Genomic DNA, 72,089 nt, shown 5'->3' on the forward strand with positions numbered 1-72,089 from the left:
GTGCTCACAAGCACTTTAAAATGCTGCTTCATTTAACACTTGTGTGTCCTTATGGACATTTTTTTTTCTTTTTCATTAAAAAAAAAAAAAAAAAAAAATTTGTCTGTGTTGATGCAAACAGCATAAATTTTGCAAGTGGTGTGTTTTTATTGGAATTTTAATGTTTCACCATCATTTGCTTTCATAAATCTATTTTAAACTAGATACACACAATAGTTACACTCAGGATATTAAGGACAAAAGTTGAAATTGAAAACCATTCAAACTGCATTATTTAATCCCCATGATATTTAAGTATAAAATCATGCATTCTGTGTTAAGCTTTTATTTTGTTGACAAGGTTTCAAAACATTGGATTTATTTAAAAAAAAAAAAATAAATAAAAAAAATCTGAAATGTGTAGTATTTTCACAGGTTTGGTCTATAGGGAAAATACATGCTTTTCCTTTTTTCTGATTCTGCTGTGTTATAGAGCACTGCAGACCAACAGAATAAATGATGCAGTTATAATTGTGTGGGTGTTTGTATAGATATCAGGGTTGTGGTTTATATGTGTGTACTGAGAATTTAGTGTGTGTGAACAGTTTGAAAGAATGAAGTTCTATTGTACTGGAAATCACAAATCCTACCCCATGTACATGAGTCAAAGAAGGCTACTGAATTTTGAAGATGTTTGCATTATGTAAAGAAACCAGTGTTTAAAGAATTAAAATTCTGAAAATGTTTGGTAATTACGATCAGAACTGATACTGGTTTTAAAAAAAAAAGTAATTGAAAGTGGGGAAAAAAATATTAATATATGTTTTTAGACATGGACATTTTTGTCCACTAGGGACCTGTGTGTGTGTGTGTGTGTGTGTGTGTGTGTGTGTGTGTGTGTGTGTAACTTTTTTTTTTTTTTTAATTGACACAAAGGGTTAACACTTCTGAACATTTAACCTTATTTCATTCACCAGCTCCAACCACTGGCCATAATGATGGACTCACCACCATTTGTGGGTGCTTTTTTTTCATAGCAAATAAACAATAGTACTTGGTCCCAGCATTATCTCCTTGGCCAATGCAGATTTGTGATTCATCACTGAATATCACTTTCATTCAGTCACCACACTCCATGTTTGATTCTCTTTAGCCTAATTGTTTTCTTCTGTGTAGGTGTTAGTACTGGTTTTCATTTGGATTTTTCTATATGTAAATTCAATTTCATTCAGTGAATTTCTTACAGTTCTGTCGCAACCATTGGCTATGTTTCCATCCAAGTTTTTTATGCGATATTCACCTAAAAATACTTTGATGAAAAATAAAATCTCCAAAATACTCATCAGAAACTTAGGCACTCAATTGAGACAATGTTTTTACTCGATAAGAAGATATGCGCATAAGTTATGATGGAAACACATTTACGAATAAATTCCTCAACGCGCATCACAAATGTCATTTTTTTTCACACATTGACTGCGTTTACGTGGACAACAATAATCCACTCTTAATCTAATTAAGACCATAATTTGATTAAGAAACTACCATGTAAACAGCAACCTTAATCTAATTATGGTCATAATCTAATTAAGCTCTAATCGAATTAAGACAGGTGGATTACTCCTGTTTTAATCGTATTATGGACATGCATTACAGACATGTAAACACCTTAATCACATTATGAAGGTCGTGTGAGCATTTTCACCGCATTTTGCGACAGGACACGATCACACACGGCAGTTTTACGCTTTACGGCGAACAAGAGTTCGTCTGTGTCCCAAACTGCATACTTGCCTACTATAGGCCTGTAGTGGGGAATAATACATGTATCTCGGCTACTATACAGTAGGCAAGTATGCGATTTGAGACGCAGCCCACGGCTTCAAGCAGTCGTCTATTTGCACGTATAGCATGACTAATAATTAACCGCACTTGAAGCGTTCGTAAAAAAAGTAAATAAAAACACCCAAAACTGTATATGGTACCATAATGAGGACGAACTGTATGTTGATACGTGAAATTCTGGAGGGACGGCGTGGCGCGGTGATGTAATGACGCGGGCTCTTAATCTAATTATGATCAATAACATGTAAAACGGGTACATGACTGGAGTATTCTAAAAGCGACTCATGTAAACACCTTAATCACATTATTACCTTATTTAGATTAAGGTCAATAATTATATTATTGCTGTCCATGTAAACGTAGTCAGTCACATGTGATCGAATAATTGGCTCAAAAAAGTAAAAATGTTGGTGAGCAAGATGCATCAGTTTCCCATTTTAGGAAAAGTGACTTTGTTCTCTTGAACACATGATATGAAAACGGTGCGTTATTCGCTAATGTTTTATGCGATATTCCAGTTTTTCTCAAATTAAATTCGCAACTTAAGAAACATAGCTAGTGCCTCCTGTTTCTGTCTCTTTGTTTTTCATTTGTTTTGTTGTGCTTTATCTATTTTCAAGGCATATCGCTTTGATTATTCTATCCTGACTCTTTGACATCTTGACCTTCTTTTATAACCTTCCCATTTTGTTTATACTTGCACCAAATTTTAGACACAGTTGACAGGGAACAACCAACATCTTTTGCCACACTCCGTGTTGGATTTCCTTCTTGAAGGAGTTTTATAATCCTTTCTGTTGTTTCAGTTGACAACTCTCTTGGTTTGGTGCCATGTTTCCTTTCAATTAGCCAAGTCCAACAGTTTGTTAAGGTCTGTAAGCACTCTCTCTTTTAACTGCAGACTAATTTGCATTTTTAGACTTGTGTGGGTATTTGTTATAGAAATACTTCTGATACGAACACAAATTACAAGGTGATTCCATCATTTTTTTCCTCTAATTGATCTCGGGGGGGGGGAGGGAGGAGGAATATCATTAATAAAAATCATTTAATTTGTTTGAGGTATGTTTCATGAAACCAGAATGTTCAGCTATTAAACCGAAACATGTTTCGTCACTTCTGTTCTTGTTTTTTTTGTTACAATGTAAAAAATCTGGGTGAACATCCTGCATGTGTGGTGATTCCATTATTTTTGCCTGGTGTTGTAATGACTGAGACAGTCATAGTGTAAATTTGGTGTTATAAGCAGACAGCCTTATTAAGAGCAATGTGCAGAAGTGCTTTGCAGTATTGATCAGAAACCTATCCTCATGCTAGTTCACCAGATCAGGGACTAAAAGTGCCATCAGTCTAAAAAGCCGGTTGGGAAGGTTCGTAAAATATGAAAAGAAAACAAGCCAAGGATTATTTTATTTAAAAAAAAAAAAAAAAAAAAAAAAAAAGAGTAATAGATTAACAAAATGCTAACTCAAATGCTTGGTGAAGAATTCATTCATCTACAGTTTTATCTTGGTCAGGGTTGTGATACTGTCTTACTCTGCAGTGGAACAGTTGCCCAGATCATGCAATTTTTAGACACACGGAAAATGCAAAAGGACTTTGCATTTCCTTTTGAAATTTGGCAAACACTGTACGTTCATGTAAATGAAAATACAAATGGTAATACACGTTTTGTATTTTAATTTGAATTTAAGTGCCCACAAATAGGAAATGCAAATGAAAATACAGTTTGCAATTGCTTTTGAATATTGTCCGTAAAATACTTCCATATACATCAATAAATTACCAAACAACACAATTTTCTGTGAGAATTGTAGGAACCCATTGTTACACACAGAAACAAACAGCTGATTTTTTTTTTTTTCTTTCCCTTTTCTTCAGTTTTTCACAGGATCTACAAATGTGTACATGCTGCTCTGATGACAAATAATTTACTACGTATTGTGTATCATGAAAATGTTCTCTATTATTGTGATGTTATTTGTGTGATGCATTACTCAGCCATAATGTGGAAGCTCCTAATTTCGTAAGTTCATTGCTGGTGACATTTTCCGATCAGGTAAATGATGGCGATAGATGGTCAAAATAAATTTGTTTAATAATAAAATAGCCTTTATTGTCACATGTCCTACAAGTACATTAGCGAAATTCTTTTCAAATTTTCTAGCTTTTTCGGAAGCTCGGGTCCGAGCACAAGGTCTTGATATGGTGTTTTTGGAGTAAAGAGGGTTATGGGAGCTTATTTTTCTGGTTGCGTGGACACCATTGTTTACACAGTAATTGCATCATAATTCTTGTCATCCTAAGTAAACATTTATTTTGCTCTGCAGATAAGGTACCTTTGAGAGATCAGATGATGGCAGGGTTGTAATGTGATGACACTCTATAGGGGTTTTTTATTTAAATGAGTAAAAATGGCTTTCAGTTAAGTACTTTTGACATAAAGCACTTAAAAGCAGGTTTTGACAATTTGTTCTGTCTCCAGGGAATGACGGTGCGAGTGTTAGCATTAGAGTTAATTTATAATATCAGAAAGTGGGATGTTCGTAGGTTTTATCACGAGAATGTGTGCTTAAATGTCTAAAATATTTCCTTCCTCCTGCAGAATGACCAACGCATGTCACAGGAAGTGTGTTCCTCCTCACTATAAGGAAGCAGAATTGTCGAAAGGTGAAGCAGTGTGTCTGGATCGCTGCGTGGCCAAGTACCTTGATTTGCACGAGAGGCTGGGTCGTAAACTCACTGAGCTCTCTGTACAGGACGAGGAGATGATGAGGAACGCAGCCACCGGCACTAGGTAGACCTACCAGGACTCTCAAAGAGCGACAAAGTGCGGCCTGGGGTGGACTGGAGAGGGGACAGGAAACGCACTAACATATTCCAGACGTCCAAATGAAGTGGATGTGGAGTATAGTAATGTGTGTGAGAAGACACCTCACCAGTCTTCAGTTAAATCTCACTCTCCCTCTCTCCATAGTTTGAAGTTGGGGTTGGAATAATGGTGACCCAGATATGATTTGCCCACAGGTTGCTTGTCAAAATTGCAGAATCCTTGTTGGAATTGTTAATCAGTTACTGTGACATGATTGACTTACTCATCACTTAGTGTTTTGTCTAAAAGCCCAAATGTATGTGGACCAGGTTGTGCATGATGGACATTACATTTGTTTGGGTTCTCCATTGGTTTTAATCTGTGGGGCTTTTTTTTTTTTATGTCTTTTTATATTTTTGTTCAAATAATTCATACCAACACTGTACAAAACCTGTGCAAGTGTGTTATTGATCATGTTGGAAGACTCACATTTGCTGCATAGTATAATTAAATCTCTTAATATACCCTTTCTTGTTTATTACAATTATTTTAAAAATTTAAAAAAAAAAAAAAAAAAAGGAGCTGTGCAGAAAATCGTTTGAAGGGCTTTAATTCGATTTTCAGCTAATTAACTCAAAACTCCAAACGTTTCCTGAGCCTTTAATCTCAGTCTGGTTCAGTACACATAAACACAATCATGGGGAAGATGAAAAGTAAATTTTGCATTTCATATGGAAATCAAGGTCCCAGAGACTGGAGGAAGAGAGGAGAGACACAGAATCCAAGTTGCTTGAAGTCCAGTGTGAAGTTTCCATAGTCAGTGATGATTTGGGGTGCCATGTCATCTGCTGGTGTTGGTCCACTGTGTTTTCTCAAGTCGAGAGTCAATGCAGCGTCTACCAGGAGATTTTAGAGCACTTCATGCTTCCATGCTGATTTCCTTTCCCAGCAGGACCTGGCACCTTCCCACAGTGCCAAAACTACTAGTAACTGGTTTGCTGACCATGGTATTACTGTGCTTGATTGGCCACCCAACTCGCCTGACCTGAACCCCATAGAGAATCTGAGACACACCAGACCCAACAATACAGATGAGCTGAAGGCCTGTCAAAGCAACCTGGGCTTCCAGAACACCTCAGCAGTGCCAAAGGCTGCTTGCCTCCATGCCACGCCGCATTGATGCAGTAATTTGGGGGAAAGCATCAAAGCCCTGACTAAGTGCATAAATTAACATACTTTTCAAATGGTCGACATTTCTATATTATGAATTCTTTATTCTAATATTTTGAGATACTGGATCTTTTGATTTCCATGAGCTGTAAGCTGTAATCAAGATTCAAACAGAAAAATCTTGAAATATTTAACTTTGTGTAATAAATCTAGAATATGTGAAAGTTCCACTTTTTAAATTAAATTATGGACAAAAATGTACTTTTCCATGAGCTGCACTTGTAGATTTGTTATTGAGGCGCTAAATCCTTGCCTTTTAGTATACACCGATCAGCCATAACATTAAAACCACCTGCTGGATATTGTGTAGGTCTTCCTTTTTCCGCCCTGACAGCTCGACCCGTGTGTGCTGTGGTATCTGGCACCAAGACGTTAGCCGCAGATCCTTTAAGTCCTGTAAGTTGTGAGGTGGGGCCTTCATGGATCAGACTTGTTTGTCCAGCACATCCCACAGATGCTCAATCGGATTGAGTTCTGGGGAATTTGGAGGCCAGGACAACACTTTAAACTCTGTCATGTTCGTCAAACCATTCCTGAACATTTTTGCTGAGTGGCAGGGGGCATTGTCCTGCTGAAAGAGGCCACTACTATTAGGGAATTGCCATGAAAGGGTGTATTTGGTCTGCAACAATGTTTTGGGTATTTGTATGTGTCAAATTACCATCACCACAATGGAACACTTTTGGTAGATACTAACCACTGCATATGGGGAACACCCCACAAAATCTGCCGTTTGAGATGCTCTGACTCAGTCGTCTAGCCATCACAATTTGGCCCTTGCCAAAGTCTCTCAGATTCTTATACTTGCCCATTTTTCCTGCTCCCAACACATCAACTCTGAGAACTGACGATTATTATAACACACCCCAGTGATCAGCCAGTGGTTTAATGTTACGGCTGATCAGTGTATATGCTGCTACCCAAATAAGCATTACATTTCATGTTCTCTTTTTATGATTATTAAACAGAAAGTCTGGAAAGTTTAAATAATCGAGTAAATATATATATATATATATATATATATATATATATATATATATATATATATATATATATATATATATATATATATATATATATATATATATATATATATAAAATCAAAGATTTGTGCATGTTAGAAAAGATAGAATGATGGATTGCACTAATGCCCTGTAATAAACCATTACTTAAATTATTAAAGTCTTAGAATTCTGCCGTTCATCATCTGTTGAGCAAAAGCACAAATCCTATCAATACTGTAGCAATAAACAGATCGTACTGAGACTTCAACAGCTCATGTTATTAAAGACATCCTGAGGGGTGTTGAGGCACCGGGAGCACAATTTTGTCTACAATGTATGTAAGCATGTTTTGTTTCAAATGCCATAAATTCCCCCCAAAAGGCAACAAAATACCTTTTATATTTCCTTTTGCTTTTTAGTTTATTGTTCATTTCAGAGCTATAAGATTAATATAACAAGTCATTTTGTTAAAGTGATTGAACTGTATGTGCTCTAATTAGCACTGTGAGAGAACTACATGCTGAAATCATCTCAGATAGTCTTGTCTGAGCCTATTTCTGACACTGTGTGACATAAGGTTAGCAAAAGAAACTAAGAGAGCTGCTGAAAAAAATCTTGAAATGTAGTTGTAACAATTTGATTTTAAACTTGTAATTATGTACTTATACTGTTAAAATGTGCAGACTGTCTTTACGTGTAATCTCTTATTATTAAGTGCATCCCTCCTGACCAAAAATCTTCCCACAGGATATCATTTTTGGCATGTAAGTGATCTTGGCAGTATATTTACATGATGATTGGTGCCAAGGAAACTGACAAGCAAAACTGGATACCAGTCTTGGCTGATGAGCTACATTTGCACCAGTTTGAAAATCTATGCAATTCATTTTCTTCTCCAGTCCTCCAAGTTGTGCTTCTCAGTTAACTGATTCAGCGATCTTATTTTCAATATGATGCAAGAGCTCTGAGCATTGCCTAATTCTCACAGCCCCAACCACTCTGCAAGCTTTTGCTGCTAAGTTATGTGAAACAACATGCTTTAAAATATTTTCACGTGCAAAATCTGCAGCATACAATGTATCAGTGGATTTGACAATATTGTTTGAGTCAATACCCATTTTTATTTCAGGGCAACATCAAGGTCAATACTGATACCCAGGATAAGATCAGTACCTCCCAGCATATCAGCTGATCATCAGTTTGCCACATTATCCTTTCTTGAGTTGGCCTAAAGTCTATAAACACAACCTATATATTTGCTTGTATTTCCTCATTTGTAAGTCACTTTGGATAAAAGCGTCTGCTAAATTAATAAGTGTAAATGAAATGTAAGGTGATCTAAACTTGAATGCTGTGTTTGTGGTGCCTTGTAAGTGCTATTTAGCAAGTTGTAACTACATAATTCCCATCTGGGTACGTGGGAAGAGGGAAAAAAAAACAAAACATGGACGACTCCTCAAACGCAGTTCTTCAGTTTGCTCTGTCAAAGCCCATAAAAAGGTACTTTACCCTCACTTTTACAGTTACAAGCCTGTGTGGCTATTTGTACTGTTCTACTATAGTGAACATCAAACATTAATGCTACATATTGGACTGAAATTGCAGTACAGCAACAACAGCACACAATAGAAAGTAACATCTGCAACAAACTAGCCCGCAGACAATACTGGGTAGCATTAGCAACAAGCTAGTCTAACATTGATGATTACCTTCTCAAAACAGCGATCAGTATGGTCACTGTTACAGTGAATTCTAAAGCAAAATGGGATACCATAGAGTAACTAAAATACAAACTCAGGGAACAAACACAATCAAAAAACCAGAATAGCACACCAGGAATAAAGGCTTGGTAATGACCGACTACAAAGGAAGCTGAGTAATTATGTGACAAAAGTGACTGAATGGAAAGTCCTTAAATACTGTTGCTGTGATTGGGCTGAGGATTGGATGCAGGTGTATGGGATTAGAATGAAGGCAAGAGTGTTCTGGGAATTCATGTCCATGGCAGCCATATTTGTAGGACGCAGTGCAGGATGGGAAATGTACTCTTTGGTGCTCTTTTTTTTTTTTTTTTTTTTTTTTTTTTGGTATTTCCCTGAAAATGTAGTAGAAAATGTTAAGATTCGATCACATGAATACTTTCCTCCACAGATTTAAGCACACATACCATACATAGCAATATATTTAGCATATTTTGTAAATATATACTATATATCGAAATAATCTCTCCCCCTCTTTCCTCCCTCCTCCCCCTTTTATCTTCTAATTTTGTTTTGTGTTGCACATCTTTAGAGTACCTGAGCGTCACAACAAGCATTTCAATGTACGATTGTCACTGATGTCACACATTTTGTGCACGTGAGAAGTAAACTTGGAACGTGAACCAGCAACATCCGGGTCTTTTCAGTAAATAAGGTTACTGTACCTTTAAGAGTGCGCAAGTCAGAAAGGGAAGTGAAAAGGAGTAACTTTTTCGTTTCCCCTTCTCTGCTTTAATACGGGTTTAATGCTGCAGATTTTTTTAAAGGGGATGTAGCCTACTATGACGATTAGTTTGATTTAGAAAATAGATCCGTTTAATGCATGATCTCTTCTTTTGTCTGTTTGCTTAAACGCTCACAGGAGACACAGGACCGCAGTCTAGGTGAGTAGTTTCCCAATGTTTGTTTAATAGCAGAGCAGGTTATTTTTCCTCCCTGTAAATAACCATCCACATGTCAATATTCCAACAGAAACCAGTGTCAAATGCTTGGGCAGTGTTCTTCAAAGTATTATTTTTATTATTATCATTATCATTATCATTATCATTATTATTATCTACCCTGACAAAATAGTTGAGATCAGCTGTTAATAAAGTTGTTGTAGTTAATATTCCATTAAACCTAATCCTAGTTTTCTAAAATTGAGTTTAATCCTCAAATCGTCTTGAATCCAACTGCATTCTTAATAAAACCAGGAAAAGTGTTGTTAAACAATAACTAATGCATGGAATCGATTCTGTAGTCACAGTCTAACTGTTTTAATGTTTAATGTAAAAGTTTTAATGACTCCAATATACATGGTAGTACATATTCGACTAAACCTGGGCTGTGATCATACATGAATCTGTAAATGTTTAGGAACACCTAATAAGATTTAGTTGCTAAAACACTAAATAATTTGGTAAACTCATATTCACGAATGTATATATTTACTCTTTCAAAAGTATAATTTTTCCTGTTGCTCTATGACTAATGTTCATATGATTGTGGAGAAAATCCAAATATTATTATTATTATTATTATTATTATTATTATTATTATTATTATTATTGTTGTTGTTGTTGTTATTGTTATCATCATCTACCTTAGTTAACAGTTAGTATTTTGTTAGTTTTTTCTAGGCTACATGAAAGGAACGGGGATAAAATGTGTTTTATGGTGTTTTGTGTTTTGGCCGCCAGATGGCAGCAGTGATAGCAGAAGACAACGTGTACAGAGAGGCGGAGTTGCAGGAGGTGCCCCCTGCTGACCATCAGAATGAAGTACAGCTTCCCGGACCAGAGGGCAACATCCAGGGCCAGGTAGACATTATTCATTTATCCTGGTTAGGTTTGCAAAGTCAATCCCTGGAGCACTGGGCATGATGTGGGAATACAGCAGGCCCGTAATGGGGCACTATACACACACATGCGATTCACCAGAATGTTTTTGGTAAGTAGGTGATAATCTGAAATCCCACAGGAAACCCAGATTTACATGGGGAGCACATGCAAAACTCCACACACACAGTAACAGGAGGGACAATAACCAGGGAGCCTGGAGCTGTGCTATCTGCTGTGCCACCGTGCCTCTAACGCACACATTGGGTTTTGCAGGATTATGCAAGACTGAATAGTATACTGTTTGCAATACTGACTACGCGGCTAGACAATCTCTGACCATTCATGAATCACTTTAATGAGTCTTTATTGGTCACATATACAGTAGAGCACAGTGAAATTCTTTTCTGACCCCAGCCTGTGAGGAAGCAGGGCCAGCCATGATACGGCGCCCCTGGAGCAGAGGGCCTTAAGGGCCTTGCTCAAGGGCCCAACAGTGGCAGCTTGGCAGTGCTGGGACTTGAACCCCGGACCTTCCGATCAGTAACCTAGAGCCTTAACTGCTAAGCCACCACTGCCCCACAGCTTTAGCTGGGTAACAAAATGAAATAATAAAAAATGAAATCATTTGAATGCACTCATGGTTATCAGTATGTGAAAACGGTCACTGCAGCTGTTTGGCCACATGTTTTTAAGAAGCAGTGAGAAATAAGCCTCAGTGACAGTCTAAATTAATACTGAACGTGCAAGTGGCAAGTCAGAAAATATAAGATATCCAAATATGCAAATATTCAGGGAAGCTGATTGAACTTTGTCAACTGTTGGGTAAAGCACAGATCCCTAATGTTGTCCACCTGAAATATTCTTTGCAGCATTGGCTTATGAACCCTTTGTCACTCCTTTATTTACCCTCTTTCTCTGTCAGGTAGAGGACTTTCTGGGACCCCATCCAGATTATGATGAGGAAGAGGAAGAAAGAAAGTACTACAGGAGGAAGAGGCTGGCTGTGGTGAAGAATGTGCTGGGGGCCAGCTGTGGAGGCATGATCGTCTACAGCGTTTACTTGGGTTAGTTTTCCATTACTATTGGAGATAATGTAATATAGCTTGTCCTAACACAGCACTGCTGAGTACTTGATTCTGACTGGTCAGAACGTTTTGATTAATTTTCTATAACAGCAGCTCTGTCATTAGTGCCACAGGTTTACATTAATGTGCTCGTTCTAATGTCATTTCAATAATAATAACTCGTTCACAGGGACTTGTACGGCAGACAATCTTCAATCGAAGGCTAATAATAAACAGCAATGTTTTTATTTGACAAAGAAAATTATTCATATTATTATGGATATGGTGAAGATTTTTGCAAGATGTTTCTTTAACCTTTATGCACGTCTCCAGTGTGAACCCTTCATAACATTCGGTATGTTTTCCATCACGGAGAGTCTTCAGTACAGACGAGTTTGTGCTTTCTGGTTTCTCTGGAAGCTGTGTTTTTATCCTATTAACTTTAAGAGAGAGAAAGAGAATGGATGGTGAGGGAATCCTTGGTGTTTATAGCTGCTATAACATATGTGATAACAGGAATTTGTTCCATAACATTAAATGTACCTCTTTCTGTTACATTAAATATTAACTATGAATTAACTTTAAAAAACTTCAGGGTGGTACAGTTACCTTTATTTAATTAGTTTTTATTTATTTATTTATTTATTTATTTAAAGTATGTATTGTTTTGTTTTTTTTAAATATCTTATTACTTACATAACACTCTTCTATTCTGCTCAGTGCTCAGGAATAAAAGTAATTAATACTGATGATTCATTTTTAATATTATGGTTATTTAATATTATTATAAACTAATATTGAAAGTGATATATAAGGAGTGACAAAGAAATAATAACATATTATATGTATGCCATATGTTTAAGTATGCCTTTTTAGCATTAAACTTATGCAAGATAATTCGTGATATTACTGAGATTAGTAATTTTTAATCTTAATTTTAATCTCTTGTAATATCTGGTTGCGATGCCAATAAAATGTTTGCTCACAGGAAAAACTGTAGTTTCTGTGGTACCCCAGGCTTCACAACACAGACTGGACCACAGACATCTAAACAGTCAGGACAAAGAAACTGCAAACTTCAGATAACCTCTGCCCAAAATGACTGACAATACCTTTAATGTAATTTGATTTGTTTTTTTTTAAATTTTATTTGTGTTTCACAGGTCTGCTGCAGATGCAGTTGATTCTGCACTATGATGAAACCTACAGAGAGGTGAAATATGGCAGTCTGAGCCTGCAGGATATTGACAGCAGGGTGCTGATGGGCATCAATGTCACTCCAGTCGTAGGCCTGCTCTACACACCTGTACTCATCCGGTGAGCTGAACTGTTTTTTTTTTTTTTTTTTTTTTTTCCTGCCATTTGCTTAGTCATTCTGGCCATCTCTCCTTCCGGCCTTCTGTCTTTTAACGTGCTCTGCATGTCTCAACTTCCTGTAGCTGCTGGAACTGTGATAAATTGATTATCGCCTTTGACTTGCTGAATATTCATTGCGTGAATATTTAGATGCTTTTCGCAGACTCTTAAGAAAAAATGTATTTGCGTTTTTGCTTAGAACAGTTTGCCGAATTAGCAGCTCGAAACCATATGAAGTTTGCATAATAGCGTATCAGTTTGTGTCAGATAAAACATCAACATTATTTGTTTCTCTTCATCATCTTTTTCTTATTGCATATCACATCTTCTGCATCGTGCATTAAGTAGAATCTTGAAATCTCTCTCTCTTTCTCTTTCTCAGGTTTCTGGGCACCAAATGGATGATGTTCCTTGCTTCAGGAATCTATGCACTGTTCGTCTCGACCAATTACTGGGAGCGGTACTACACCCTGGTACCATCAGCCGTTGCCATCGGTGTTGCTATAGTCCCACTCTGGGCCTCTTTGGGCAACTACATCACAAGGTTGAGTATCTGGAGATTTATTAATGGAAGAATTGTATTATTGGTCAATAAATTATTCAAATAAGTTCTGGGTAAACAAGGAACAAAAGAAATGGATGGGCATTTATTGATTTTTATGTAAAAAAAAAAAAAAAAAAAAAAAAAAACCCGGGAGAGCATGCTTTTCTCTATCTCTGTTTACTGCAGCTGTAGCATATGAGAGATTATCATGGGCCAGAATTTTGACACATTTACCTGATCTGAGAGCAGAACTGGAAACTGAAAACCCTGTTATTATGGTAGTCTTAAGGCCTGCAGTTCTGTATTCTGTAAAATACAGAACTGTGCAAAAGTATTAGAAATGCTGTAGAACAAAGATGCCTTCAAAAATAATTAAATTAAATGTTTCTCCATTTAAAAAAATACACAAAGCAATAAACAGTAATAAATTAAACAAAGGCAATATTTAGGGTGATGGCCCTTTGCTTTAAAAAAAAAAAAAAACTAGCCTAAGGTAGAATTAGTGCAGTTTTATAAGGAAATGAGCTGTAAGTTTTATTGAGCATCTTGCAGAACCAGCCACGGTTCTTCTGGAGACTTTGACTCTTGCAATGGCTTCTTATTTTTGCAGCAAAACCCAGAAAAACACTTCATTATGTTTTTTGTCTGAAAAGTGTCTCTTACCACTTAATATGCTGCTTTATGTACTGACAAGCAAACATTTTTCTGTAACATTTAATTCTGTGCTAGAAAACTAATGTTAGGGAATCTAAAATGTTTTTGTATGGACTCGATAATGTAGAAGCCATAAAATAATACATCTTTAACAAAGTTTGTACTAAAAATATAGGGTGCCTAAAACTTGTGCACAGTACTGTAGGTTTGTTTCCCATTATGTGGCAAATTTACTGCTGATGTTAATCACATATATACTACATATGTGGACGATGAATTAAACAGAGTAGGATCTTTTAAAGGGAATTCAGGAGTCGTGATCTACTGCAGATTTTGTAGAGATATAGTAATATTACGTAGTATTATTAATTTACCAGCAGTTTTCATGCCTATTGTTTTAGAGAAGTAATAGGATGGTTATATTGTGTAGGATAGGATCGTTATATTGTGTGTGTGTGTGTGTGTGTGTGTGTGTGTGTGTGTGTGTGTGATGTACTATAGGATGGCCCAGCAGTACTATGAGTATGTGAACTACAAGGAGGAACATGTGCAGGAGCAGAAGCGAATGCCAAAGGGAGCTTGCCATCGTTATGTCATCATCTTCCAGTCAATCTTCTATATCTTCTTCCATGTGAGTACAGCAATGATCAATGAGATTACTGAGGATGGTACTATTTAAAAACCATGAAGGTGGCTTTGGACTGCAGTTGATATGAACAGATTTGCTGTGACTGCTTAGGACTACAACTGCCACTCAAGTCTTCATCAGTGAACAGTGGATAACTTCAACAAAACAGGCTTTATTTTAAAACTATAATGAATTTCTGCACTATTTGACCATGTAGTACACAGTTATAGATGGGAATTATTTATAACGGCACTACCCGGTGTCACCCAGATGAGGATGGGGTTTCCTTTTGAGTCAGGTTCCTCTCACGCTTTCTTCCACATATCGTCTTGGGGTGTTTTTCCTTGCCATCATCACGTCTGGTTTGCTCATTAGGGATAAATGTAAAATTTATAGATTGAAAATTTATATCCTGAATTTATATATTTCCGTAAAGCTACTTTGTGACAATGTTAATGTTAAGTGTTGTACAAATAAAATTGAATTGAATTGAATATATGGATTTGTGCCTGTTGTGTGTATGTCTGTCTTTTTGTCTGCAGCTGAGTTTCATCTTTGCAGAGTTCCCCATGATCTGCTTCCTCAATTATCACATTAGTGACTACAAGCACACTCTCTTCAGTGTCAAGCACTGTGGTAAATTCAACTCCTGATCTCTAATATAATACTATATATAATCTACCAGATACTACTACCATATAGGTTGCTTTGTAGGTACATAATTACTGCCTGAAATCCATCTGTTTCTAAGCACAATTTGTCAGCCCTCTTTACAAACAATCATAATGGAACACCACAGAACTACAACTGATGTTAGCGCATATTATTTGGGTTGTGTAACATTCTCAGCACAGCCGTGACACTGGAAGTGTGTGCATAGTCCTTGTGCCTGTGTACCAGGTGCAGCATCATTGCTGGGACCAATAGACATGGCAGTCTCACTGCTCGGTTGGGAAACACTGCAACATCCAAATATTTCCTGCTGTGGTCAGAAATTGATGGTGATGAAGAGCTAAAGGACAGTTAACATAAATTATGCATGGAAAAGCTCTCTAACTGCACACCTACATGGTGAACTAATGACGTAGGTGTGACTAATAATGTGGTCAATAAGAATACAGTCATTACTCCATCTCTTTGTTTCTCTCTCTTGTATGTTCAGGAGCTGAGAGCAGCGGGGTGATCGATGGTTTTAATAAGACTGTGCTGCAACATTTACCTCGTTCCACAGACCTCATTATAGCAGAGAGTGTTCTAATGGGAGCTGCCTTCATTGCCATGATCATAGTAAGACCATCTGAGATTTTCAGACTCTCATATGTACATCATTGTCATGTTGCGGAACGTAATGGGAGTTAGGACGGATGCAAATTCAGATCAGAGCTTTATTAGAGTAGAGATCCAAAATGTGAGACAATAGCATGGTCGAAAACAGGCACTGGGTCAGGCGATCGGCAAACGGGCATAATCAATCAAAACGGAATCGAAGAATGAGGGCGAGATCAAGATCAAAACTATACCACATGAAACGAGGAACAAACGCTTGGTATACGGAAAACTCATGTAATACTTCGCAAAGTACAAAGACACACGGGGGGTTTAAATGACAAACGTAATCAAGGGTGAAACAAAACAGCTAAGATTAATGATGACAAAGATGGAAAAACAACCAATGACAGTACAGGGGTGCAGACAGGACATAAACCAAAAAGGATGCATGTGTAGAAAGTAAACAAAATCAGTGTCACTGAAAACCCGGAAGCGCATGCTTGCTCTGCAGAGCGTGCTGCGTGCTCCAGCGCTTGGCGCGAGGGGAAATCGTGACAATCATGAGTTAACTTTCACACCACTGTCATGGTCATGAGGTACAGATTAAGTTACTTAAAAAAGAGCCATGAGAATACAACTTCCTCATTTCTATTTTGTCACATAAACATTATTTATTTGCTTTTACTTATATAATTTATTAAAAATAAACTAAAAACTATGCCTTTAAACTTACCAGCCAATAGTCTAGGCACACTAGATAAACACTGGACACAATGTAATTTTCATTGCATTAAAGTAAAGTAAATAGTGATTTATTATTATTGCCCATGTATACATTTGTTTCTGAATTAAAATGTTTTTACCTAAAACAAGTAGTTTAGGAATTTGTTTCAAGTAAGAACATTTTGTTTCAAACGTCGTGCTTAGGAGAGGCCTATTTGGAAAGATTAAGAAAAGCCTCCCGGGTAAAGCTCCTTACATGAAGCTTGGTCACTGAATAATCCCATATCTGTCATTTCAGATGTCTTCATTATTATGTTAAATGGTAACAATGAAGAAACCTGTTCTGTGAGCAGGTGTTTCCAAACTATTCACTGCTAGTGTAATTGTCAGGCTTCACAACCAAGCATCAGGTTCTGGATTTATTTATTTATTTATTTATTTAACTGACATTTTTAATAGCTGAAAACAACATGTACAAAATGTGTTGTACAGCAAAGCATAAACATATATTCAAAATATTTAAATAGCAGTTGTTATTTTTGTTGTTTACAAACAACAAAAAATTAACGTTAAACGTTTAAAAAAAAAAAAAAAAAAAAAAAAAAAAAGTAGGTGACATCCAGAGGTTACAAAAGTTGATGTTTTTTTATAAACCTGGTTGCCATGGGAAACTTTGGTCCACAGTAGAGGTGAAGTGTGTGTATTTATACAACTCCCTCCTGTCCTCAAGGTTGCATCTTCACTGTGGCTAGGCTAAGGGTTGATCTGTTTTTCTCTTTTGTGGCTTTTAATGTTTTCACAAATTGTAATGCGGACAATTATTCTGAATGACCGTTTTACGTTTTGGACCTTAATTTTTCCTTTAACTCCTTAAATGTCCAGCTTATTAATCAATTATTCATCATAAAGCATATTATACAACTACTACATTAAGTTGGAATTAAATTATAATTACATGACATTATAATCACAGTAATTAAATGAATGAACAGGTCCTTGGAGTTTAAGGGGTTAATATGTAGACAACATAGGCTGAAGTGGAATGAGTGGCGCAACAGAAAAGTGTTCGCCCTATTGTTAGCGAGAATCGCGAAGCTGAGAGCCAAGAGTGCAAAATTGGCTGCACTTTCCGAGGGGGAGAGATGGCATACTCTCTCTCTCCTGTCAGTTACATCGACACTAGCCTAGTTTGTGGGTTCATGTATGTGGAAGAGGACAGATGTGTGTTACACTGCCCTGTGATGCAGCAATAGCAACAGTTCGAAAAGATGCAGAGGTTGGCTTCACGTGTCTCGGAGAAAGCACGTGTTAGCCTTCAACCTCGCGGGTTGGCAGTATAATAGGAGAGAGCTGGCTGGTGGGTGGGAACTGGCAGATTACCAGATTGGTGAGAAAACGGGGAAAAAAATTGGAATGATCTAATGTTATGAATATGAATAATTGCACATTTCATCTTTAACCCATGACCTATTACAAGCACAGATCATCCTTAAACACATTCCACTTTTATAATAATGAAGCTAAAGCATGGAAAGGTGCAGATAGTTTTCTCATCACTTATACAGTAACAACATGATTCTGTCTCCTAGTTCCTGGCTGTGTGTGGCGCTGCGTATCGACCCACAGAGGAGATTGACCTGCGCAGCATCGGCTGGGGCAACATCTTCCAGCTGCCCTTCAAACACCTGCGTGACTACCGCCTGCGCCTGCTCTGTCCTTTCTTCGTGTACTCCGGCTTTGAGGTGCTCTTCGCCATCAAAGGACTCATACTGGTGAGCAATAAAGAACAAATAATCGCGTGTGTCTGCCCACCAGATATGGAATGTTGTGAGAGCAGGACAAATCAAAGAATGTGTTTCATCACTGAAAGTTTCAACATTTCATTCATGACATTTTCATCAATATTTGCTGTTATTTTATCTATCTGACACAGTGCCATAAAGTGTTTTGTAACAATAGCGCTTACAGTAGTGCTTTCTGCAATGCAAATCATACGTTTATATTAATGTGCTGGTTCTGATACATTATCATTTCTATAGTAACAACTTGCACAGGGAAGAATATGGCTGATGCTCCACATAATTTAAGTCTAATAATAAAAGTATTAAATCTTGCTGTAATTTAACAGAGTAAAGCGTATAAAGTTTTCTGTAAGGAGAAGTTTAATTACCATTTATTGAAGGAGTCACCAGTGTCAGCATATTATAACACTGAGTGCGTTTTGTACCACGGGAAAGTCTTCAGGACTTGGCACGTTTTGGTTGCTTTTTTTGGCGTATTAAATTCAAAAGAGAGAGAAAAGTAGGTTGGTGAGGGCATGACAGTATATAGCTGCTATAACGTAAGTGATTACAGGCTCTAACTTTTCTAAAATCTAAATCTAAATATAAATAGCCACGCATGTACACAGTTCACAGACTTAATGGTCTTTGAATGGGTGAAAAAAAATGGAAAGCTACCTCTATTTTACAGTTTGTCTAGAAAAAAATAAAACATTAAGTTAAAAATGAATTAATTCTGTATCTGGCTAAATCAACAGAAATAGTTTGAAAATAAGTATCACAATCAGTATTGGAAAAATGTTTTTTAAAATGTATCTTGAATTCTGAAAACATTCTCTCCTCCCTCATGCTTTCTCCTGTGCCTTTCAGTCATATGGTGTGTGTGCAGTGGGGATTGAGAAGCTGTGGCTGTTGGTGATGGTCTATGGCCTGTCGTCCTCCGTGTGTTCTTCTTTGTCATTACTGCTCCTCCAGCCACGTTTACCTCGACCCGTCATGCTGCTGGGGGGAGCAGCAGTTCACCTGATCCTGCTTGTGGCTCTCATGTGCTGGTCCTCTTCACCGAAATCTCCTCAACAGCTGCCCCAGCTCCTAGTGCTGGTTGCTCTCTGGGGCCTGGGCACTGCTCTCAACAAGACCGGGTTGAGCAGTGAGTGGCACACACACATGCTAACACATACACACACGCGCACACACAAAAACTCACAATAGTTACCATGTGTACGTTTTTGATTACTCGAAAAAGTTTTACTGCCCAGTGTTTGCTTGTTTATTTTTGTTCTGGAGATGAATTGATGTAATTGAAGACCGTCTCACCAGGAAGCCTTCCATTAATACAGGCATTTATGAAAATAATTTGGGTGATATGTCCATTATTTGTTAGCTGCAATCTACATAAACAAGCGAGTGACAAAAGGGGTATACCCCGGTGTCCTGGTGATATTCCCCTATTGGCCCTTCTCTGTCATGGTCCCCTAATAATCCCCATCCCTGAATTGGCTACATCACTCTCTCCTCTCCACTAATAGCTGAAGTGTGGTGGGTGTTCTGGTGCACTATGGCTACCTTCGCATCATCCAGGTGGATGCTACACACTACTGGTGGTTGAGGAGACCACCCCCCACCCCCCACCCCCAACTATGTAGGACGCTTTGAGTGTCTAGAAAAGTTCCATATAAATGTAATGGTAACTAATTAAAAAACATGTCTGGGCTGATTGACTTCATTTGGGGTTAGTGGAAGAATTTGTACTTCATTCTTTTTGAAATTTAAAAGTATTCTGGGAATGTTCAATCAGGGTTGCATAATCACAAGTTAAGCTCACGAGGAAACAAACCTTGCAGATATAAATAAAAATCTAAACTATTATGCCAGATATGGACTTTTATGCCAGATATGGAGTTACAAAAATGTGAAATAAATAAAAAGCTAAATAAATCAAACTTGGTTTATTTATTGCAATGTATAATCTACTCTTTGCCCTGCGATGGACTGGCACCCTGTCCAGGGTGTACCCCGCCTTGTGCCCGATACTCCCTGGGATAGGCTCCAGGTTCCCTGTGACCCTGAAAAGGAGAAAGTGGTAGAAGATGGATGGATGGATGGAATCTACTCTTTGACTCTTGAATGAGACTAATATAGTGAACTTTCACTAATAACTTTTTCCTCCTCTGTGTGTGTGTGTGTGTGTGTGTGTGTGTAGCTCTACTTGGTATGCTGTATGAGGATAAGGAGCGTTTAGACTTTGTCTACACCATTTATCACTGGTGGCAGGCCATCGCCATCTTCATTGTGTACCTCTGGTCTGCCCTGCCTATGAGGGTAAAGATTTATGTGTGTGTGTGTGTACGTGTGTGTTGCAGGGGGAGTTTACCATTTATCACATTTATTCAGCAAATTTAGGAATTCATAAATTGTATTTCACTTTTATTATTTATCATTAAATTAATTTTAAATTAACTAAGAACAGCTTTTCTCTTCACACAGTCTATTTCCCTTCAAATACAGAAATCTGTGCATTCAAATAAGACAGCTCCTTAGTGCTTAATATAAACACTGTGAGATGATCAATTCATCAATATGCCACTACAACATGCAAACAGTTGAACATATGAATGTGGAGCTTGTGATTCAATGCACCAGAGGCACAAACACTGAGATCTAAGATTAGATAATTAAATCCTAAAGATCTGATTGACTGAAGAAGCCAAGAATAGTCATCTCAATGAAAATATTATTGATTGTACCCTACCACATGATACACTTGATACGCACCTCTCTGTAATCCTAATGGAAAGATCTACTGAATTAAAATGAATGCACTTGATTTATCAACAGCATGCTTTCATTTATTATTTCATTCATTTCATTTAGGCATCTTTAAAAATATGAATGAGTTTTAACAGTATTATTTGAACAATATGTGTTAAATGTTACCTATAATTACAATAATGACTTTCCCACTTTTCTTCATCTTCATCTTCATCTCTCTCTCTCTCCCTCTTTCTGGTCATCTATCATTAGGCCAAACTTGCCATCCTATTGGTTACTCTACTGGTTGCAAGCTTCTGTTATGCACAGATGGAGCGTCGCCTAGAAAAGAAAATTCCCTTCAGGTTGCCACGGATTCCCCGTCCACGGCACAAGGTGAGTCTCACACACACTCACATACAATCAAAAATGCAAATACACGCCTGTTGTTTAACACTGAGCTGTTTTGGTTAGGTTGGAGAAGTGGAATACGAGTAATGCGTACCATTAGTTGTGATGACTTTAACGCTGGTTCATATTTAGTACACTGAAAAGGACATTGTCTTAGATTTATTCATGCTCAGAGAAAAGGTAAAAATTGCACCTTTTGGACCATGGAGTAAAGAAAATGGTCTTTAAAATGGCTTAATGTAAATAATTTCACTTTTTTAAAATTATTTTTACAACCATTTTTGTACCTTTGAGAGGATATTGTTAATAACTTTGGGAACAGAATTGTACCTAGACAGTAGCTTTTTCCTCGCAGTGTTGACAGTTCTACTTACAGGTAAAGGAATTTCAGTAGTTTGGAGGTCAATGTGCTTCATTACTCATTTCCAGTGTCACATGTGCTAGTTTCAGTTCCTCATGCTGACGTTAGACACATCCTTCCATGTAGGTCAAAGGTTATCGTTACCTCGAGGAGGAAAACTCTGATGAGTCTGATTCAGAAAAGAGCGATGTGGTGGAGGAGATAGAAGAGGACCGGCAGAGTGAAGGAGAAAATGATGGGGATGTCGGATCGCATGGCTCTCATTCGCCAGGCCCTGAGAGGAACAGGATCCACGGTCGCCAACGGAAACGTTATGATGCTGCCTATGAGCAGGCAGGGGAGAGGGACGAGTATGCCCAAGCCATGTGATATGCTGCGCTTTGACTCAACATGAGTCACTTCCCCACAGTTCACATATGAATGAATGGGTGGATGGATGGATGGATGGATGAACGAACAAAGGAATGAAGCTCAAAGACTGTTCAGTTGCAGGTGATGAATGTAGTGTTGATGAGAGACCATGAAACTTGCTTTGCGAGGTACTTTTACAAAGGAAAATGAAAAGTTCTCAAGTAATTCTGCAAAACGCGAAGTGAAATAAGGAAATATCCACAAACCAGTAAGGCCAGGTGGTCTTTCACTAACAGTCAATGTCGTATGCTGGATATTTTTGCCTCTTGCTTTTCACTCGGTTCCTTTTTTCACTGAATGCCTTTTCAAGCTTTTGCTTTCGTACTGCTTCTTTTTAAGCAGGTCTGTAATTACTTCATTTTACATAGACATTGTGATTCCCCTCTTGATCTGAAATCTTGCTCACTGGGTTTTTGATGGATTTTTTTACACAACCAGTGAAAAGTTTGGACACTAGATTGAATATACTTTTAACATGGTGTTAAAGACATTTTGCTAAATGTGTATGGTTTCTATTTTCTTCTAAGCAAGTAAATAGTGAAAAGTGAAGTCTCATGTACAAATGTGATTGTATTATGATTACTTAAAGTGCACCTATTATGATGTTTTTCAGATATTACCTTTCATGTAGTGTGTTATAGAGCTGTTTGTGAATGTAAAACGTCTGCAAAGTTTTAAAAAATCAAAGCGAACGACAAACAGAGTTATTGATTCCCAAATGAAGGAACTGATTCCGAACAGCTGAAATGAGTCGTTAGTAATTCCAGACTTGGTTATAGTCCTGCAGTTTAAATTATGAGCACATTAAAGTGCTTATTGACCTCGGAGGCATGTAAATCTATTGTATGAGACCGTTAAAACACAGACACATTTCACAACTATAATAAGCCTCTTCATGAAGCTGTTGAGAAGCTCCTAAGAGTGCATAAAGCTTCATCTGGAATACGATTAAGAATTTAAAATATGAAACAGTTTAATATAAAATGGTCAGAATAGTTGATTTGTTTAAGAATTTTATTGTTCACTGAATAATTGAAATTTGTATACATAATTGAAAATTGTACAAAATAAAGAAAATCTTTTTATGAGCAGTTGTGTCCAAACTTTTGACTGGTAGTGTACTGTGTATATATACACAATATATATTTAAATAAACATCGATATTTCTTCACTCATCTGGCTAGGGATTTTTATTTTTCAATTTTTAGCTGATGACACAGACATGCATTCAGCCATATCCACACAGATTCACTCACTCACTCTCCTACGCACTGACAAAGTGTTTAGCTTTGGGCATGAAAGCAAATGTGAGGTGAATATACATTCATTAGTCATTGACAGGCCTCTCTTCCAGCGGCTCTTGCACATATCCATCTGTCACGTATGGCAGTTATACGTCACAACATATCGGTGCTTGTGAACTGGCCCAACTGTTCATGTTTTCATGAGTATGTGTACCACCTCCTTTAACAGACTCCATCTTAGAGCCTACCCCTAAGTGTATGTTTGTGTGGCTCTGCTTTTATCACACTGCCTTTAGGTTTTTCGATCCTACTTACTGAAAATGTAGTACTTAATCCTGGTATGTTATTGTCTGTGTACCGTTCTTCAGTTGTGCATGCAATTTATTTACTTTCATGTCAAAGTAAGGTCAAATCCAAGTTATGTTCTGTGTGGGGTCCAGGGAAAGGGGAGGAAATCCTCTTTCTACCTTAATGCTATTGCGTTGTTCGTTCGTTCATTCATTCATTCATTCATTCATTCATTCAGTTACCACTTTGTACTGGCAAAGGTCACGGTTGATCCAGAGCCTATCCTGGGAACACTGCATGTGAGGCAGGAACATAAACATTAAGGCATAGCATAATTGTAGTTGGAGGAATCATGGTGGTTTAATGGTTAGCACATTTTCCTCATACCTCCAGGGTTGCTGCCCTGTGAGCGCCGAGTTTGCATGTTCTCCCTGTGCTTCGGGGGTTTCCTCCTGGTACTCCAGTTTCCTCCCCCAGTCCAAAGACATGCATTGTAGGCTGATTGGCATTTCCAAATTGTCTGTTGTGTGTGAGATTGTTCGCTGCAATGGGTTTGCACCCCATCCAGCGTGCTGTCTGCTCCAGTTAGAGTCCAAGTAATGCTACAAGTTCAAAAATCATGTCGCAAGTCGTGTCCTTATGCCATCTGGTGCATTTTTCAATGATTTACAAAATGTTTTTAGCTATTCTTTCAGTGTAAAAACCATCATCCATCAAATTAATTTAATGAATTTAATCCAACTATTTAGAACGGCAAGTACGAGCTAAAACACATTTAGATAATGTGTACCATTGTTTATTTATTTATTGGTGCCACTACAGCATTTTAATTCAGAATTCTCTATCCACAGAAGCCAAACATGTTTCTCTGAGTTAAAATTAGATTCGAAACGTGAAGTGAAAAAAGGAAGTAGCTACTACTATAAAAGTCCATGTGTAAAAAGTGTATAATGTTATATGGCGCCTTATTTTGTGTCGGTGTTGCATTAATTCTGTAAAGGTGTCATCTCACTGTTTTCATTTGTCAGTGTGATGGATGATATAAATAGGAATGTGATTAACAGGTTGCAGTTAATGTTAATAACAACCTCCTCTAAGGAAAACATTATTGTGATTGTGCCAAGTTTTAAACCCTTCCAATCCAAATGACCAGTCATATAAACTTAGAAGCATAATGACTGTAAGAATAGTTATTATATAGTGAATAGTGATTTCTACTGCTATCACATCATTCCATTACAAAGCACATTAGTAATAATAACAGTAACTAGCAGACCTCCTGGATATACATTACATAAGGCACTTTTTAAAACCACCCCCTTGTGCAGATCACTTAGACCTGAATGTAAGTACAAAACCTGGATGTTATGTCTCACTGCATCACTGAGCGATTCTGCTCTTAGTGCTGAATGGACACTGCTGCCGTTGTGACAGGTGTAATTTAAATGTGTACCTGCTCGCTCTTATCGGTCCTCCTCCACCCTCATCTGTCTCTCACTGGCGGTAGCCTCAGTCTCAGTGTAGGACTTTCACTTCAGATGGACTATAAAAAGAGGCGAGAGCTAAAAATACAGGGAAAGAAAGTAAGCTAATCTGCTCGATGAGAGTTGTAGATGCACAAAAAAACCTGACAGTGACAGAGAGCTAGAAAGAGAATCTGAAAAAGAAACAGTAGGAGGACATTTTGACAGTAATGATGATTGGGGATTTTTGATTATTTGAATGCAGAATAATTTTCTCTAAAACATAAATAGTGTTGCCTTTTTTAACATAGTGCTTACATATTTAGCTGTCTGGCACTTTGTTAATATTTTTTTTATTTTTGGAAAGTTTAACATGTAACAAAATGTAACAACTTTATTTCCATTAGAAAAGAAACATACAACAAACACATAAAATTACATACAATACAAAACATTTGAAAGAGACAATTATACCAATATTTTCTCATAGGTGACTGGTATCGCACGACACTTTGCCTAGGGGTTGACAACAGCATAATAATAGCATTCTGTGAATGATCCAGCCAACAAATACATTTATACATCAGATTTCTTATTAAAGCCATAAAAGTTTTTACTCTTGACATATAAAATAGATTACTTGCACTGTTCTACCTCGGTTTTTCAATATAATCCTCATACAGTCATTGTAGGCAATCTAAAGCTGACATAGACTCACTTTTTTAAACCCAAAGGAGCAGTATAAAAAAGAGGTACGGTATGCTCTAAAAAAGATTATCTTAACCTGATCCAAACACATATAAAATTTTCTCACCAACATATTAACTTGGTCATAGAATATACGACGCTGCCTATACATATCCTCATCATCACACATTTCATCACTAATGATATACTCCAAGTATTTCGTTTCAGTGCACACATTTAGTACATGCCCTGACAGGAAAATGAAGGTCCTAATCCCCTTTTGTTCTACATACATGACAACACTCTTTTTTGCATTATATTGCACATCATATTCAATCCCATAATCAGAACATATATTTAGCAGCTGTTGAAAGCCAGCACTACTTGGAGAAAAAATGACCAAATCATCAGCATACATAAGATGATTGATTAAGATATTACCCAGCATACATCCAGTTTTACAGTCACTTAATTGTTCTGACAATTCATTCATATAGATATTAAAAAGAGAATAAACCTCTCTGCCGCACTCCATCACCTACTCCACTAGGAGCTGAGACACTATTACCCCATTTTACTGTCATACTCTGATTAGCATACCAGTATACCAAAATTCTTAGTATGCTGTTAGGCACAGCAGTTTGTCTTAGTTTACCAAACAACTTTTGATTAACTCTACGAAAGTCTTAGAGGTGTCAACGAAACCAATTCTAACAGAGAAATTTTGTATTTTATACAGTTCTACTATTTCTTTCAGTGTATATATACACACACAAATCAGTACTATGCTGTGACTTAAAGCCAAATTGGTTAACTGTGGTACCAAGATATACACCTAATCAATCTAATAAAATTGTTTACAAAACTTTTGATAACACACTAGCTAGTGTAATCGGTCTATAGTTATCCAAACTTCCCACCTTGCTAGCTTTATCCTTGATAACAGGCAACAAGGCTAACGACAACATAGACTCTGGCAACAGCCCATGTATTATCAAACCAGTAAAGCAAATGGCAAGAAGAACCGCAACCCTAGGGCTCGCAAACTTTAAATTTTCAGCAGTAATTTGATTCAAGCACTGGCTTTCCTATCTGTGAGCTGCATTATTGCTTTATAAACTAGTTGTAATGCCCACCATATCAGTACAGGAAACCTTTTCTACTTTATACAGTTCATTCATTACACAGTGAAACAAGGCAAAATAGTGTTGTTTCCACAGTTCAACTATATTCTCGGCTCCAGAGACACCCTCTATAGAGCATGGTAATATCACATTATTCCTATTTGATGCTGTTACATCCTTCCAGAAATCATTTACGTTATTATGTAGCAGATTTTTTGCCATCGAGTCTGCTCTCAATATTTTTTCATGTTTACAGACAAATCGAACTGCATATTTATACCTAGCATTAGTTTTAAAAAAATTGCTCCAGAAAAGGCCCCTGTCTGGGCCTACCTGCTAAGTTCCATGCCTTAAATGCTTCCATAGCTTCAGTATAGCATCCAGACACATACTTTTCCCACCTTGGCTTACTATTATATGTCTTATCAGTCCGTATAGAATATGGTCTACTAGTCATAAACAGCTCCCACAATATCATCATACATATCACACAAGGCTGAACCATGAGAATGTTCATTACAGTTCACATCTGTACACATAGCTGCATCTCTGGGTAATACCACCTCATTCAAAAGAGAATCAGTTTCCCCCTGATATATTAGAACATCATCTTTCATAAGTTTGGTGCAGTCTAATTTTACCGAACCATAACATCCTTCTTTTTAGAAACAGGTTATTTTTATTAACCTAACTTTGCTAGGAATTGTATAAATGTGTGTGAGACAGACGTGACTTAACCATATAGCCTTTAAAGGCTCTATTATTACTATTATTATTATTATTATTATTATTATTGTTGTTGTTGTTGTTGTTGTTGTTGTTGTTGTTGTTGTGATGATGATGATGATGATGATGATGATTATTATTATTATGATTATGATTATTGTACTGTATGTCTGACTCAAACCTACTATATAAAGCTATATAAATTTGCTCTGAGATAAAAATATAAATAAAAAAGGTAAAATGGATTAGGTCTGACTGTAACACCTTTTTTCCTTGATCAAAGAGCAGGCATGTCATATATATAAATTATTTTTCTTGTCTGATTAGGTGGAAGACTGTAATTTTATTATAGTTAAGGATGCACTTCCTGATTCTCCCCTCTATATTAAATCAAGATCTTTATTATCATATTTGAAGCCATGTTTTTGAAGAGGTACAACAGAAGCTTTTGAGGAATACAGAAGGCCGGGTTTCTTCTGGGAGCATTAAATAAGTCTGTAGCACCTATAACACTTCTTAGACTAGCGCAATTAGTTTTGATAAATAAAAACAAATGGTGCATTTGTCACTTGTTGCCTATAGACACTCACTTTAGTCAGTCATTTAATTTCACTCTCTCAGTTGAAACTTAGTATCTGTTTAGCAAAGTATTATAAATATGTAATAAGGCTATATTAAATCAATTGTGTGGGTCTGTGTGGGTGTGGGTGTGTGTGTGAGAGCGTGTGCATGTGTGTTTCTGTGCACTGTCAGCGAGTTTTCTGGAGCTGACTGAATACAGGCATGCACAGTCATGGCCCGTGTAGCAAGTACACAATAAGGGACAGTCACAGATGTTCATGTAGGTCAGCAAATGGGAAAAAATAGGTCAGATTGATTTTACTTTATACATTGTTCCAAATGTGAAGTAACAAAGTTACATTATATCAGTTATTCTGTAAACTCGGTGGCATTTTCATTGGGCCTTTTAGGTAGATCACCCCCATCCCCCATCATACACCTCGTAGGTTGTACTTATGTACAGTGCCCTGCACTAATATTGGCACCCTTGGTAAATATGAGCAAAGAAGGCTGTGAAAAATTTACTTTATTGTTTAACCTTTTGATCTTTTATTTAAAAAAAAATTGGAAACATACTCTGCTCTCATAGATATCAAACAATTGTAAAAAAACACAAGTTTAAAAAAATCTTTGTTAAATATAGGTGTGCAGCCTATGAATTCATATGAGAAAAATATATTTGAAGTATATTCCCATTGATATTTTACTTCTTTTTTCTAGTATACCTGGGGGACGAGGTACAGGAAATTGAACCATGACTTCCTGTTTCACAGGGGTATAAATATGAGCTAGCACATAGTCTCTTAGCCATTCATAACAATGAGTAAGACCAAGGAATATAGCTGTGATGTGCAGCAAAAGGTTGTTGAGCTTCACAAAATGGGAAGTGGCTATACGAAAATAGCAAAAGCATTGAAAATGCCCATTTCCACCATCAGGGAAATAATTAAGAAGTTCCAGTCAACTGGAAAAGTTATGAATCAACCTGGAAGTGGACGTGTGTCTATATCGTCTCAACACACTGTGAAGAGGATGGTTCGAGTTGCCAAAAAATCTTCAAGGATCACAGCTGGAGAATTGCAGAAGTTAGTTGCGTCTTGGGGTCAGAAAGTCTCCAAAACTACACTCTGAAGTCACCTACATCACCACAAGTTGTTTGGAAGGGTTTCAAGAAAAAAGCCTCTACTCTCATCCAAAAACAAACTCAAGTGTCTTCAGTGTGCCAGACACTACTGGAACTTCAAATGGAATCGGGTTCTATGGTCAGATGAAACCATAATAGAGCTTTTTGTTAATAAACACCAGAGGTGGTTTTTGGTGCACATATAGAGGTTACCATATGGAAAAGTTCCTCATGCCCACGGTTAAATATGGTGGTGGCTTTTCAATGTTTTGAGGCTATTTTTCTGCCAGAGGACCTGGACATTTTGTTAGGATACATGGCATCATTAAATGAAAACTTGACTGCCTCTGCCAGAAAGCTTAAAATGGGCCGTGGTTGGATCTTCCAGCAGAACAATGATCCAAAACATACAACAAAATCAACACAAAAATGGCTTACAAAATCAAGGTCTTGCTATGGCCGTCCCAGTGTCCTGACTTGAAACTCATAGAACACCTGTGAACTGAAGAGGTGAGTCCAACAGCATGGACCTTGAAATGTGAAGGATCTGGAGAGATTCTGTATGGAGGAATGGTCTCAGATCCTTGCCATGTATTCTCCAACCTCGTCAGGCATTATAGGAGAAGACTCAGAGCTGTTATCGGGTAAATCATGCAAAATCCAGGCCTAAAGCTGAGCAGGTGTCAATCAATGGTCCTCTGGCAGTTTTAGGGTTTGAGAACACTTTCATCTGGTCACTAACAAAGACCCTTTAACTGCTGCCATACCACTGCCCTTAATTCCAACACTTAAGGCATAATAAAAAAGTGTAAAATCCCCAGTACCTCCCTCTATTTCTAGCTTTACCCATACCCCCACCGCCCGTCTCTGTGTCTCTGTCTGTTTGATGATGGGGTAATTTCTATTCTGTGTGTGGGGTGGTGAGCTCAGCGGGTTTGTTTGTTTGGGTCTAATCCCATTACGTTGGGTGCTGGCCTATAAAAGAGCTACACATTCATTTTCAACACACACTGACTGGCTGTGTGAGAGAGAGACGCCGGCTACTCACTTACACTCAGGTAAGAAGCCAGAAAGAGACAAACAGTCCTAACACCTAATACTAATAATACTTATACTAATAATAAGAATAATATTTTGTTATTCAGCAACTACTAAGAATTATTTAGTAACTAATAGTAAAATAATTGGCTGAAAATGAACTCACCTGTAGGGGACCCATAGACAATGATAAAGCACATGAAAAATAACAAAAAGCAAGATGTTCATGATGACATCATCATTTGCTCTCAATGTAAATCAGGAGTAGAAGTGATACATAGAGGAAAACTGGGGCATGCAGTGAAGACCTGACTGTTAACAGTGATGACATAGCATTTACTCCGGCATTGACGCAGAAAGTGTTAGAGGAGTAGGAGGCGAATAACAATAACATGCTGTGAGTGCATATCACAGTTGCTAATGTCTTATGCACAGTTGATGTGTTGGAAAAGTAATGAAGAATAAAAAAAAAGGTGTCTGTCACCTCACTAAAATTATGACTGGGTAGAGACATGGGCTTCAAAGAAGACAATAAGAATGATATAGTTAGCCAACATAGGAATCAGAAAGGCAGCATTGAAGACATGTGAGCATAAATGAGTCAGTGTAACTTAGATATTGACTTACAGTATTCCTTTCTTTCTGTATTCTTCTATTCTCTTTGTGTGGAACTAATTTGTACACTTTTTTTGGCCTGGGGCATGGGGATTTTAAGGCTTCATCCAGGTAATAAGGTTTTTCTCATGACACTTTTTAACTGAGACACAAAAAGTTAGTTATTTATAATATTTTACTGTACCACTGTAGCATACTGGAAACTGCCAAGACCTCAATGTTCCTTTACATTCCCAAACCATAATGTTTATTATACAGTAACTATAAATTTGTGAAACTTTATTATGTGATAAGGTTTAAGTGTGTGTGCTGGACTTTCAGATGTTAGTAGGAACTAAACACTCCAAATTCCACAATAGTTTTCATACTTTACTGCTTTTTCATAACCGCAAATATTTTCACAGGAGCTTGATAAGCTTGAAGAATTTGACTTTATTATGCAACTTCACTGAGTAGCATCCAAAAGCTATCTTATGACTGTGCACTATTACCACAGCAAGTCAGCCTGCAGTTCATTATAGGAATACTTGGGGAATAATTTAAGGAACACATATTAGGGGTTAATGAGCTTGTTATTTGTTTAATAAAGCCCTAATTAGGCACTTGTATGCAGTTTATTCACTATGAATTCATCCTTATTCATAAACACTTCTATTAATTCATAACTGGAGGTCTGTTGTGTAAAAATGACAAATATCTGTGATCATGTTAAATTAATGCTTTATTAAGGCCTTATCATGCAAATTATTGAGCATAAATGAACAAGTTAATTAACTTTTTATTAGTGTGTGATACATATTATACATGTTGATTCTAGGAAGTATCAAGTGACCAAAGCTGAAAGAACAATCATCTTATCTCTGATGAAAAATAACACAGTAGAGCATTAGCCACCCATCATTTGGATTTAAATTTAAAGAATTAATATTGAAATGTATATGAATACCATAATATGAGACATGTATTGTAGTATTAGTGTGTTCAGCAGTCTGCAGTAGTGTCTTGAAGCCACCAGAACCTACAGGTATAAATATGTTGGAAACTTTTACACTAATATGATATGAATTTAGATGATCAATTAATGCGCAGTTGTTTATATAATGAAGACATTTAATAATTTATCACAACTAATGATGCATTTATTATTCATTTTCCCACAACATATTCCCAATTATGAACATGTGTTTATGAATAAAGTCTAAATTAAAAAATAAAAAAGCTAATGTTCTCGACCTCCTTTTTTAATCACAGTTATGTCTTCTGCTGAAGAGAAGCCCAAGCCTGCCGCTCAGCCTGACGGCAAAGCTGCGCAGGGCACCAAGTCAGACGTTGACATGGACACCTTCAGGGTAACACACACACACACACACACACACACACACACACACACACACACACACACACAAAAACACACATAACTTGAGACACCTCAATGTAACTCTAACCTTAACTTCAGTAACAAAAAGAAATTATTTTGACTTCTGCTTTTCTTTACGATTTAACTTCAAACCACAGGCTCATTTTAAATACCTAAATGTAGAAAATCTAAGCAATAGGTTTAACTGAATTGAGTAATGTCATTAACTTCTGCCCACCCCCTTTTTATTTTTTGTTGCTGAAAAGTATCACAAGGAAAAAGAAAAAAAAAATCAAATAGGCAAAGATCTCTGATCACTCTACTGGGCACCACACACAGTATACATGTACTGGTCTTAAAATTAATACAAACTCTGTGTATGACTCTTTTATCAATAGGCTTAAATGGTTTATCCTCCAAGTGAACCTCATATAGAGGATATAGTTTAGATGATTTAGAGCAGGGGTGTCCAGTCTTATCCGGAAAGGGCCGGTGTGGGTGCAGGTTTTCATTCCAACCAAGCAGAAGCCACACCTGAGTCTATTGAAAGCCAAGATCAACTGATTAAACTGGCGAATCAGGCGTGGTTCCTGCTTGGTTGGAATGAAACCTGCACCCACACCGGCCCTTTTCAGATAAGATTGGACATTCCTGATTTAGAGGATCCAGTTACTAAGCCCTTAAATACAAAGATTGAAGTATTTGGTAGAATATTTTCCAGTATTTTCTTGCCATTTTGTCCTTATAGGTTTTGTATTGTATATTACGAGATTAAACTGTAATAAAACGCAATAGAGTTGTTAAAACTATTGTCTGACAGTGTTATTTTTCATAAAGGCAAGACAAGCAAAGCATCCAGGCATAAACGCATGGTGATAATCATGACAAGTCTCGTTTTCCAATTCCAGTTGCCATAGATATATGCAGGTGAATCCTCTCTTTATATAAAGTTCAGAATGACTGGCTTAAGGACAACAGATGAACTCTTTAAAACGGTGTGTCTTATGGGGGTGGTGTTTAAAGGTGGATTTTAATACTTGAGCTGCAAAAAATGGCTTACATGGAACTGAAAAACTGTGGGGGGAAATGGTGGTGGTGTCTAAAAAAGAGTGGAGGATAATATGCCATTTCAGACTTTTTAAGCCTTAATTGTGCTTAATGGTGTATAATAATGTATTTTTATATACATTACATGTGAGCAGATCAACAATAATCTGTCTCTTTATTGTTGTTTTTGTCTTTATTACGTTTTAGAAACTGAGATCAATTTAAAAAATCCTGAAACACAGATGATAATTTATCTGGATTTCTTGTTCAACAGAATAGCTGTCCTTATTTCATCTGCAAATTGCCTCTCAACGTGCCGCTTGTAAGGGGAGTTAGAGGGAGCGTGCGTGCACACGTGGTGAGTGTGCATGGACGAAGGAGACTGTGTTTAGAACGGACATGTGTACTTGTTTGGTTTCTGTTCTGTCTCCTCCTTGTTTAGTCATTGGTTGGTTTTCGAGGGTGTGTATTAATTGTCTCAGCTGTTTACGATCAGGTTTGATTATGGGTGTTACTTAAGCCCCTCGTGTTGCTGCGCACTTCGAGCAGTATTATATGAATAGACGCCAAGGATATGTAAGCTACCTTGATGCTAAGTGGTCGTGTTTTCGTGCCATGTATTTTGTTCCATGCTTTGAACCTAGTCTCATGTTTAGTACCTCGATTATAGCTTTTCCAGTTTAGACCGCGATCCCTGTTTGTTAAGTTCTGGCTGTAAATAAAGACATTCTTCTGCAATTGCTTCTGCATCGAGTCCGTTACGTAACAGGTGTTAACAATTTTGTTTGAGAGAAAATGCTATTATTTATAATAATTATTTATAATAAAAGTTATTATATGTTGTCTTATTTTGTTTGTTTTTTTAGTTCTACTCATCTTCCCTTTACACACCTTTCTCTTTACATTCTTCTCCATTTCTTTTTTCCTCACGCGTGTAGATGTACGTGTTTGACCGTGAAAACTTCCAGGGCCGTATGATTGAAATCAGAAATGAGTGTATGAACGTGTGTGAGATGGGCATGGACAAAGTACGCTCCCTTCGCGTTGAATGTGGCCCGTGAGTAATAAACAGTTACATGCCGTTATTTCAGACATGACAGGAACAATTATAGTGAGATCCTCAAGTCAGGTTACTCACCCTGACACTTACTCCTTCTCTCTTTCTCTCTTTCTTTGTAATCTGCTCTGTCTGTAGTTTTGTTGGTTTTGAGCAGATGAACTTCTGTGGTGAGATGTACATCTTGGAGAAAGGCGAGTATCCTCGCTGGGACTGTTGGAGCAACTGCCAGAGGAACGACTATCTGCTCTCCTTCAGACCTGTCCGAATGGTATTAATTCTCCTCTCCATGAACCCTAAAACTAACTCTTCTTGATGTTTTTTCATCATTATGCTATGGTCTCATTTGTTAACCCATTCAATCCCACTGGGTGAAACTGATATGATATTATGGCATGTTACTGGAATGAATATGAACTTGTCACGTTCATGTGGGTGCTGAGGGTCACATGACTTCCTGCTTGCAGATTTCTATCAAAGTAAGCAAATATAATATGCGTAATATTAGCAATAACAATCCATACTTGATCAATATAATCTTTCAAAGCTGTATTATGGATAAGTTATTGTCCTTTTATCATGCTTACAGGAGGCAGAAATGTCAGCAGTCACAACTGTGACCAGTCAGATAACAGAAATACAGTACACTGTAAATATATAAGTTTTTGACAATGTCTCTGACATTGTAGATCAGGATGACCCAAAAGTGGGTGTATGCAAGTTTATATTGCTTCTTCTTCATTATGAGTTATTGGTAAATAATATATAGTAAAGTGTATTTAAGTTCATTCATCATTTTAAATATATTTAATTAAAAGGAGTAATATTCCTGAACACACACAGCTGGGGAACAAACTGGGCACAGAATCCGTGAAAGAGTGTCATAACAAACACATTCACCTTTGAATCACAGTATCGTCAGTGTAAATTTGTATGTTAATTTCCTTTCACAGTTTCTTAATGTTTTCATCTTGTTGACTAATTACATCAAGCAATTCTTTTACCGTGCTTATTCCAAAACATGTTGTACTATGAGACGCTGTTCTCTATGCTGAAGGTGCATCATTAATGTCAACAAAGAACAGAATAGCAAGTGCAGAAATGAGGGGCATGACTCAGGATGATACTGACATTTCAGGATGAAACTGACACCACTGTGTGTGTTTACTAGGACTGTTCTATTAATCATATCCATTGCACCAGGCAGAGGTCAAAATACAGGGTGATAAAAACAGCACAGGGTAATCAAGTAATAAAAAAAAGAAAATAAACAAACTATTCAGACTGCAATACCAGGTCACTGTGCAGCGGAGATGAAATCTACATATAGAGGACATATCAGATATTAAACTGATAAAGAATAGACACTATATTTAGCCAAAAGTCAGTGAAGTGATGGTTTCTTATTGGTTTTTATTCCTAATGGGTTTTGGTGGGTCCATGTGGAAAATTCAGGTTTCCATGTAGAACGTGGTTCCCTTTCAGAGACAGATGCATTCAGAAAGCTACGAACTTTGATTTATCCAAATAACCTTTTTTTAGGGTATAGCGATGCAACTGAGTAAAACAGCAAATGTAAATAATCAGAAACGGAACCAGTCAACGTGGATAGCACGTTTGCGTCGCACCTCCAGGATTGGCCGTTCAAATCCCATCTTTACCCTGTGTGCGTGGAGTTTGCATGTTCTCCCTGTGCTTTGAAGGGTTTCTTCTGGATATGCCAGTTTCCTCCCCCAGTCCAAAGGCATGCGTTGTAGGCTGATTGGCATTTCCAAATTGTCCTTAGTATGTGGATGTGTGTGTGTTAGTGAATGTGCCCTGCAATAGAATGGCACCCTGTCCAGGGTGTCCCCCGCCTTGTGCCCCAAGTTCCCTGGCATAGGCTCCAAGAATCCCCTGTGGCCCTGTGTAGGATAAGCAGTATGGAAAATGAATGGATGGATTTATACAACCAGTCAGCAAGCAGAGTTAACAAGAATCAAAATGGTCTCATGTTTATACAATTTGTAACAATTCAAACAAAAAATGATGAAGGTTAAACTTAGGGTTGGGGTCAAATAGGTTCCAACTACATCACCCTCGCTTATTTGAATAGTGTATTTCTTTCTTGAGACCAAGTTCCAAGGACAGGAAGCTCTGACCATATAAGGAGAGTGGCAGATTTGATGGGTCATTGTGGAAAGATTCAGTGTAGATGTGATGTCAGGGTAAATCTGCTTGAAAAGCTTAGAAGTAGAAAATAAATTTGTTTGCCACAGGACCCAGAGAAGCACAAGATCTGTCTGTATGAAGTTGGTGACTATAAGGGGCGAAAGATGGAGATAATCAATGACGATGTGCCCAGCCTGTACTCCTACGGCTTCACTGACCGAGTTGGCAGTATCATGGTCAGCTGTGGCACGTAAGTACTGGGCTACTTGCTTACGTGTATGTTACCAAGAGCCAAGTTTAAAATTAGGATTTCAGACAAATCAGTTGATTTAGCCTTTAGTTCTGTGAGAGTTTTATAAAAGTGTTCTAAATGTTGGTGGTGAGCTATAGCACATTAAGTGATCCAAGCAGCTCACTACACTTTACTTTTAAACTGAGTCACAAATGCAGAGTTTTCCATTTTCATGTCCATTATGCTTTAAAAATCCATTTGTGAAGATACACAGCATGGTAATGCCCAGCTCAGAAGGGGTCAGTCTTGTCTGACCCTTGATTAAAAATCCCTGCACAGTCTATTCATTACAGTCTCTCCTACATGTTCTACCTTTGCACCCGCCGGCACACTTCCTCACGCCCACAGATCTCCTATTTCTTCCTGCCTTTCATTGAATCTCCTCTCCTCTGCTTTCCTCCCTCAGCTGGGTGGGCTACCAGTACCCAGGCTACCGTGGCAGCCAATACCTGCTGGAGAAGGGTGACTACAAGCACTTTAATGAATATGGTGCTCGCTGCCCCCAGATGCAGTCCATGAGGCGTGTGCGTGACATGCAGTGGCACCCGGACGGCTGCTACACCATGGCCAGCAAGTGAGGCTTCGAGAGGATGGGAAAGAGAGGGAGAGGTGGGGAGAGAAAGAGAGGGTGTGGAGCTGATGGAAGAGGGGGAGGACCAAGGGACAAGAAGGAGAGAAGGATTATGCCATCCATATAAGGCAAAGAGGAAGAGAGTAATGGGTTGTGAGTGTATGTAATAGTACAAATCATGGCTGCTGACCATAGATAGTGATAATGTGTTTGTTAAGCGTAGGATGGCACACTCTTTTTCTCTCTCCTATCTCCTATCTCACTCTTTTCTTCTGCTTTCTCTTTCTGTTCTCTCTCCCTCATACTCCACTTCCTCATCCTCAAATCTATTCTATTCTTCTGAGGAAAATCAAGCAAACCACATCACACTCTTTTCTCCAACTGGGAATGGGATCAGGGGAGATGATTGACATGGGTATGAGTAAGGTGACAAAGTTTGGGCTTCAAGGCCATCTAAAACCCCCTCATCCTTATGAAATAAAAAGGATACATGTGGCATCACTCTGTTCTGTGTTATTCATAGCTTCAGCTATTCTAATACTTAGCTATCATTCTGACATAAACTAAATCTGGGAAGGAAAAGAAAATGGAGTAAAATCGAATACCTCTAGCCATTTCCAGTGCATCTAAACTAGCACAGACCTTCATCTTAGAGGATCAGTTTGTAAATTTTAATATGCTCTGCTGCCTGTGAGGCAAATGTGAAATGAAAATTAAAACATTGACAAGCTTTTTACCTTTACCCAAACCTATATCACTTCCTCTGATGATACTACATATGCCTTTTAGTTAAGCTAACCTCTATTCTGGGCAGGGATGGGCTAATTTCTGCCCTGGAATTCATTTTCACAGTACTTTAAAAATGATATGAGCATTCTAGGTCTAGAAATTCTTAAATATTGCGCGTTGCACCTTTAAAGTGTTTAAATTCACTGAAAACCTGTTTTCAAGACCATAACATTAGTTCTAATTGGACAATGAACTGCTTGAAAATAAGGTGCCTAAACTTTTACTCTGAATAAGTCCAGATTCAGTGAATATGAAAACACTCTAAACATTAATTACGCACCCCCTCCCTGGCAAACCAGTGTTGCATTGCCTGTAACATAACAATAACATTTACCTATCATGTGATCAATATTTTAGCCCCGCCCCCTCATTTATTGAAATAATGAAGCAATTTAATAGTTTTGCTGTCAATATAATCATAAAACTTTTTTTTATTACAATTATGGTGATTTTAATTAAACAATTATACTGTATATTATCCAATAATCTCTGTCTACCACCATTACTACTGGCAGGCATTTCGTCAAGTATTTTTATTTTTTAATTTCTTAATAACATATTCTTATAATAATTCTTCTTTTTAAATAATTGATGTTCTGTTACCAAATACAATTATAGCCCCAAATTTCTGTTAGATATTAAAATACCTGTTAGACATTCACTAATCAAGATGAAATATTTCATATAATTTGAAAAACAGGATCATCCTTATCCTTGTCAAGGGAGATGGAAACAGACAAAGTACAGGATTGCTAAACAGTGTGATGTATGATGGGTATCCTAACTATCCAGGCCTTTACAGTTTCCATGAAGGCCTGTTTGGATCCACCTGGAAATGTGCTGGTGAACAGGGTTCTGGTGGGTTAATCACCCATTCCGTTGATACCACAATGGACTTACCGTAGGTTAACAAGTCATATGGAGGTCGTACATGGATGACCTAAGCCATGTGTGAGGCAAAAGTGTTTAAGAAAGAGGATCATGAAGTGATGAGGTGCTCATACTCATGCATTTATACACCCTCCAGGACTTAATACACATCTTAATACACAGTTCTGGAAACTCATTAAAACGAATCATCTAGAGCCATGGTCCTCAAAGTGGGGGCCCAGGAATGCCCAGAGGTCCATGAAACATAGCCAGGGGCTCTGTGATTTTCTCATTTTGTTATAGTGGTGGAAATCACAACCGACCATCATTACAGTTTTTATTCCTATTAATACTGTCACCTGGAATCTAGTAATAATTTTAGTAAAAATATTTTCCATGGATGGAAAATTCTGAAACTGTCTCCAATTACTGTTAGCTAACAGATTACTGCACACATTTTGATAATGTGTCATTTTTTAATAGTTTGTGTGCAAAATAATTCTGTACTGAGATGGTCCATGAATTTTCTTTACACTTAAAGGTTTCTATTTCCCAATAAATACACAAAGAATTTGTTTAAAACACAGCGACCCTAAGCAGAATAAAGCATTTATTTATGATGGATTAAAGAACATGGTAGCAACCTATCCTGTCCAACATGCTTCTGTACTAATGAACATAGCTTTTCTTTGTCCAGCTAGTTACATGTCTGGCCACCCATTTGCATGAATGTCCAAACCCACAACTTTTTTGTCTGGTCCCATGGGATCCGGTCGCAATCGACATATCTAGTCTTTTCAGTACAAGTTTCCCAACCGAGAGATTTGCCCATGGACATGAGCATACAATTTCTAATTACAAATACAAATAAATCTGATTTCTGCTATATTATGAGTTTTCCTTCCTGTTAGCCCTTTATCATTTTATCATGGTGCAGGAATGGATGGTGTCACTGGCTAACTTTCCCTAATTCTTTATTTTTTCTAAATACAAACTATACAGCATAATTTTTGTCATGGATTAAGTTATAGAGGCTTATCTCTGGAAGATCCCAGAACAGAACAGACTAGATAACTAGTTATCATTAGCACGTGCAAACCAATGTGCCAAGTGTGTGTGGGTTCTCCATTGAACTCGGCAACTGTTGACCATGCAGACATGGGTAGCTTTTTTTTATTTGTAAGTGGGTGGTTGGACTTTTGCTCATATTAGATTTATGTACAAGAATGCACTAGCAGGTATGCAATGGGGTCTGTCATTATATATGTCCCATAGATATATAATTTTAGCTATGTATGATACGAAGGTATTGAAGGACTATTGTGTATTTATGACAATATCTAATAATAATATGGCACCACTATAGGACCTGCGTGTTTTAATACAGAATAGAATGTAAGCACCATTGTAGCATAGTTTGAATATAAATGGTGACTATGATTGAGATCATGGAGCACTTAAAATTAACAGTTGCACTACGTAGCATGGTTTTAATGTAGTCTTAAGTTATTAATTAGTATGTCTAACATCCACCATGAACAAAACTACTTGCTAATGTAACGATGGCACACCCATTCACACACTACAGACAATTTGGGAATGCCAGTCAGCCTACAGTGCATGTTTTTGGACTGGGAGAGGAAGCCAGAGTACCAGGAGGAAGCTTCCAAAGCACGGGGAGAACATGCAAACTCCACACACGCAGGCAGAGGCGAGATTTGAACCCACAACCCAGGAGGTGCGAGGCAAACGTAATAACCACTAAGCCCCATCATCAAATACTTTAAAACCATTTTAGTGTTAATGTAATGTTGTCCAAACATATGTTCAACTCTCTGCTGGCAACCTCACTGCCAGTGTTAGCTAGCCTGATGTACAATACTTTGTAATTATCGGGGGCTGTGGCTCAGGTGATAGAGCGGGTTGTCTACTAATCGTAGGTTGGCCCACATGCTGAAGTGTCCTTGGGTGAGACACTGAATCCCAATTTGCTCCTAAAGGCTAGTGCTTTGCATGGTAGCCCTGCTGTCATTGGTGTGTGAGTGTGTGTATATGTAAAAGGGTGAATGAGAAACAGCGTAAAGCACTTTGTAGAACCACTAAGGTTGAAAAGGTGTGATATAAGTGCAGACTGTTTACCATTTACCATTTACTTTGTAATTATAAATTCACATGTGGGGAATAGGACTACCAGAACATACACAATTTGCTAAATATAGGCTTGAATATAGGCTTACGTGTACGTCTACACGTACACGTAATAGAATACACTTGATGCAAGCTTGTCATGTGGACATATTGTTGGACTGACATGATGTTATTTGTGTTTGTGGATTTTATTATTACAGTAGACTTTTAAAGGTTTCTCTGACATTTGAAATCTCATAATCCTTCAAATGTTAGCAGAATACACTGTATATATGACAATTAAATACCCATGAATAATAATTCACGCATCTAGATTAATCAGACAAATACACTCATATTCATGACTCATATAATGCATTTTGTGTGTGTGTGTGTGTGTGTGTGTGTGTGTGTGTGTGTGTGTGTGTGTGTGAGAGAGAGAGAGAGAGAGTGTGTGTGTGAGTGGATTGGCATGTTTTTATATCTTGGTGGGGACTAAAAAAATCCCCACAAGAATTGGAATATCTGAGAGTTTTGACCTGCAGCTTTTATATAAAAATTTAATTAAATTAAATTAATAAAAAATCGACCAGGTGTGATTTTGGTTAGTGAGGTTAAGATTGGGGATTTAGGTGTAGGTATAGCATTAATTAGCTGCATTAATAATCATGTCAGTGGAAGGATGGAGGGTCCTCACAAGGATTGTAAGACAAACATGTGGATCTGTATGCATTACACAACAGCTTCAAGGTTTGCTCAGTCACTCAGTAGAAACTCATCGTATCTCAATATCTCATCTTACTGTCATCCTTCCCACACCAGGTCAGTGCTTCTAGGCACACACACACACACACACACACACACACACACACACACACACACACACACACACACACACACATCAGTATCTCAGGACTGATGTCAGGTTTGACGTCAGATTCCAGTTTGAAGTCAGATTCCCATTACTTTGTTAGAGGCTGCTGTGTTCCAGGCACACACACTCCAGCTGTGCTTGTATGGAGATATCAATAGGCAGGCATGGGGTAGAAGGTTGAGTATGTGATCAGTCTCTGTCTTCTTATATTTACTCTGGTCGTGTGCTCTGAGTAGTAACAAGCGGGAAATAGGTTTGATTTCAGAGGAACTGGGGGATGGACGAAGAAGAGAAAGTTATCTGTCGGCTCGGCAGGAAATCAATATGAGGTAATTGAATGTTCCTGCAATGGCGTACTGCTGCCACTAGAGGGAGTTGAGAGCTGAGGTTTTTGCACAAATATGGGCACAAAATAACACCTCATCATCCGTTATTCAATTGCCTAACACCGATTTCCTGAAGCTTCAAAGCAGCGGTAAAGCAAGCACAGAAAGCAAGCTCTCAGGAAAGAAAAGGCACTAAACTGAGATTTTAAGGTACAAAACCCTACGGTTCCTGTTGTGGTGGTACTCTCAGGGGTCTGTCTTTTATACATTAGAGAAACATCATTGCAGAGAAACATCATTAAGATACATAATTCCACTATAGTACATTTAAGAGTACATTTGTATTGTAAAGTATGAGATACAAACTGTACAGTATCTTTATTTCTGAGTGTGTGCATCTACTGTATGTCTTTTACAGCAAATCTCATTGCAAGATATATCTTTTGCACATTTGTATCTCTCTCTCTCTCTCTCTCTCTCTCACACACACACACACACACACACACACACACACACACACACACAAGCACACAAACTCACAGAGTGTGTCTTATAGACCTCTCTTTGCGTCATAGTCGCGTTGCAAGTTAACCGGGGGTGATGCACTTCTTTTTCTGGAACCCTACAAAACATGTTTCAGTGGAGTGTGATGTAACATATTTATCTCCCCTAAACAAACTAGTGGGAGTGAACAGGGAGGGGAGAGAAGGAGGACGTCAGAAAGAGAGTGAAAAGGAGAGAGAGAGAGAGAGAGAGAGAGAGAGAGAGAGAGAGAGAGAGAGAGAGAGAAACTGAGTAATCTTTGCACATATGTGTGCTGGCTGTCAGTTTTTCAGGAACAGGGGTGCAAGTGATTGCTTTTCTTCTGGTTTCATCAAAGATATATGCCCCGAGAAAGAGAAACTCACTTCAGTCCCACCTGTCTACATCTCCCTTCTTTTCTTTATCCATATATTTGTCATAACTTGTCTCTTACTGACTACAAGTTCTGTTTTTTTCTCTACTCTCTCTCTCTCTCTCTCTACTCTCTCTCTCTCTCTCTCACTCCCCTCTCTCCCACTCTAGCTCACACTCTCCTCCCTCTATTCTTTCTTCTATCTCTTGGTGTCTGTTGGTGTCAGCGTTGCGTTTGTATCTGCGTCATCTGTGAGCCTGTGTCTCAGTCACTGGACCGGGTTAAAAATAAAGAGCAAGCAACACACAGTGTGTGTGTTTATGTGGTGTGTTTATGTGGTGTGTTTATGGGTATCACACACTCACACACACACACACACACACACACACACACACACACACACACACACACGCAAACACAGAGAGAAAGCATGTGTGTGGATGTATATAGCTACATTTCAGTCAAGACTAATGCAACATGTGTTCATTTAACACATTTTCGAGTGAAGTACCTGCACCAGTGCAGCAGCAGTGTCTCTATTAGTGGGTTTACGACACTAGAGAAAGCATGTGGTACATTTTAGACTTTTAGATGTATACATAGCAATGAGCAAAAAGGACAGTCCAGATGCTTGTCATTTGGTAAATGTACCGGAAATTAAAAAAAAAAACAAAAACAAAAAAACTAATCTGTACCTTTCAGGGTACTAAGGCTTGTCTTTTGTAAGTTTAGTTAGACCTACAGTCCTCTCTGAAAGAACTGGAACAGCAAGGCCAATTCTGTTGTTTGTGCTATACAGTGAAGACATGGGTTTGAGATGAAAAGATGAATATGTGACTATCAGCTTTCAGCTCCTCATATTTAATGGTAAATGGTCTGCAATTATATAACGCTTTTATCCAAAGCACTTTACACTGGTTCTCATTCACCCATTCACACACAGACTCACACACCAGTGGTAGCAGAGCTACCATGCAAGGCGCTAACTTGCCATTGTGAGTAACTTGGGGTTCAGTGTCTTGCCCAAGAACACTTCGGTATGTGGAGTCATGTGGGCTGGGAATCAAACCGCTAACCCTACGATTAGTGGACAATCCGCTATACCACCTGAGCCACAGCCGCCCGTGGCTACATCTAGATGTGTTAAACAGCTTAGAACATGGCACGTTTTGTTTGAAAACCCCATTTTTTTCAAGTGATCAAAAATATGGGAACATGTGACTGACAGGTGTTTCTTGTTGCCCAGGTAAGCCCTGTTAAAGTGATTGTTTAAAGAATGAATAGCTCTGAGTGTCTATTCTCGGTTTAAGCCCTAGGTTTTGCCTGTGAAGACTGCATTTGTTTTTAAAAAGGATAAACCAACATGAAGATCAGAGAGCTGGATATAGGAATAAAGCAAGCCATTTTTAAGCTGAGGAAAGAGGGAAAAGCTATCAGAGCCATTGTACAAACATTGGGCATAGCCAATACAACAATTTGGAATGTCTTGAACAAGAAAGAAACCACTGGTGTACTGACAAGACATGGACAAGGTTGGCCAATGAAAACAACAGCAGTTGATGACAGAAACATCGTGAGAGCTGTAAAAAAAAAAAAAAAAAAAAAAAGTTAGTGACATCACCAACAACCTTCAGAGAGCACGGATGAAGGTATCACAATCCACCATTTGAAGAAGACTTCAAGAGCAGAAATATAGAGACCACAAGATGCAAACCACTACACCATCAGCAGTAAGATTTGGAAATCCAGATTGGAACTCACAAAGAAATGCAGAAATTAGCCACAAAAGTTCTGGAAATAAATTAACCTCTATCAAAGTGATGGAAAGGCCAAAGTGTGGAGAAAGAAAGGATCTGTTCATGATCCAACACATAGATGCTCATCAGTCAAGCATGGTAGGTAGTGTCATGGCTTGAGCTCGCACGGCTGTTTCTGGAATAGAAAAAGTGGAAGGTTTTAGACTGGCCAAGTCAATCAGCAGACCTTAACCCAATTGAGCAGCATTTCACCTCCTGAAGAGGAGACTGAAGGGAGAACCCCCCAGAACAAATAACTGAAAGAAGCTCCAGCACAAGACTGTAAAAGCGTCACAAAAGAAAAATTCAACAGTTTGGTGGTCAGTGGGTCACTAGCTTGATGTAGTTAGCAACCAAATATTAAGTGTTATTTACTTTAATTTACTTTAAGACCTAACAGTTCTTGTATGTTTGCTCACCTAAACAGTGGGTGATCTGATACAAAAGGTGCCATGTTTTAAGTTGTTTAACACATGAAAGCCGGAAACAATAGAATTGGCCTTGCCGTTCCAATACTTTCAGAGGGGACTGTAGTGGATGTAGCACATCTTTAAAATACATTTAAAGATCTTGAGTATGAGAATCTATTGATATTTTCCTGGGGAGGGGGGGGTGTTTGGAGATCTCTCTTGCTTTAGGTATGAATATGTTCTCAGCTAAGAGCTTGGCATGAAATAAAGCAACATACATATAAATATCACACACTGTGCACTCTAGCCACCTGCCCACACACCAAGTGTACAGAGGATATGCTTTCTTTATGTCTACCACACACACACACACACACACACACACACACACACACACACACACACACACACACACACACACAAACACACACACACACACACACACACACACACACAAAGGAGTTGGGAGTGAACACCAGAAGAAGGTGAAAGGTCATGAGTTTCAACAATTTGAGTTCAAATTTGATGATTTGATGATTTTTTTTCTAACCCACTGATGGGAGGGGAAAAAAAGAACTGGAAAGTTGAGAAGAGAAAGAAAAACATGTTCAGCTAAAATATGTTCAATGTGAGAACAAGAGATAAAAGGCAAGAATAGGAGTGTGAGAGGGATGGGTGGAAGAGAGAAAAACATTGAGAGAGAGAGAGAGAGAGAGAGAGAGAGAGAGAGAGAGAGAGAGAGAGAGAGAGAGAGATGCAGGGAATGAAGAGAGAGACACAGACATAATTGTGCGAAGTCCTCTGGGATAAGAGAGGCTGTGGAAGAGCGTATATGACGTCAAATATTGCCAGCCAGTGTTCTCATCTCATGGTGACAAAGTAATTCAAGGAAGAAAGGATCAGACTGAGAAAAGCAAGTGGCTAGGACTACTGTGTGTCAGTATTGCAGAAAAACTACAAAGGAAAATGAAACTTTTGTTACAAATCTAGAACAGGAGTCAAATATAAAAGGTAAATTAAGTCAGAAACTTTAGCCTTTGTTAATAGTGCTGTAGTGAGATTTAAAGGAATGGTTTGGCATAAAATAAAACACACTTTACAATTAACTCAATGTAGTTGATCCGGTGAGACATGTTCAAAGATTGACATTTGCTTCTTTATTTTTTATACTGGAGCTGCTAGGCTGCTTCATACAACAGTCCTTAATTCATTTTCTGTACCAGTTCTGACTGCAAGGTAAGTTACAGGTTTATATTAATGCACTTGTTCTGACAAGTTATCGTTTCTATAGTAACAGCTCATTCACAGGAACTTGTATGGGAGATGTGCCACATAATCTAAGACTAATAATCAACATGTTAAAACATCTAATAATTGATATGTTGAAGTTTTAGGTAAGGTAAATAAATGCTTATTTAATATGTACTCTGTTTATATAGAGTGTCCAGTGCTAGACCTTTGTAACAGTTTTCCAATGATGAAGAGTCTTCAGGACAGAGAACTTTGCACTTACTGGGTTCTAACATGAAAACTGTGTGTGTGTGTGGGGGGGGGTTATTTCAAGAGAGAGAAGGAAACAAGACCCTGAGGGAACAACTGTTTACAGCTGTTATAATGTGATAGTCATAGTGAGAACAGGAACTAACTTATTCAACATTAACTCTAACTATAAACAGATAGAATGTTCATTGTGTCGTTCTTATTTAACAAAACACTGTAATAGTTAATAAAAATATGTAATCATTGGGGTTATCATGTTTGTCTGCCCCAACACTAGACCCATATCAGTTTACCTACAGGTCAACTGAGGACGCTGTCACCTCAGCTCTCCACTCTGCCCTGACTCACCTGCACAATAGCAACTCCTATGTCACGATTAATTAATTTCAGTTCTGCCTTCAATACTGTCATCCTAACCAAGCTGATCTCCAAGCTCACTGATCTTGGCATCAGCACCTCCACCCTGATCAGAACAGAGGATGAGAAGTATAATCAAAGACACCTCTCACCACAAAACATGGTCTGTTTACTCCTCTACCATCTGGGAAACACTGCAGAGTCTTCGATGTCGCACTAGCAGACTCAGGAAGAGTTTCTTCCCATCAACTGTCCGCCTTCTGAGCTCTGAACTCAAGCACTGAAGTGTACACCCCCATGCTGACCCAAAAAAACAACAACAAAAAAAGTCCCTGGACTGTACAATGTTAATACTGTTTGCACTCAATTATAATTTGTCTCATCATGTCAATTTGTCCCTTACACCTCATTCTCAATCTTGCCTCTTTGCACATTACTGACTAATTACTACATGATGCCATCTGTATAGTGACCTAATGGTCACCAGACATATATACCTCATTTCTCTGTACAAAGGACCTTCTTTGTTTGTACACCTTGTCATTTGCACTGAGCTGGTCTATACGTTCTCTACCTCATACCTTTGCACTTTTTTTTTTTTATAGAATATAATATTTGCTGTTTCTGTTAGCACCCACAATTCCTTGTGGACTGAGCATATGCAGATATCTCCTTTCAGTGGATTTTCTGAATAAGGTGTTTACATGCATCAGATTTCTAATTAAAAGTCATATTCCAGGGGTGGGAATCAGAATATTGTCTTAATCTGAATCGGGCAATCAGATTGTGGTGTTTAATTAGAATATTGCCAAATTCAGATTAATATTGGAAAATTGATGTGCATGTAAGCATAGTCAATGTTGTACAAAGCGAGCGTATGATTTGGTCATGTAAACATTTGGGGATTTTGGGTTTCGGGTATTGACAATGCCCTGCATGTAAATGCAGTAACAAGCGTTTGAAACAAATATTTAGGATATGGCATGATCCTGAAATATATACTTAAGTGATATAAAACCATTTTATGTGCCATTATCTGAAGATAGCCTTAAAACGAATCATATAGTGCTTTCAGAAAATGATTCAGATTCCTTTGAAGTCGTTTTATCCATTTTTTTTAGTATTACTGACGTAATCAAAAAAGTAAGACCACTGAAAACCAATCTTCCTCCTGAGCTTTTGAGTTCCAACTCAAAACTAATATAAATTTGCAGTCCTGAGATGACTCTTGTAAGTTCATCTTAAAAGTGGAATCAAAGTTTTTTTTTTTCAGTCTAAACATGTTCTCTTCACATTCTGCTAGCAATCAATAAAATATCTGGCTAGAGGAGAAATGTCTCTGAGAATGTCTCTGCGGCACCCCAGGTTATATAAGCAGGACGTGCCTACTTATCTATCAGTCAAGTCTGTCAGTCCAGAAAGTTCTTCAGGCTTTAGCACAAAGGACTTCATTAGTTTGAATTTCAAAACAGCTACAGGTTTGCCAAAAGCAACTTGCAATTGATGCGAGATACAACTGAGCCTTGACAACAGTGCTGACTTCAAGACAAACCTCAGGTTTATATTAAAGCACTCATTCTAATTTATTATTATTTCTGTAATGACACCTTACACAGCGGATTGTATGAAGGACACTCCTCTTAATATAATGATACAATTTAAAAATTGTTTTCTGTAAGGAGATCTTTATTTAACATTTATGGAAGGAGGCTCCAGTGTCAGTACTTTATAACAGTCAGTAAGTTTGCCACCATCAGCAAATTGTCAGGACAGAGGGTTTTTGAGTTTTCCATCTTTTCAGTTCACATGACAGCCTGAGATTATTTTTTTGTCTTATTAACTCCAAGAAAGAGAAAAAAATAGAGGCTTGTGAAGGTTATTGCTATGATTGTTTATAGCTGCTATATTGTAAGTGATCACAGAAAGTAAACTTGTTTCATGAATGTTCCACAGCATTAAATGTAACTATAAACTGATAAAAAGTATAATATCCCATGCTTCCTGGGATAGGCGCCAGGTTCCCTGCCACCCTGTAGGATAAGCAGTATATAAAATGGATGGATTGACATGGCTTTGAACCCACAACACTCAATATCCATATGTTTAAAAATAAATAATCTTCAGTGTTGAAACAACACCTACACTGTACATATGAGGCTAGTGTAGAACAGCATGTGTATATTTCACACTCACGATTTTAGTGTGAAGCACCTGTATTAAGCCTTGAGCTTGTGCTGTGTATCTCTTAGTGTCTCTGTCTCCCTGAATCTCTACTCAATTCATTTCAGCCTGCTACTTGTTAATAAATAGATGAAAAGCTTTATTCAGTTAAGCACTCAAAATACAGATGAGCAATGCAGAAACAGGACTGAGATCTGCAATTACTGCAACTGTATTATAAATGTATATGGTAAATGTGCTTTCCAGTTAACGGAAGTTCTGTGGTTTTGGTTGACGCAAATGATGGGAAAGAGTCTTCTGGGGAGAATGAGTCCCTGAATGTGTTCAGTTCTAATAGCAGTCAACAACCGTGTTGCCTTAATTAGTTGCATTTAAACGGCTGAGATGAAGCTACCTCAAACAAACACTGAGACTCTTTTCAAGCTGTGTATGGAGAATCGGAAATGACGGCAGGGGCTGACAAAGATGGAGAGCATGACTTGTGTTTAGGAAGTGTGGATGAGTGTGAGAGTGAGAAAGAAAGTGAGAGAGAGTAGGCACAAGAGAAAGACGGCGAGAACAATAATAAAGCATTCAATGGCTTCTGTCAAGGCGTATAAGAGCAGACTGAAAGCTTGTCGCTCAGTCGCTGTCAGAGGCGTAACTGCATGTCTCTTTCTAATAAAGCTGCTTGTGCGTTATTGGGGATGATGCAGCATTAAACTCCAAATACACGCATCTGACATACACACATCTGACATCAGCATGTGACCTATTTAGTGTTACTATTATGCTCACTTCAGGAACTTAGGTGCTCTGTTGAACCAATAATTGCACTCAACTTTAGCAACATATTAGTATTATCGGCATCTTTTTTATCATTTACCCTTTTAGAGTTTCATGTAAAAAAAAATTTTTTTTAAAAACTTTCCTCCATCCCTGTTCCTGGAACAAGCTGGGGTGATTTTTGTTTTTCATTTTAGAGTGTTTCGAGGAATGTTTGGTTTAATTCTAAGCAATTGCAGTGTATTGAATTTTTTGTCAATGTGCAATTACTCTGAAATGCTTTGAGTTCTGCATTCATGTCTTTTTTGTTCAAACACAATGCTAACACTTCTGATCCTAAGTGTGTTCACTTTGAATTGAACCAATAATTTGCAGGAAGATAAAGGTTTGCGAGTTACTGCCTTTGATGGACTATTTGTTGATCAAGCTGCTTTAAATCTTTTTGGTGCACACTGGCACATACTGTGCTCATCTGAACCTGCTGAGACTAAATTCATGACATGCCATGATTCAGATCAATACTGTCGCAGTAAGAGTGTCAATCAATAGTTGGTATGCAGTCTACAGTGAAACCATTTAAAATGTTACAAATGGCCAGACAGTGCTGCCGGTTAATATATAATAAACAGTAATGGTTAATTATCAGAGCGAGCTAAATCTCAGCCAGCAAAATGTAGTAGACATGAAAAATTCACTCCTAATATTCGCTTACATCCTTTGCTCTCACAAAATGTGACTTAAGGTTTCGGCTTCTTTCAAATGTAAGAGTGAATTATCAAAGCCTGCTACTGTGTTTTTCAATACGTTCTAGATAGCACTAACTTTTCATGATGAATGTTCTTATTCTTGGCTTTAAGAGATACATATTTGGATTTATGACTGAAATTATCAGCTAGTTGCCCAATTACCCAATACTCAAAACATCTTTCTTGAAGACAAAATAGGAAAATTTGGTGTTGGAAACCTCTAGCTTGAAAGCGCTGATCAATATCGGGTGGTTCCTCCGACGTGTGCAATGGCATTAAAGAAAAAAGAATCAATGAAAGAAATACTGAATATGACATAGCTTTTACATAAGAGGAGAATGACTGTCTCACCTGCTTGAAACCCCACTCCCCCACCCCCTGTCTATCTCAGTGTAGTGTAATCAACCCAGGGAGATTACACTAAAAACATGGGTTTAAAAAAACCCGAATGTAATAGTCACAGCTCGGTCTTTTACAATGAAAGACTTCCAGAAAAAACACCATACTATTAGCCATTAGCACACCCTACAGAGCACTGTAATAAATGGAGGTTATAAGTGATGTAACCTTGAAAGAGTGTAAGCTGGCATTTTATTGCTTCCAAAGCAATAAACAACACAGTCTATAGAGACAGCAAACTGTTCTAATAAGCACAAGGCTGGTGCGTCTGGTTATTACTTTATACACAGGACCTATACACACAAAATACAGTACCTAGTGAGTTCAAACTACAACAAATACTTATAAGAATAATTTGTTTACTGAATTCAATAGTATTTATACAATTTAATGCTTTTAACAATAGAAATAGTCACAAAGCAGCTTTACAGAACTTAAGATTAAGAGCCCTAATAAGCAAGACAGTGGTGACAGTGGCAGTGAAAACTCTGAGATGCAAACTAGGAAGCAGACTCAAAAGGAGACCCATGCTTTTCTGGGTTAAGATAGTCGTGACAGATAGATCAATCTGGATAGACTTAAGCACATGGTTTCTGTGGGGAGGTTTAAATCTTTAGGGTGTCAATGTGGGACAGCCCACAGCATCAAAATATGAGTCACAAGTGCAAAGAAAATAAGCAGGAGAAGTATCAGGATGAATCCAGCTGGTGTGGAGGCTTTGGGGAGCCACAGCAGTAGAAGTGTGTCAGGATCAGGCACAGGCAGCAGGAGGACAGGTACAGCTTGTCAGAGAGAAAGATCAGATTATTAGCTACGCTCCTATCCTACAGTGGTTTAAAGTGGTGTACACTGTGAAAGAATTGAATCAGAGACTCTGGCAGGTCTGTCTGTGACAGCATAAATAAAAGGGAGAACCAGCAGGTAAAACTGGCATGAGGGCACACTGAAACATAAAGCATCCTTTCACTGCACCATCAACAAGCCTGTGTGATCACATAAGAGAGGGAGATACCATAGCATCCAAACATCCCAGTTTACCAGAACTCTCTATGCCCTTGAACCCCCAGAAATACAACTTTACAGGAACGCTATCTAACAAAATGCTTACATTCTTGTGAAAAGTAATGACAGTGGAATCTCCATAAAAATTCTTATGGCACAATAATGATACAATAACACATCCTGAAACATCCTGAATAATACACATCCTGGTGCGGAAAAATCGGTAGGGAAGATAGGATAAGAGACAGGAAGGTAGATGCATCATTACTGCTACATGGCACACCTCTGGAGACTAAAATGAGAGAGACTAGAAAGAGAGGGTTGGGGAAATGAGAATGAAGACAGAGAGGGTGTTGAGAGAGGCAGAGAGGGAGGGAGAGAGGGAAAAAGAGAAGCAGTTAGAGTGAGAGTGCATGAAAACTGGAAGAGGGAACATGAAGAGACCTCAGCGGGGATTTGCATTTAATTATGTGTTTGCATCATTACAGGCATAGGGCGTCAGTGGGACGCCTCGTCATATCCTTCCTTACTACCAAAACAGGGAGCGGAAAAACAGGGGCGGGACGAAAAGCCCATCATCACTGAAGTGTGTTTTGTGTGTATACGCATGCACATCCAGGGTCCCTTTCTTAGTCATCTGATCTTTGGTGCCCTCTCTAGATAGGTTATGCCTATACCAGAGCATAACCTTGTTTTCTTCTGAAGTACTGACCAATGACACAAGAATATCCTCTGTGACAGAAATCGTCCTTTGTGACTCAATCCAGACACAGCAAATGTCTTCAGCAAAATGTGTTGTCAAACTCAGCATGCTAAAGCCAGAAGTCAAAACCTTGAGATGATACTTGGCGGAAGCGTTTCCTCACCCAATCTGTTGTCATTCACTCCAGAAGTGAAAGCCAGTAAGTCAGAGTGCAATACAATGGGAAGACGCTAGTAATAAAGGGATTTTGCGTATCATTATATACTACCAGGGGTGGGGTGGGGGGTGCTAATACTTGAAATTTCATTCATTCATTCATTCATTCATTTATCTTCAATAACATGTTTTTACTGGATCCAGAGTCCATCATAGGAATACTAGACATGAGGTGGGAATACAACCTGAATGAGACACCAGTCCATCGCAGGGCTCCATGCACACACTCATTCACACATAGAGGTAAGGTTTTAGGGAACCTAAAGGAAAACCACAATGGACCCAGAGAGAAGAGGTAGAAACTACATTTGCCTTGCACCTCCAGGGTTGGGGGTTTGATTCCTGCCTCTGCCCTGTGTGCACGGAATTTGCATGTTCTCCCTGTGCTTCAGGGGTTTCCTCCAGGTACTCTGGTTTCCTCCCCCAGGCCAAAGACATGCACTGTAGGCTGTTTTGCATTTCCAAATTGTCTGTAGTGTGTGAATGGGTGTGTGCGATTGTGCCCTGTGATGGGATGGCACCCCATCTAGGGTGTCCCCTGCCTTGTGCCCCAAGTCGCATGGGATAGACTCCAGACTCCCTCTTGACCCCGTGTAGGATGCGCAGCATAGAATATAGATGGATGGAAATGCACTAACCCACTTAACTTGGTGAAACCCTGATGTTGTATTGCCTGAATTTGCATATTGAAACATATTATGCACTTATATTTGTATTCCCGCCTCACATCTAGTGGTGAAGTTATAACTCAGTGGTTAAGATGTTGGACTACTGTTTGGAAGGTTGTGAGTTCTATCCTGATCACCACCAAGCTGTAAATTGCTCTGAATAAGGGCATCTGTCAAATGCCATAAATCTATATTTTATTTGCTGGTCACATATTCAATACTGAAATTTTTAGTTCCCATACTTTTACCCAGCATTCCTAGAACAGGCTCTGAATCCAGTTCATTACTGATAATGAATGGATGAATTTTCAGTTCCCACTGTTTCCTATAAGAAGTTATGACATCTTCCAATTAACCAGTCTATGTATTCAAATGAATTGTAATACTAATTCATTGAAAATCATAAAAAGTAAATTCCTTAAATAAAAAATATAGAAAGTCTAAGGTGACTTTAAAGTACACGTGTGGCATTACAACATGTTCCATAATCACATGAGTGCTGCTATAGTATGATTAGATCTGGCTAATGTTTATTAAGCATCCATCTATTAACCATCCATTCATCCATCCATTTTCCATACCACTTATCCTACACGGGGTAATGGGGGAGCCTGGAGTCTATCCCAGGGAACTCGGGGCATAAGTCAGGGGAGACCCTGGATAGGCTGCCAATCCATCGCAGGGCACACACCCTATTATTACTTCTCATTTCCCCATACTTATATAAAACAGGTAAAACAGGCATGAGGGCACACTGGAACTTAATGCATCCTGCCACTTCACCTTCAACCAACCTGAGCGATCATGTAAGCGAGGGGGAATGTATTTTCTGCCCTATTTCCTCAGAAAAAGGTTCAGTTTTTAGTGGAAATGCTCTGTTTAAGGTCTCGACTTTCAGACGATGATGAAACTCTTACTGATTATTTCAGACGTTAGCTCAGTCAGGCTAAAGAGGTATTTATAATGACATTTTATCCTATATGCTCTAATAAGACATAAAAATTCATTACTGTTATTTCTGTAGCAGCTTTTCAGAAATGGACCAGTAACGTCTTATATTTATTAAAAATTTGTTGTAAAAAAATAAAAAATAAATAAATAAATAAAATAAATATATATATATATATATATATATATATATATATATATATATATATATATATATATATATATATATATATATATGTATGTATATAAATCCTGTAATAATATGTGTGAAAACACATGCTCCATTCCTCCTACAACTGTAAATTGCCTTTTTCATAACAACCTCCATGGTCATAACATCATTGCCAGTTATCGGCCTTATTTGTATTTCTTTTGTGGTGACGCATGAAGAAGTCAGCCCTGTTTCAGTGTTCCTCTTGGAGGTGTTAAAAGCGCAGTAGTGGCCTGAAAATATTGTTTGTGTATAGGGAAAAAAATGAGCCCTGGTTGTCATTCAACACCAGAGACTACACCTTTGTCCCAAATGAAGAAATTAATGTCCAACTGCTGGGGTTTCTTTGTTTTTGTTTTTGTTTTGTTTAGTATGATTCAGCTGTTTTAAAATGCATAGAATCTTTTTTTTATTTTTTATAATAGTATTAATATTATTTTATCTTAGTGGCTGTGTATCATCCATCCTACACTAAGTTTTACTTGCTTAATTACTCATTTATTTCTCTTCGTGCAATCATAATACTTGTGTTCATTGATTTTATGACTGTGCCAATTGATTTTACTTGACTTATTCATCTCCTTGGTTGACATATCAGTGAGATAAGTTTCATGATTTCCAGTTTTCTTTTAATTTGTAGCTACATTTTTCTAGTTAGCATGTCTTTTACTTTTTTTAAAAAATCATTCAGGCTAAGATCTGAAGAACAGCATATAAATGTACTGAACTTCTGCAAAGCCTTGGTTGAATTATGTATGGGAGCTGAGTTTGGGTTTCATCACGCTAATAAAAAAAAAAAGTCTAGACTGAGGTTTTTAATTGGCTATCCTGTCAAGAGAGCTTGAAAAGGTTTGACTTTTTTCTAATTAATAATTTAAAAAGGCCTTTAAAGTCTCACTCTCTGCGTCTCTCTTCTCTTTCTTTTTTCCAACCCGCCACACATCACACTTCTAAATAACGACTAAATTGTTTTTTTTTTTTTAAGCTTTTTTGTTCTTTCTTATTGCAAAACTGTTAATAAATACATCCAGGGCAAATAAGTTCAATCTTTGTGGATGTCTGTATTGAATTCCACAGTGTTATATGTCACATGTTATCACTATGGGTGTTTATGCATTTTGCTACACATTTATTTTATAAACATTGAATAAACATAGCATCAACTCTGTTCAGACCCCTCTATTGTTGAGTTTTTTTTAAGGACATCCTATTTTTATCATTAAAAATATAGTACCTTCCCATTAATTCTCCTTGAATACGCATATTTATGATTCTTCATAATATTTTATGATATATATATATATATATATATATATATATATATATATATATATATATATATATATATATATATATATATATATTTATGAATGATATTTCTACCCTGATGTTTAAAGTCAAATATACCACAAATGCAAATATAACCAAATCTGTTCAATGAAAATATTGACTGTGAATTTCAGGATGAAATTTTCCCCCAAATCTTTGGTAAAACTCAGTTTCTGCCACTGATCGTGTCTATCACCTCTCTAATTCCTTTGTTATTATTCAACAAACTTATATTCTTCTTCTTCATCTTTAGTCAGCTTTGAACTTTTCGTTCTGTCATTTGAGCTCTTTTTCCCTACTCCACTCCAACACAGTTTTGCATAAATGGTGTCAGTCATGCTATGCCTCTGGCCTGGTGATGATACATACAAAGAGTCACGCATGCAGACACACACATATATGCAAACACACACGAACACACATATCCACACACTTACACAAAACTCCCAGCTGGTTACTTGTTGTAGGTGGAGCGGGGAAAGCCTGTTTGTCCAGTCATGCAGTACTAGTGTGGAGGTGGAAAGGGAGAGAGGGATGCGGTATCCAAAACTTGAAAGCGAGTGGAGGCGGTGTTGAATAACATGGACATCCTCAGGCTCTTCATGTTTTCTCCGCCTATCTGTTTGTCTGTCTGACTGTCACTTTGTCCGTCTGTTTAATACTGATGTCATTTTTTTTATTAAGGAACTTCTCATGTGTTTGTCTGTGGCAGACTGACAGAAAATAAAGTACTGTTCATATGCATTTTTGCTTTTGAAGGTACAAACAAGGTAAATGTGTCTTTAAAGGTAAAACAGAGCCCTTAAAGTAATCTATTTGACTCAGTGACTCATTTTTAACCCCAGCTTAGTCTGAGAGTGAGAGCACCTTCCTATATATACACTCTTAAGTGTTAGTACTGTATGGTTCAATGTACAGTAAATACAGTGTAGGTGAAATCATGAACTTTTAACTTTACTAACTTACCAAAGAGCACTTCATGAAGCCGGAAGATGATGCTTAGGAGTGACCATTTATTATTTAATATTTATAAATATAAATTTATTTTATATCTTCTGTGCACCAAGTATTTATAAGTTCTGGGTACCAGTCATTCCCTATCAGAAACGGTTCCAAATCAATTATCCAGTGAACCCTTAAAGAACCATTCATTTCGAAAAGTGTACGGTACGGACCCCACTTGGAGAGTCAGAGCTCTAGAGCGGTTAACCTCTCTTGTGTAAAGTATGACTCTGCCACTAAAAGCTTCTCTCTCTGAAAGGCGCAAGAAAACCACTCCCAAAAGATGCCAAGAAACGAGCCACGTGCACACTTCTCTCCGGTCCTATCCTCCTCTTCTCGGTCCAGTCATCATTAACAGGCTTAGTGCCCGCTCTCTCCCGTCCCCGCCCCTCCCGTTGTCTTGTGCGCGCGCGACTCAGTGACCGTAACGTGAGACTGTGGACCAATCTGCGCACAGCCGACTTCCCTCTAGCCTTATCGGTTGCGCGCGCTCTCGAAGGACGGATACACTCGTTTACATCCTCCACTCCTCGCTCCCCTGTGTGCACGTGCGCGCGCGCTTTCTCCTGGGTTGCCAGATTGGTTGTACTTTTTTGTCCGAATATTAACAGTTTACAATACATTAAAAATTCAATATAAGTCAATACATAATCACACGTTCCTTTTTTAAACACTTTACTTTTTTCACACTTCATAAAAAAAAAAAAAAAACATCTACAGAGCGCAAAGCTTTATCGAATGCGCTCAAAATTAGTTACCTACAGGCAGTATCCAACTCCATAGCTATCATTCCATTACGGTTGGGAGGGTGGAACACTGAGTTATCTGGCAACACCGCCCCTCCTCTTCCGTTCTTCCACCCCCTCGCTCGAGCCTGACCCGGTTGATGACGTAGAGAGATTCCGTGGTGCCCACCGACGTAGGCGCCGCGCCGCCGGGCGACTATAAACAGCAGCCGGTGCGAGCTTTCGGCACTCGCTCTCATCAGTCGCTCCGACTCAGGAACCAGAGCATCAGCGGAGATAGCAAGGAACCGTTCGCCTCCTTACGGCTAACTCGCTTTCGTCTTTGGTTCGGAATGGAAACTTCTGCCTTTACGCGGAGCCGACGAAGCTCCATGGCGCATGACTTTAAGAGTAAGTACCTTCTGCAGTTTGCTTATTTCTTAGGCTGTTCTGTATTGCAAATTTCTCTTGCACTAAAAGTTTATTCTCATGTTGATCACTGTATTTAACTTTTTTGTAATAAATGCGTAAATTAATGTGTTACGCACAGTGAAGAAACACCTTTCAAAGTCGTGTAAAGTAATTTTGTATAACCATTATGACTGGTTTCTTTTATTTTGCATAAACATTTAGTCTAAACATGTCAATGTTAGGAATTGTTCAGAAGTTGAATACTTCTTGTTCAGTGTAAGATGACTTTTATGGGGTTTTGCCTGATAGGTTTATTGTGAAACAGAGATTGAACCGAGCATTAGAACCTAGAACATGGTTCAGAGACATGCTTTGCTGCATGCTTTTAATCTGAGCTTTTATCTAAACAGTGATTTTAAAGTCCGAGCTCATTTCCTAATGGAACATGTTATGTATGTTTTCATAGGTGGTCTCTCGCTCTGGCTGGTGGTCTGGTTGGTTGTGGTTAAGCCTGCACCTGTGCAGAGCTGCCCACACCTGTGCGTGTGTTACCCATCTCCCATGACCGTGAGCTGCCAGGCGCAGAACTTCACCTTTGTTCCAAGCGGTGTCCCCTACGAGTCACAGCGCGTCTTTCTGCAGAACAATCGCATCACAGAGCTGAGAGTGGGCTCCTTTGGCTTTGGGACTCAGGTATGTAAGAGAGAGTGTGAGACTGTGTGAGTGAGTATTTCTTTTGTAAAGCATTAAGTGTAAATGTATTACCTTTCAACTAATTCTCTATTCTCACTTCTGCTCTACCTCTCTTCCTCTTCTATTCATTTTTCTCACTACTTCCCACCTCTTTCTGTGCTGTCTATCTCAATTTTCTCTACTTTAATCCATTCTTTCTTGACCACCATGTGGTCTTTCACAACTTTCCCATTCATTCACCTCTTCCTTTCTCTTCCTGCTCATCCTACCTTGTTTATTCTTCTCTTCACATCCATCACTCTACCCCTTTGCCACCATCCTTATTTCCTTCACCCTCTCCACCATTCTTTCTTGCATCCTCTCTCTTCTACTCTTTAGGTTCTGTGGCTCTTCTCTAACAACATTACCTGGATTGAGGCTGGTGCTTTCAGTGAGCTACGTGATCTGGAGGAGCTGGATCTGGGTGATAACCCTCACCTGCGCCGCCTGGAGGGTGGAGCTTTCCGTGGGTTGGAGAAGCTGCAGAGTCTCCACATGCATCGCTGTCGTTTGGCCGCCCTCCCCCATGACATCTTCCACAATCTCTACAGCTTGCAGTACCTATATCTGCAAGAGAACCAGCTCCACTTCCTCCATGATGACCTGTTCGCTGATCTTATCAACCTCAGCCAGCTCTACCTGCATGGCAACCGCATCCGCACGCTGTCCGAGAATGTGTTCCGTGGCCTGGTCAACCTGGACCGCCTGCTGCTGCATGACAATCGCATCCGGCAGGTCAACCGCCGCGCCTTCCGTGACCTGGGCCGCCTTACCATGCTCTTCCTTTTCAACAACTCATTGGCTGAGCTGCCCGGCCAGGCAATGCGTGATGTGGAGTCCATCGAGTTCCTGCGGCTCAACAACAATCCCTGGGCCTGTGGTTGTGAGGCTCGTCCACTCTGGGAGTTCTTCAGATCCAACCGAGTCTCCAGTTCTGAGCTTCTCTGTGCCTCTCCTGCACCCCGCCGTGGCCTGGACCTCCGCTTCCTGCGTGAGATGGACTTTGCCCTGTGCCCCCTGCCAGACCCTGGCTCCCTGGCTGGAACCACCACCACTACCTTCAGCACCAAGACCCGCTGGTGGTTCTCAAAACACAAGCCTGTCAGCTCCACCAAGGGTATCTTTGAGAAGAGCTCAGAAATCGTGAAAGCCCATCCCTACTCCGGTGGCAAACCTTCAATCACATCTACATCCACAAAGTACGAGCTGGGCGAGGAAGAGGCACTGCTTCCTAAGTTGGAAAAAGAAGAGTATTGGGCCAACTATGGCAATGAGGATGCAGGTATCACCTCGCTGCGCTGCTTTGAAGTGGAATGCCCTGACTTTGACACCATTCCCCCGTTCTCTTCTTCATCTACTTCCTTACCTTCCACTCTCTTGCTAGTTGTTATGTCCATCCTGACTGTATCTATCCATCTCCTCTTTGGTTGAATCTTTGTATCTTAGTAAGGGATCTTGATCCCACATTGCTTCTTCCCCTCTTTGGAGGAACGAAGACCCCGTTTACTCAATCTAACTCTCATATACCTGATTCCTGTTTAACTTCTACCTGACCTGTATCTCTGTTCTGTTCAGTTTGAGCCTCTAGGCTATCTAGGCAACTAGAGGGCACTACACTGATTTAGGATACAGTAGGGGAAGCAGGGAATTCAGGGCAGGTACTGCAGTGCAGGCCCTTATCACAATGGAAGGTAATGATAGCTACTACCAGAAGGCTTTGTTAGTCAACAGGTACACTGTCCTCCTTCCTTGTGGACATTTCATATATATCACAGTCTGTATGGACTGGGGATATATGGTTCCATCCTAGATTTATGTACAACATTTGTATACTTCTGCCATTTTTGGCTGCTATTAGTGCTATTTTGGCTATTGTAAATGCTGCTTGTGATGGTCCTATGACTATAACTGTCTTTATAATTGCAGCTAATACTGTTACTCAAAGTGCTACAGTTTCAGTGCTACTATTGGCACTGCTTACAGTAATGTTAGGTAGACATGATTTCAAACACTATACTGGTTTTATCAGTTAACGGTTTTAACAGTTCTTCAGATTACATTACATTTTAATCAATAGATGGACTGTCCAATGTCAGTCATTATATAACATATGTCAAAGGATATCAAAAAGAAAGGATACAGGGAAAGGAGAGTGATGGAGTGTGACAGCACAAAGAAAATGTGTCAGCAGTGGTGAGGAAAAGGTCTATGTAAGAATAATCAGAAAAAAGAGAGAAAGACAGCAAGTAACATATGGAGAGAGCAAGACAGACAGAGACAGAGAGAGCAAGAGAGAGAGAATAAGACAATATTTCTAAGACAGAGAAATGCAGGAAAACACTTGTCTTTTGTCTTCTCATTTGTTTCTTAACAGCAATTAAGACATCAGAAACATCCTGTAAATATATCATGACATCATCATCAACAGGAAAGCTGTACATAGTGCAAAGAAACATGTTGTCTCATGTTTACTGATCTGTTGGTTTATGTTTACTGATCTCAGATTTGTTCAGAATGTGATATAATTTCTTTTGTCAGTGATTGATAAGATCAGCAAGAACTGATGTGAATGAATTTGCTTCATGTATTTTATGTTAAACTTTGTCATGGACATTTTTTTTTCTTCACTTTTTTGCTTTTTTTAAACAAATATAAACAAATTTGTCTATTAATTTGCTCACTGTGAGACTCTCCTTTTCACCTCTTAGACCTTCAAAGCTTGTATAACTTCATACCTAAAAACAAAAACACCATTATATGAGAACCTCATACCAAGACTACAACTAACCAACTAATCTATCTCCCAAAAGGCTTTCAATCAATGGATAAAAAAAAAATTAATTCTGAAGAAAAATCGAAGACTTGAAAGAAATCAGTGAGAATGTACACAAATACTCAAACAGTGTGACTGGACTGATAGTAGGAAGAAGAGAGTTGACTAATGAACTGACTAATGTCTTGACATTTGGCACTTTGTCCAACACCAGAAACCATTGTGTTAGAGAATATTACTGGTGATATTAGGGGATGGGGTGTTACATAGGAGGCTGAAGAAGGCAGTTAATCTATTGTTTGGTTTGTTCACCTATACAGTCCTACTTTCCTTCTTCAAATTCATGTAGGAGTAAGCATACAATTTCTCTTCTCGATCATCTTCTCTTCTCACAAAAAAACTTAGCATTTGAACTTTCTCCAGATGTGCTATTGAATCCTTAGGGTGTTTATTCCTCACTTTCTCACTGTCTGCCTGAAGAGGTGTCAAGGATCCAGCAACGAGAGAGAGAGGAAGAGAAAATTTTAGAGGGAATTGGTTGTCTTTAATGTAGTGCAGAAATGGAACTGTTAAGGTGAAAAGAGCAAGGACACATGAACAGAACAAGAGCGATAGTGTGTATGAGAGAGAGAGAGAGAGAGAGAGAGAGAGAGAGTGGGGAGTATAAAGCAGGGGTGGATGTGGGTGGCAGTGTGAGATAGAGAAATGCTCAGAGGAAAACAGAGAGATGTACTGAGATGAGAAAAAAAAAACTTAATGTCCTGCAGCATCACATGCTGAAGATGTCTGACTGAGCGATCAACTGAGAGAAGTGTGATGCAAGAGAACATTTATTATCCCGAACCTCAGGTAGAATTTTATTTTAAATAGATAGCATTTTATTTTAACGGTCTGTTTGAGCAATATTCTCCCTTGTCTGTAATTGTGTTTTCACAAGAGGTTTGATTGTTGTCATGACAAAGTTAGTCTGTGCATTCTTGATTTATTTTCAATATGTAACATGTTATGGATGTAATGCAAACTACAGCTATAAGGGTATGGTCAAACTGCAAAGAGGTGCTCTCGGGGGACCTTGGATTTTATTCTTCAGGGCTCTCATAGATGACCAAAGCTTAGTTATACCTTTTAACCCAAAGTATGTGTGTGTCTGTGTGTGATTGAACGAATGAGTGTCAACAAATAAATGCTGTTTTTTCAGCAAAATGAGAAATAAATGACTATCTCTGCTTTTCAACTTAATTTCGTGTGGGAGTCTCTTTTCGTACTCTGTAGAACAATTCACATGTTCACAATTGGTTACACACACACAAACACCCCCCCCCCACACACACACACACACACATGTACATTTTATATATATATATATATATATATATATATATATATATATATATATATATATATATATATATATATATATATATATACAGTGTACACAATAATACAAACAGAAATTATTATTAAAAAGGAGTTCAACAACTGATTTATACACTCAGAGACAATAAAGAGATGCTTATGCTGTCAACAAGTCTGTCTGTCAGTCTGTCTGTCTCTCTTTGTCTCTCTTGCTCTCTCTCTCTCTCTCGCCCTCTCTCTCTCTGTCTGCGTAAGCTATCCTAGATAGAGCAGCTAAATTGCAAGGCCAAATTTCAGTCTCTCAGCATGAGCCAAGCAAACAGTGCCCCCTCACCAACCCACTCACCATCTGTGAGCCTACTGGCCAATAGCCACGCCAGTCAACAGCAAGACACAATGGATTGGCTGAAGAAGGAGGAGCATGCTGACGATTGATGAATATTAGTGACGATCTTTCTGGTGACTCACCGGCTAAGTGAATGGAGTGAACGAAGAAAGGAGAAAGTGAGAAATATGGGAGGGGGTTTGGGGGTAGGAAGGGGTGAAGATGATCTTTTTCAGGGAGCGGACGTTGGGATTTGTCAGAGTGAGCTGCGAGCTGGAAGTTCGCCCACACGTGAAACATACGTACATGAACTGTGATGTTGCTTCCACACAAAACTTTATACATCCACGTCATATTGTAGTTATTGATCACACACACACACACACACACACACACACATACATTGCGAGCCATTTTTGCAGGGACTTTTACTGCACCTTTTGTGTAATTGTGTGCATGTAGCTGTATGTGTTTTGCAATCATCTATACAAATATATACACAGGTACACACACTAACATAAATCATTCAACATGCAGGCTGATCACAGCAAACTGACGCTGATTAGTTCTTGCTGTGTTAAACATTTATGCTAATGTTCTCATACTTTATCATATTTTATCTAGCATGAAGATCAAATCTCTCTCTCTCTCTCTCTCTCTCTCTCTCTCTCTCTCCCACTTTTCCTCCATCTTTCTGGCCAGCTAACGCATTCTCACATTTTCACACCCTCCCTCCTTTTGATGATTTACGTCAGTGTCGCCATCTCCTCTTTCTGTCTTTGGTTCTGTTGGCTCGCACATTTTCTATCTATCTATCTATCTATCTATCTATCTATCTATCTATCTGTATTTCTATCTATCTATCTAATCATCAGTTTCCTTTTGCCGTACATCATATCTGAGAATTCAGTTTTCATACTCTTAAAGAGGACATTGGAGCTTTATATTTATTTCTCTGTCTGTTTATCTGTCTGTCTGTCAGTCTTTTTCTGGCTTTGTCTTCTGGGTTTAATTACGTGTTCATTAAAAGTAAAGCTTAGTTGTTTTTTTTTGTTCCTCAGGCAGTGTGCCAAGGAATTTGAGCTCCTTCTTTTGAACACTTTCTCATTATCTGTGTGGTTTGTCCTGCATTTGTCTGTCTAATACCAGGAGGAAACTGGAAGAAAAAGAGAGCGAAGCGAGAGAGTGAAGCCAGATCTGAGTGGGTGTTTTTTTTTAAAAGGTCCAACATTTTTTCACTGTTTCACTTCAGTGCACTCACTGGGCTCAGCTCAGTGGGTCTGTTTCATCTTCTCTAAATCTGATACTCACCAAAAAAAAACAAACCAAACCATATACCACACTGTTACAGTGTTCAGAGAAGAAGAAAAAATGGGTGCATGAAAAATTGCATGAAAAAGTAAAAATGGGCAATGAGTGCAGAAAAATGGATGGAATTCAAGAAAGGGAGGAGGAGAGGAGGAGTGAGAGAAGTGAGAATTTTGAGTCACATTCTTGGATGGCTTAATTGCAAAAAAAAAAAAAAAAACCTTTGGAAGCCTTATGAAGTGTCAGTGTTCACTTCGTAAGCCTCCCAAACACACACACACACACACACACACACACACACACACACATTGCATTTGTCCTGCAGCGAGGCAGACGGTTTTAAATGGGGTGCGTCATCACTCGTCATTGAAGTGGTGGAACTCAAGTGGAGGATTCACGTGTCTCTGCCACTTGTGCACAAACACATAAGTATGGAGTAAAGTAGTGTGTCTGAACAAAACAAAAAGCTCTGATCTATCATTCCTCCTGGGCCATTTCAGAGTGTGAAAAAACAATCCATACAAATAGACTTAGGAAATTATTATTATTATTATTATTATTATTATTATTATTATTATGTTCATAGGAACAGTGTGCAGCAAAGGATGGGGATCACAGAGTCCAATGTTATGTGTCTGCAAGTCTGCATGTATCTTTCACCTGGATAGTGGATATAATGTGCCTTTAAAAAGGTACAATAATGGACAATAATTAGTTGTAAGCATAAAGCATTAATGTTTAACTACATGCACCTATCTAGGTAAAAGACACATAGGTACAAAAGGGACAAAAGATGCACCTTTGACGGAACCACCCGAGAAACAAGGAAAGGTACTGTTTATTAGAATATACCACATGGAACATGGTGGAACAATAATCCAGAGGCACTGTACCCACAGTTATAGTCAGCCTTAAAGTCTTCAAAGCAACACTATTCATCCATCCATCTGTTTTCCATACTGCTTATCCTACACAGGGTAGCGGGGAGCCTGGAGGCTATCTCAGGGAACTCAAGGCGGGGGACACAAGGCGGGGGACACCCTGGAGGTGGTGCCATCCTACTAAAGGGATTCACACACTATGGACAATTTGGATATACCAATCAGCCTACAATGCATGTATTTGGACTGGAGGAGGAAACCGGAGTACCCAGAGGAAACCGAAGTACCCGGAGGAAACCCGGAGAGAACATGCAAACTCTGCACATACAGGGCAGAAGCAGGGTTCAAATATATGTATATATTATTAAAGATATAACAGACAAAAAATGTTTGAGTAAATGCTTCTAACAATACTGTATAACTAACTAATTCACCATGTGTGCATGTGCATCTAAAAAATTGATTTATATTAATCAGTCTAACCGTAGGGATGAGACAGTGGCATGGCACGTAATGTTTTTGCCCCACAGCTCAGGCCTGAGCTTGTGTTTCATTTTGTTCTGATCAGAAATGATATTTTTATATTCTCAGAAATGTGTGTGTATTTTTAACATTTTCAGAGCATCTTATTACTTTACAGTGTGTTTTTATTTATTTATTTTTTGCTTGCATAATTGTAGAAAAAAAACACTTCCTACATTGTTTTTCTTTCCATCACTCCATGTTTGAAATCATGGCTATAGCAGCTATACAGAATAATGCCATATCATACTGTAGCCAGGTGTGCAGGAAGTGACCAATTGTGAACAGGAATTTAGGCCTACTGAGAAAATGCTTAGGCTACATTCTTAAAATCACACTGGAACAGCAATATAGCATGATTAACCTGTCAAGCACTTTTTCAAATAACAGTTTCACTCTGGGACAATTTAGAGTGATTTTGTGTGTGTGTGTGTGTGTGTGTGTGTGTGTGTGTGTGTGTGTTATTGATTACATTCAATGAGAAATTGCTTCTATTTCTTTTCTTTTCTTTTTTTTTTGTTTACTGTAAAGTTTCTAGTCCCTGGTGCAGAGTTTCCGTGCATGTTCTCTCCCTGTCCATATGGGTTTCCTCTGGGTTTTCCGGTTTCCTCCCACCTCCTATTATGTACATTGGCTAAGATAAATTGCCCATAGATGTGAATGAGTGTGTGAATGTGTGTGTGCATTCCCTGACCAGGAAACAGCAGTTACTCTGTGTCTGTGCATGTGTGTGTGTGGATGTGTGTGTGAGTGAATGGCTAACTGTTATGTAAGGAGTATCTGGATGGATGCAAGTGCAGTTAACGGTTTTATTAAAAGGAGATCTAAACAAATCTAAAATGTGAAACACTGACATGGTCAAAACACGCATAGGGTCAGGCGAACTGTGAACAGAATAAACTAGGTTAGAACAGGAACAGAACAATGAGGAAGAGAACCGGATCAAAAAGCAGACGCAGAACGTGGACCCCGTGACTTGGTATAAAGTAAACACGTAATACTTCGCGCTGAAAATAGAAACATGAGGGGTTTAAATAACAAATGTAATCAGGGGTGAGACAAAACAGCTCCAATTAATGAGAGCATGTGAGGGAGACATCCAATAACATAACAGGGGTGGAGACAGGACATAAACCATAACAAATTCACGTGTAAGACGTTAAACAGAGTCAATGACCCTGAACCCAGCTTCAGAGAGCGCTGCTCGAGGGGAAATCCTGACACTAACCATTATCATATACATCTGATTGTAACATTCAAACACTCTGAAGGCTTTAAATGAAACAATTGTTGCGAAACAAAAGACACAATCAGTTGTCTTCAGTGTGCTGTTTTGTCCTGGTGTAGAATGAGATTGTGTTTAAAGTGTTTAGAGACAGCTGGAAGCTTGCTGCTATCAACCATAAAAAGGCTCTTAAGGCTCTTTTTTAAACAGATTGGAACAGGCAAAGCAGCTTAAAGGCTTCGTTTGCCTTTGATTTTTTTTTTATCCCAGAAGAAGGAAAGGGATTTAATCACAGTTTATCAGGCAACATGTTGTTGTCTACACTCTGTGATTTGTTGTGAGTTTAATAACTAATGAACTAATTATTTTGTTAGTTGATTCATTTACTTCAGCTCTAAGGGATTTCAAGATGCAAGACTAATGAAGATATCAAATTTCTAATAGTCAGGCAGGATTTAAAATCTGATCTGGATTGTTTAAATTCTGTTCTATAGTTCCTTTTAGAAGTTAGTTGTTTTCCCTCCTGATAAAATGACTTGCTATAAATATCAGCAGATCTACGAATTTTAAAGCAATAATCCTGTTCAAGTCCTCTTCTTACTCTAATTTGGAAGATTTGATTTTTAAATATAAAAAAACAAAAAAAAACAAAAACTTGAATATGTTCTCCCCTGAAAAACATGTGAATTTTTAATCAGTGAACACATTAATTGTTAGTAATTAGTGCTTAAAGAAAGAACATAAAATCATGTTGGAAAATGAATAAATGAATAACAAGAAAACGCCTTGTTAATGAGAGAGGTCAGAGGTTCAAGCTGATAGGAAAGCTATGGTAATTCGAATAACCATTCTTTATTTGAACAGAAAAGCATATCAAAAGAAGCAACATGTCAAACCTTGAGGAAGTAGAAAGACACATCAGGGTTACGCTCCTGTCAGTCAAGATCAGGAATCTGCAGACTGGAAAAACACTGCCTGATGATTCTCCTCTAATTTCCCCACTAAAAAGGTGTTTTTACCTGTGGATCTGCCAATCACTGGATGTGTTTTTGGTGTTTTCTTCACCATTCTTTCCAAACTCTACTGACTGTTGTGTGTGAAAATCCCAGGAGATCAGCAGCTTCTGAAATACACAAACCAGCCAATCTGATACCAATAATCATACCACAGTTACAGTCACTGAGATCATTTTTCCTCCCATTGTTATGTTTGATGTGAACATTAACTGAAGACCTGTCTCTGCATAATTTTATGCACTGCACTGCTGCCACATGATTGGCTGATTGGATAATTGCATGAATGAGCAGAGTGTAATGTGAATGGTGAGTGTAATGTGTCCAAACCATTGACTGGTAGTTTATATTCTACTGTATATCATACAACCATGTGTCTTAACTATCAAGTAAACATCTGCAAGTAATATTTGTCAGTAATAGATATCACAGTATTGTATAAAGCACACTGAAGATGCCTTACCCTTACCTGAAGAATAGCACAGCTTCTTCACTAGTTCATTTGCTTTTCCCTATCTAGTGTAATTTTAGTTTTAAATTTCCTCTGCATTTTATGGAGAGGCTGAGAGAGTTAATGGGCTGAGAAATGCTTTCATGTTGTATAATTGCATTTTGGATTTCCCATAGCTTGCTGGCATTGTTTGCTATCACCATATTGCAGAATCCTTCTTGTTACTGAGCCGTGAAAACTGCTGTTATGCCACAAACATGAGGACGTTATATAATTCTATAAAGTACATACAGTGTAGTACGGCAAAATCCCAGTAGAATAATGAATACAGTTAAATTAAGTCAGTATATTCTTTATGGATTTTGCAGCATGTATTGCCTGAATACCAGCTTACCAGAATATCATAAGGATACAGTATTTATTATATGAGTACACACATATTTTTGCCATCACGAATGTCTGAATTGTTGATGATGCCTCTGAGGTGTTAATATGTTTTCGAGTTATGTATGTAAGCTATATTTAACAACATATGTGTCAGCATTGGTCTGAAATGTGGGAAAAAATGAGAGGTGCTAAGAGTACTGATGTGTTTCAGACAGCCACAAATACAACAATCATGCATCATATTAGGCTGCACTCGCCAATCAGGTCTGTGTTTTGTTTGAAATGACTGCGTCTTTGCCTCCCTCTGTCATTTTTATCCCATATGTCCCCCTTTTTCCTTCATCAAATCACCGTGTATAAAAACACTTCTTCCTCTATTGAAAGTAAGCTGTTGTTCCTGTGTGATAATCAGCCTTTTTTATATTCAGACATTGTAGCAGGGATGATCGTGTTTCAGTCTTATCGAGTAACCATGAGAATTGATAGCTCATGAGCTGCACCTGTAAGCTGGTACTACTCTGATAAAATGCACAAACCTTAACTTGAGGAACTCTCAAGGGTTACCAGTTTACCTCAATCCTAAAGTGCATTCTGGGACAAAAATGTGGGACAGAAATGTATTTCAGTTGGATTATATTATATATAATGTTATATAATTGGGGTTATGAATTTAAACAGAATATCTCATATTATTTCAGTGAAGGTAAAGCACAATATATTTGGAAAAATGATTGATAAAATATATATATATATATATATATATATATATATATATATATATATATATATATATATATATATATATATATATATATATATAAAAGTTGTGATTGCATAAGTAGTCTCCCCCGTTGCTGTAAAACCCCTAAATTAGTACCGGTGCAACCAGTTGCCATTAGAAGTCTCATAATTAATTGAACTTAGTCCACCTGTGTGCAATTAAAGTGCTACATGATCTCAATTTAAATAGACTTGTTCTTGGAAGGCGCTAGAGTTCATTAGAGAACATACCTAAACAAACAGCACCATGAAGACAAAGATGCTATCATGACAATTCTGAGACATAGCAATGGAAAAAATGTCCATAACTTTTCTTTTTTTTCAAAACGTGGAAGGAGCATGGAACAACCGCAACTCTGTCTATATAGATATTTATATTTGGTCATCCACCAAAATTCAGTAACAAAGTAAAAAGTGCATTAGTGAGAGAAGTAACTGAGAGGACAGGGGTCAATGTAAAGGAGCTAGACGGATCCACAACTTAGATAGAGGAGCTGTTCTTTGGTGTGATGGGACCAAAACAGAACTTAGGGTCTTGGTACAAAGCACTACATTTGGGAGAAAAGCATCACTGCTCATCACCATGAGAATCCTCCCTACAATGAAGCACCGTGGTGGTAACATCATGTTGTGAAGGTGCTTTTCATCAACACAAACTGGGAAACTGTTGAGAGCAAGATGGATAAACCCAAATGCAAGGCAATCCTAGGAGAAAACCGTTCTCAGACTGCAAGAAACATGATCTGTTGTGGAGGATCACCTTCCAAGAGGACAAGAACTCTAAGTATATTACCAACACAACACTGGATTGGTTCAAAAGCAAGAAGCAGCATGTGTTAGAATGGCCTAGTCAAAGCCCAATCTGTGGCAAGACTTGAAATTTGCTGAAATTTGCTTCAACCAAGTAAAATAGACAAAATGTCAGGATCCCGATGTGCAAAGCTGATAGCGACATATCACAAGAGACTTGAAGCTGTAATTGTTCTGACTCAGGGGAGCTAATACTTATGCAACTAAAAAATTTTTTTTTTTTTTTTTTTTGTTTAATTAACCTTTGTGTCTTAGTAAAAAATATTTAGCACCTTCAGATGTTTGACATATTGTGTAAATCACATGTAAGAAAATCCTGATTAAGTCCATTTGAGTGTTGTAACACTACAAAATGTTACAATATGTATATAATATATACATCATTGTAAATTATGTAATGCATATGTTTGCAATTATAACTATGCATGTAAGAAGTGGTCCAAGTGGCCCAAGAATTAAGTGTCATGGTGTTGTTTCTTCTGTGACAAAAGCAGTAAGTGACTACACCTCAGAAGTCACTTACTGC

General features: G+C 38.2%; 4 protein-coding genes across 4 annotated transcripts in view; all 4 read left to right on the top strand.

Moving 5' to 3' along the window:
• timm10 (translocase of inner mitochondrial membrane 10 homolog (yeast)) overlaps window positions 1–5,160 on the top strand; it is a 6,906-nt gene extending 1,746 nt beyond the window's left edge. The window contains 1 exon segment of the mRNA NM_001200676.1: window positions 4,430–5,160. Within this exon segment, the coding sequence (NP_001187605.1) occupies window positions 4,430–4,625 (196 nt within the window). The 3' untranslated portion in view covers window positions 4,626–5,160.
• A 4,147-nt stretch (window positions 5,161–9,307) lies between these two features.
• Window positions 9,308–23,581, top strand: unc93b1 (unc-93 homolog B1, TLR signaling regulator). Its single transcript, XM_017463109.3, has 13 exons — window positions 9,308–9,514; window positions 10,313–10,432; window positions 11,376–11,517; window positions 12,681–12,834; window positions 13,256–13,417; window positions 14,573–14,702; window positions 15,242–15,335; window positions 15,862–15,986; window positions 18,281–18,463; window positions 19,343–19,622; window positions 20,676–20,794; window positions 21,497–21,619; window positions 22,122–23,581. Exons 2-13 carry the CDS (start codon window positions 10,313–10,315, stop codon window positions 22,362–22,364), a joined length of 1,875 nt encoding a protein of 624 aa, XP_017318598.1. The 5' UTR covers window positions 9,308–9,514; the 3' UTR covers window positions 22,365–23,581.
• A 6,969-nt stretch (window positions 23,582–30,550) lies between these two features.
• Window positions 30,551–38,251, top strand: crybb1l2 (crystallin, beta B1, like 2). Its single transcript, XM_017463133.3, has 6 exons — window positions 30,551–30,680; window positions 32,527–32,624; window positions 34,618–34,736; window positions 34,875–35,007; window positions 36,995–37,137; window positions 37,586–38,251. The coding sequence occupies exons 2-6, from the start codon at window positions 32,529–32,531 to the stop codon at window positions 37,755–37,757; spliced, it is 663 nt and encodes a 220-aa protein (XP_017318622.1). The 5' UTR covers window positions 30,551–30,680; window positions 32,527–32,528; the 3' UTR covers window positions 37,758–38,251.
• Window positions 38,252–58,772: 20,521 nt separating this feature from the next.
• On the top strand, window positions 58,773–63,744 carry rtn4rl2a (reticulon 4 receptor-like 2 a). The gene is made up of 3 exons (XM_017463117.3): window positions 58,773–59,000; window positions 59,467–59,693; window positions 60,072–63,744. Exons 1-3 carry the CDS (start codon window positions 58,943–58,945, stop codon window positions 61,161–61,163), a joined length of 1,377 nt encoding a protein of 458 aa, XP_017318606.1. The 5' UTR covers window positions 58,773–58,942; the 3' UTR covers window positions 61,164–63,744.
• Window positions 63,745–72,089: the final 8,345 nt, after the last annotated feature.

Source organism: Ictalurus punctatus, chromosome 3 (genome assembly GCF_001660625.3).
Source record: "Ictalurus punctatus breed USDA103 chromosome 3, Coco_2.0, whole genome shotgun sequence".
Classification (NCBI taxonomy): Eukaryota; Metazoa; Chordata; class Actinopteri; order Siluriformes; family Ictaluridae; genus Ictalurus; species Ictalurus punctatus.

Excerpts from the sequence above, each read along its gene's own strand:
- unc93b1 (XM_017463109.3), top strand. The coding sequence starts at position 10,313 with ATGGCAGCAGTGATAGCAGAAGACAACGTGTACAGAGAGGCGGAGTTG. Across the intron at positions 11,518-12,680 it reads CGTCTACAGCGTTTACTTGG|GTCTGCTGCAGATGCAGTTG; the intron begins GTTAGTTTTCCA and ends TGTGTTTCACAG. Across the intron at positions 12,835-13,255 it reads TACACACCTGTACTCATCCG|GTTTCTGGGCACCAAATGGA; the intron begins GTGAGCTGAACT and ends TCTCTTTCTCAG.
- crybb1l2 (XM_017463133.3), top strand. The coding sequence starts at position 32,529 with ATGTCTTCTGCTGAAGAGAAGCCCAAGCCTGCCGCTCAGCCTGACGGC. Across the intron at positions 32,625-34,617 it reads TTGACATGGACACCTTCAGG|ATGTACGTGTTTGACCGTGA; the intron begins GTAACACACACA and ends TCACGCGTGTAG. Across the intron at positions 34,737-34,874 it reads CTTCGCGTTGAATGTGGCCC|TTTTGTTGGTTTTGAGCAGA; the intron begins GTGAGTAATAAA and ends CTCTGTCTGTAG.
- rtn4rl2a (XM_017463117.3), top strand. The coding sequence starts at position 58,943 with ATGGAAACTTCTGCCTTTACGCGGAGCCGACGAAGCTCCATGGCGCAT. Across the intron at positions 59,001-59,466 it reads CATGGCGCATGACTTTAAGA|GTGGTCTCTCGCTCTGGCTG; the intron begins GTAAGTACCTTC and ends ATGTTTTCATAG. Across the intron at positions 59,694-60,071 it reads CCTTTGGCTTTGGGACTCAG|GTTCTGTGGCTCTTCTCTAA; the intron begins GTATGTAAGAGA and ends TCTACTCTTTAG.